A 72,089-nucleotide genomic window follows, 5' to 3' on the forward strand; every position below is an offset into this window, starting at 1 on the left:
GCTATCTGTCCTCGTTTGCGTTGTTGAAAATGCATCAGCATTAATTAAATTGTCAATTAAATATGTCGAATCTTCGAAATGTGTTAATATTCTATTGCATTTTTATCGAAGCTTGTTCATAGAATTCATATTTTATCTTCTTTATACAACTCTCAGACCATAAGCTGTACTTGCCTGAATATGTAAATAAGAGAACAATGCCTGTAGTGAAATGAGGCAACCAGGTGCCACTAATTACCAGGTAGTGGGCATGAGCTTGTGTCAAGCCCACCTGTGCCTAATTAGGGTGAGCCCCCACTGCGCATGAGCAGAACCAGAGGGCCAATAAAAGGTGAGGCCTAAGACATAGGTGGGGCTCAGTCCTGGGCAAGCCAGGAGAGAGGTCAGTTGCTCTTGGAGCAACAGCACCGATCTGGGCTAGTCAACTCTGAGGCCCATAGGCTTAAGAGCGTTGCTCGTGAGTCTCTGCTGGAACATCTGGTTGGACCTTGAAGCCCCGTTCCCTAAGAGAGGTTTGTCTTGCTTACAAATGCCAGCAACTTGCAGTTAATATTATTGTAGTGTGAGAATCTGTTGCAAGATACATCTGAACCTGCAAGAAACACAATTTCTTACTCAGTCATGGATGCTACCACAAGACATCCATACCAGCTTCCCAGGGAAGTGCAGAGGAGCTGCAGAGGTGAAAGCTGAACCTTACTTTTGAGTTCAGGTTCTCACATAAAAAGGTTCCTCCTTAGTAAACTTACAGGATTGCAGGTATGACAGAAAGACTTGAAACTTGGCTCATACTTGGGCAATTTTGGCACCTTTCCTGATACTAAAGAGCAGTGGATTGCATGATATGGCTGATAGGCAAACATTTGCATTAAAAATAACACCAAATACCCTGTGAGATCCATTTGATCACATTGGTCCAGATCCATCTGTTTCTGTTGCCCTGTCTACTTTGCCAGACTGTTTAGTACACAGAGGACCTCTGGCAAAAAGTCATGCTACAAACACCCTCCTGCTGCTGCCTGGCACTGGATGCGTTGGCAGGGAAGGACTTACTCAAGTCTTCCTTCATTGCAGAGATTCCCAGCAGCTATAATAGCTTTTTAAAGACACTGACAGGCAGCATAATGCAGAGCAGCCCCCAGGATGCCCTAAGCTACACCAGAGGGGCAACCTGGCCTCAAGCCAGGAGAGGAGAAGGAGGTTTTGTGCTGGTTTGTTTGCCGTCTCTCGCTACCACTTGGCCTGTTCTCAAACACCAGCCATACCACACAGGCTGTCTTCAGAGGTCTTACTCATCAGTGGAGTTCCTGTACAGTTCTCTTTCAGAGAGAACCATTCCTAATTGGATCTATGACTGCCAGCATTCCTCCTGTGTCATGAGAAGGCCTGACTTGTTAGAGACCTGCTCCATGGAAATGCAGAAGAGCAGTTTGAGCAGAACTCCCCAGTCCTGTGCTGAGAAAGTGCTCTGAGGTCTGTAAAGCAGCATGTGGCCCCAGCTGCTTGTCTTGGGGTGAAGAAAGGTCGTGCAGCAACACAGAACAACTCTGCAGTGTCCTCTACCACCCCAACAGTGCTCCAAAGAAGAGTGTTTCCTACCAGGAGTGTTTGCTTGGCACACAATACCATTGTATCCACTTTAAACTTGACTTCGCTTACAATGTCCTTCATGAACTTGAGAACTGCACGTGACACCTAGAAGAACTCACATTTGGAGAAACTCAGTCAAATACCTCTGCCATTTGGTGATTTGTCATATACTTGGCCAGCTGAACTGTAATTTAAATGGCCAGCAATAGTGAATATGTCAAAAAGCAAATAGCTTAAAAGATACAGGAGATCAAAAGTCTTTCATTGCCATATCACAATTCCTCTTGTAAAAAGTATTCCTAACAATTCTGTCTGCAAATGACTTATGCTGCAGGTAGAGGCATGCACTGCTGGTAGACAAACACTTTATTACATAACAATATGGAACAAAAGAGCAATACAAATTTCCTATACGTGTTAAAAGATGTCTAAATAATAATTAAGGGAACAAATCAGAACAGCTTTTAATTTTTTTTTCTAGGCAGAAGTTTACTGCTATACAAATTCCATTCTATTTAAAATGAAGCGTAAACATATATAACCTAGTCCTGTTTTCCCAGTGGGCAGTTTAACCCTAGCAAATAATTCCTTAACTGGTAAAGGCAGTGCATGTGCAGACATGGACTGTGAAAAAAACTCCATCTTTTAGGCATGCCTGTGTAAGGTGAGACCCTTAAGGACTAATGGTTTCTGCTATTAGATCTGCTAATATCTGCTCCAGCTGACATCCTGTAATGTGAAGCCCAAGGGAGAGCATAATTCTGCTTTTGTGTGTCCATTGAAATCTTATCTGAAAGTGCATCCTTCTCTCTGCACTGGAATCAGAGGGACAAGCACCTTGGGATCTGCTCTTACGCCCTTAAAAAGCTGTGAAAGCTGGGGAGTCTTCCACGGTGTGGCATGAGTATTACCAGAAAGAAGTTTGTTACTGATGTGGCCAACTGAAGAAATGGTTCATCTGTAGGGCCTGCAGGAAGCCAGGCTCACAAGAGCAATGCTTCTCCTCAAAGAGCTGGGGAATGAGAGTAGCATTTTGTATAAAGGTGAAGGTGGTGATGGAGTTGTTTTCATTGCTATTATTTGTCATTCCTACATTCCTTTCTCAGGAGGCATTCCTACAAGATACTTTGCTAAAACAGTCCTTTTGGTGGGAGGAGAACTGAGAGTACACAAAGAACATTGCCTGGATCTCATGTCCCAGAGAAGGAAGCCTGAGCACCTGTCCTGCCACATGTTGGAGGCATGGGCTCTGTCTCGTTCAGTTTTCATCCTGTTGTTGCTAACTGTTTGGATCTGCCAAAAGATGCCTGTTCATATGAATTTTTTAATAGCTGGTGGATTATTTCCTGAATTCTGTTTCCTGACTTAGTTTTCATCATCCATTTCCATTTCTGGAGATAAGCTCCTTGTATTAAACTGAGCACTACAGAGACATCTGTCTTTTTTAGTTGGGTGCTAACCTGTGGATTTGGCCAAGCTCATTTCATACTCAACCTTACCAGGGCACCTTTTGCACGCTGTCAAAATGAGTTTCCAGTACTGATGGTCATTAAAGGACTCAACAATTAGAACACACTGTCTTAATATAATATAGGTTGATTTAATTTCCTAATACAAAGCCACTCAACTTCTCAAGACTGCTCAGAGTTTCTGTAATTCTGTGCTATTCATTTTATAACTCTAAGTAGAAATGTGGCTTTCATTGGCATTTTAAGATAATCAGCCCTTTTCCATTCACTGATTTCAATTCTCATTGTTCCAGTGTATTTAATTCTGCTTTTGCTACTGCTCTAATAGCATGACTCCACTACCATGTAAAGAATATATTCTTAGTAATGATGCTTAGTGATTAAATAGTAAGCCTCACCAGATGACTTTGCAAACATTAGTACATTTCTATGTCTGTTCCACAGATCTCTTCTGGTACTTAGAAGACTTAAGATCTTGCTCTACAAGAGTGAAATGTAATTGTGTTATCTGTCCTTTACCAGTAAAAGTTGATTGGCTAAAATGAGAATTCTTACTAAACTGTGGCTAAAGAGATGAGGATTGAGTGACACTGTAGAATCATGGAGCAAGCCCTTCACACAACTATCTTCTCTGCCATCCACATACTGGTTATATTTGATGGTATTTTTCCAAACTTTGGATATTCTCTATATTACAGTGTGTCAAGTAAAGAAAGCACCTAAGATTCTCAGAATGGACTCTCAGAAAAGATTCTCTTTTGTCAGATTCATAAAATTTTGTGTTTTAAAGGTAAAAAAAAAAATATTAATCGTTCAAGTGGTACATTATTCTGAACCAATCCAGACGAGAAATATATTCCAAAGCCGTATAGCCAGAACCAACATTTTTGTTCACTTTTATATCAGAAGAATTCTAACTTGCAGTTTATGCGGCAGCTTTAAACCTTTTTTTCCCCCTGCTTTCAGACTGTAAACCATATTTAGCCATTTCTGTTACCTTCAGGGAACTAATGGGATTAAACTCTCTCGTACATCAGTGCTCCACAGATTGCAGAGGGACTGGTGATGGCTTCTGTCACCTTTCTTGGGACACCCTAGAGCTGTTTATAACATTTTCAATAGCTCTTTTTAAACTGAATTTAAAAAAACCAACAACCCACAACACACACCGTCCTCCAAACTTCAAAGTCCACCTATCGGGACTCTTTCATCAAAGGAAATGTAAAAGTCTCAACTTGCCCCTCTCAGCCCCTGAAGATATTTTCCCTACGTGTCACGTAGGGCACCTTAAGCTGACTTTCCATCCACAGCACCAGTTCTGGATGTCTGGGAACTTTGCCTCAAACACGGTATTTTTAAAGGGTTTTTAATGTTTCTCTACGGGTCCAGCGCAGCCTTGTCCCCGACTCCTCTCTGCAGAACCACGGCCGAAGCTGCTCACACGGCCCGTCCCACCAAGCGAGAGCTGCAGGAGCTATCCTGCGGTTATCCTTCCCTACCGGCTGCTCCCATTCTCCTACCAGGATGAGGCTGCAGCGCCAGCAGGGTTCCCACCCCGGGTTCCCACCCCGGGTTCCCATCCCGGGTTCCCATCCCGGGTTACCATCCCGGTTTTCCATCCCGGGTTTCCACCCGCTGCGGTGTCTGGCGTCTGCTGCGGGCTCTGACAAACGCCACGGCGCCCCGAGCACCGCTCGCCTGCTGGCGCCCTGCCAGCAGCCACCCCTCCACCCCACGATAAACACAGTCATCTATCGCGATACTGGCCAATGTTTACTGCCGTTTCAAAGCTCCTCTACTCTGTTCACCGCCCCAAGTGCACACTCGCTGGGACGGACGGACTCCCCGGCAGCTGCCCCGGCACCGGGGAGGCCCCGCCCCGGGCTGTGGGGGCGGGGCGGGCCCCGGATGCAGTCGGTGCCCCCGTAGCTTTCAGTTCCTGTGCCTGACCTGGGCTTGTCGCCCTTCCTCGCGACATGTCGCTGGTGGCGGAGGCCTTTGTGACTCAGCTGGCCGGTGAGGGGCGGGTGACGGCCTAGAGAGACGCGGGCGGGCGGGACGCGTCGGGCTGCGCCAGGCTGCGCTCGGTGTCAGGCGCTCCCCTCCGGGTCGAGGCCTGAGGGCGATGGGAGCAGGAGCCGCCCCGCTGGGGTGCGGAGCCGAACCCCGCGTCCTCGGGCCTCTGGGTGACCCCTCGGGACGGGATTGGGGCGCCAAGGGAGCGAGCCGGCCACGCGTGCCTCGGGGAGTGATGTGGAGGGCCGGAGGGGCCGTACAGAGCTCGGCCCTGAACGCCCTTCCCTTCGCGTCGCCCTCCTGTCACTCGGAGGTGAAGGCAGGTCACCCCGCACAGCCCCGCAGCACAGCGGGCAGGCTCACCAGGTACCCTTCTTTGAGGGGCCCCTAGCTTCCAACTAAACTAGGGACCATTTTGACTTGGATTTAGTAACTTCTCTGTCTTTAAAGCCATTTATTTTTCTTCGGTGGCCCAAAACCCCTCATCATATTTATAATTTCAGCAGCTGGAGTGGAGTCCTCCTCTGTGGGGAGAGCTCAGTGTGGTGCCATCCTCTCCTGTGCCCCACAGGCACCTCTTGGGTTCCCTGTATTGCTCCTGCAAAGCTGAGAAATGTCAGAGGACCTTTGCTATTTGCTAGTGCTCTCGTGATCTGCTTCAGCTGGGTCATGTAAACTGCACATCAGAAAACTGAAATGTGTATCCCTGTGGAGTTACTTAACACAAAAACGATGTTACTTTACTTTGAAGGGAAAAAATGCTGACCATGCACCTCAGATAATTTCTGGATAGGAAGTTAAAATACATTTAGTATGTTGCATACTGAAATCAGTTCAGTGGCCAGTTTCTCCTCGTTTTCATTTGATCCCAATATCTTGCAGCTACACAAATTAAAACAAAAGAAAACAACATTGCAAGGAAATGGCATTTCAATTGCTTCTGACCTGTTGTGGAGGAAGGCAGTGTCCTGGGAGCTGTGTCTCATACTCAGGAAAGGCCCCAGTGTAAGAGTCCATGTTAGATTTATTATTGTGAATGAACAGTTTCCAGAGCAGACTTGTTCCAGACCAGTGGGTACAGTGATGCTGGTGAATCTTGCCTCTGGGTTTGAAGAAGTACCCATAGACAAGCTTGAAAGTTGTACCGGCCTCTTGGTTTGGCATTCATTAATTCAAGGTGTTAGCACAAGCCATGCTTACATTCTAAGGGCTAGAGCCCTACATCCTTAGGATGTGGAGAATACGGTCATAACCATTAATACCATTTACTAGCATTTATGATCTCTTCAGTGTTTTTTATTGTGAAACACAAGGAAAATGATGTATATGAGTAGGTATTGATTCTGCTTGGTTCCTCTGCTCTGTTACCTATATGAATATTCTAGAGTGACAGCTTGCTGGTATTTACTTTTTTACAGAATTACAGATACAAACTCAAAACTATGTAGGTTTCTCATTGCTTTCTTATTGAAAGTGCATTTTTTTGCACAACAGCTTAATGCTCAACAAGCTCATAGTTGTGGAATACAGCAATGACAAATCCAAATTAATATAGTGTCAGGAAAATGTATATTTGAAAATCTGGAACATAAAGTTCTGCAGCAACTGGCTTTTTCTGTCCTTGCTGAAGCATTCTTGCCTACCCTTTGGGGTAGTTGCATGCTGCTTATTCTAGTCTCAGACTTATGACTTAACAATTGCACTATTAAGGTGGTACTTTGAGGGCATCAGAGCAGCTCGCGTACTTCTGGACCATCCTACAATTTAATAAACTTAAAACAGTAGCACCTCATCTTTTACCTGTCAGTCACAGGTTAAGTGATGCTCATTTTATTTTTATGGGTAAAGTAATATGTAGGTGTCTAGTAGAAAATTACTGGCAATGTTCTGCTATTTTTGTAGAGCAGGAATGCTTGGTGCTTATTTCACTAATCTTGTACTTCTGCTGGATACACAGCTACTTACTGTGACTCAGAGTACAGTACAAATCCTTATTGCAGACCTGTCAGCTGAATCATTCTTTAGAATAAAATTATGGCATTCCCTGTGCTTTCACAAAAGTGGATCAGTGTCAAAAGTAGTTACCTGCCTTGAAAATAAAAAAAATACCATTGCCAGTGGGTCTTGGCCTTCTATCTCTGCTGTATTATCCACCAGCCCCAGCCCAAAATTAATAATGACAAAAGCACTAGAATTTGTTCATCTGGAGGAATTTTCTAGGGAAAAAAAAATTATCCAAGATCTTGGCCAATACCCACTGCATGTCTAGATTTCCATAAATGTTGCTCAGACACAGAGAATATTTTGTTATGGTACCATTCTGCTGGTCTGAAAACGGGATGTCCAAGCCCAGAGAGCTGTGAATGGAGTCAAATCCAGCTGGCAAGTGGTCACAAGTGGTGTTCCCCAGGGCACAGTTTTGAGACCAGTCTTGTTTAATATCTTTATCAATGATTTGGGTGAAGGGGTTGAGTGCACCTCCAGTAAGTTTGCGGAGGATACCAAGTTGGGCAGGAGTGTTGATCCGCCTGCGAGTAGGAAGGCTCTACAGTGGGACCTGGACAGACTGGATTGATGGGCCAAGGTCAACCATATGAGGTTCAACCAGGCCAAATGTTGGGTTGTGTGTTTTGTTTTTGTTCACAACAACCCCAGGCAATGCTACAGGCTTGGGGAAGAGTGACTGGACAGCTGCCTGGCAGAGAAGGACCTGGGGGTGCTGGCTGAGAGATGGCTGAACATGAGCCAGTGGTGTGCCCAGCTGGCCAAGGTGGCCAACAGTATCCTGGCCTGCATCAGAAATAGTGTGACCAGCAGGAATAGGGAGATGATTGCTCCCCTGTACTTGATGCTGGTTTAGGCCACACTTTGAATACTGTGACTAGTTTAAGGCTCCTCACCACAAGAAGGACACTGAGTTGCTGGATCATGTCCAGCTGAAGAAATGTCCATTTTCCAGAGAAAAGCAGAGATGCTCTTGAGCAGTCTGGAGCACAAGTCTTATGAGGAGTGGCTGAGGGAATTGGGATTGTTTAGTCTAGAGGAGACTGAGGGGAGACCTTCTTGCTCTCTATAACTATGTGATGGGTGGTTGTAGTGAAGTGAGTGTTGGTCTTTTCTGTCACATAAGTGACTGGAGATAGGATGGTGGCAAATCACAGAATCATAGAATTTTCAGGTATGGAAGGGACCTTTAAGATCGTCTAGTTCCGACCCCCCACTAGATCAGGTTGCTGAGAGCCCTGTCCAGCCTGGCCTTAAAAACTTCCAGGGATGGGGCTTCTACCACCTCTCTGGGCAACCTGTTCCAGTGTCTCACCACCCTCATGGTGAAGAGCTTCTTCCTAACTTCTCATCTAAATCTACCCTCCTCTAGTTAGAATCCATTGACTTACAATGGTCTGTTCTTCCTTCCAACCCTTGCTGTTGTCTTCTGTGACTTCAGGAGTGTGGCTGGAGCCCTTGGCAGTGAAGACTGAGGTAAAGAAGTTATTGAGAACCTCATCCTTCTCCAAATCCCTTGTCATTAGTTCTCCTGTTTCCTTTCTGAGGGGCCCCCACCTTCCCTAGTCTTTTTTTTTTTCCATTAATATACCTGTAGAGAGTTTTGCTGTTCTCCTTGATCTTCCTGCTAGATTTAGTTGTAACTGAGCTTTTCTAACCAGGTCTCTTGCTGATCAGACAGCTTCCTTATATTCCTCCAATTCTATCTGTCCTTTCTTCCATTCCTTGTAAAATTTCTTTTCCTGTGATAGGGTATCCAGGAGCTCCTTGTTCATCCAGGCAGGTCTCCTAACATTTTTTCCTGCCTTCCTCTTTGTCCGTATTCTTTGCTCCTGGACACAGAAGGTGATCCTTGAATAGTGACCAGCTGTCCTGGGCCCCTTTTGCCTCTAGGGCTTCATCCTCTGGTACTCTGGCCAGCAGATCCCTGCAGTGATCAAAGCCTGCACTCCTGAAGTCCAGGGTTGTAAGCTTGGAATTCATCTTCCTAGATGCCCTGAGGATCTTAAATTCAATTGAGAGCCCTTACTAGCACTCCATCCCTCTGCCCCTGGTGTGCTGCCCCACTTCTTGTTGCAGGCAAGCATGAAATTATTAACCCCTTCAAATCTTGTTTAAAGCCCAGTCAATGAGCCCTGCCAACTCCTACCCCAGAATCCTTTTCCCCCTCTGGGACAAATGCATCCCATTGTTTGCTTGTGGCTCTGGTGCCTTGTATACCAAGTTGTGATCATAGAACCCAAAGCCCTGTTGACAGCACCAGTCCTGGAGCCATGAACTGACCTTCTGGCTCTTCTGTATGTTCCTTCACTGATCGCTGCCTATATATTTATATATATATATTTATACATATAAAGTGCCTATCATCATATTGATAAACATTCTTTGGAACCACTCTGACAGCAGAGGTAAGAACAGGAGTCAGCCTGTTAGTACCTCAGCACTTCTGTTTACAACCAATTAAAAAAAAAAAGGCCACAAGACTTTGCTGCCAGCCTGCCTGGCTGGTGTTTAATACTGCTACTCCATCAGGGTTGGAGGAGACCTTTTGGCTCTTCTATATGTTCCTTCATTGATCCCTGCCTCAGGGGAGGTTCAGATTGGATATTAGAATTTTTTTTTTTTTTTGGAAAGAGTGCTCAGGCATTGGGGCAGGCTGCCCAGGGATGTAGTGGAGTCACCATCCTTGGAGGTGTGGACTGGCGTGGACATAGCACCTGAGGACATGTTTTAGTTGACTGGTGGTGTTGGGTTGATGGTTGGGAATGATGATCTTATAGATCTTTTCCAACCTTAATTATTCTATGATTTTAAGAAGATACAAATGTCCCACAGGTATAAGAATATTTGTGAGGAAGAAAAACTGTGCATTTGCAAGGAAAAAATACCACTTAACTATGATGTTTGTTTTAAAAGCATTTTATCTCCAAGTTTGTGAATACTGCCATTCTGTTATGTATGGATGGAAATGTAAGAACAATTGAGAATTTTTTCCATGTCCATAAAAATGAGGTTTGATTGGCCTGTCACTGAGGGTTCTGTTCATGAAGGTTCATGATGGTTGCTTTGTGTCAGCTGCAATGAAGTGCATCTGCTCCAGCATGTAACAGCTATAATGCATAGGCCTTTGCATGCAGGTGATTAAAAGACAATCATCCCAGCATAGTTTTCTAGAAATATTTTAAAAGCTGAGGGAAGGGTTTTAATGGAGAAGAGGATCATAACTTTCTTTCCACACTGACTTGCTTGTGTATGTATCAGATTTATTTTTTTTTTAAATTACAACCTATCTTCACGTTTCCTGCACCTTATGCATTCACCTCTGACACGCCTTTCCACTCTCCTGGCACTAATCGAGGCACAGAAGATACCATCTGAACATTAGAAAAACTTATTTTACTCTAAGGGTGCTTTAACATTGGATCAGGTTTCTCAGAGCAGTTGTGATCTCCATCGTTGGAGGTGCTCAGCGCCCAACTGGAGGTGGCCATGATCAACCTTCTCCAGCTGACCCTGGACTTCCAGAAGATCCTTGGCCGTGACCATCAGTTGCTCAGCCCATTTGCACTGCTGCAGCAGCTCAGCACCTTTTCAGTGCATGCATTCACCTGAGCATGCTGAGCATAGCCTGCTCTTGTAATGCAGTAATGATTAAATACAAAACCAAATCACTTACGTGGAGTAAGACTTCAGCTTTAGTGCCATTCAGCTGTTCATTTTTTTTCAGAAATATTAAGAGATTGATGCTGTATCTCAGGGAATAATAAACAAATATTTTCATAGCTTCATAAATTGCAGGCATGTTATGTCATGTTTTAAATCATCTGTTTCTGAGCTGTAGAAAATATTAATTGGATAATATGGTAGAGAATTTATTTAGAGCAGCTCAGCATCAATCACATATTAACAGGATAGGAAATGAGTGTTTATACTGTAAGAAGAATTAGAGTGCCAGCTTTCAAGTGGTCCAGAACATTAATCTTTCTAACTCTAATAGTTTTGAGAAGCTGACTGCTCAAATCATCTATAAAAGATTGTTGAAAAGATTTTTAATTGATCATTAAGTTACTCAATATGCTTTACTTTCCCCCCACCCTCCAAAGACATTAGTTTTAGATCAGTGATCAAAAAGAGAGAAAATGATATCCTTGTTTGTCCTTTGATCTCTGGAAAATTGCTTCTGTTTATTGCCGTTGAGTTTTGTCCAAGGATCTTAGGCTAGTTTTAATACCAAGGGAAATGAATGAAGTTTGAAAAACAGATGCCCTTCTGCCTTTAGATATTTTACAATCTTAGTAAGTCTACCTCCAATGTGATATGCCAGAGTAATAATACATTTTTTATGTGCATGTTTTAAATATTGAGACAAGCTGCTCTTTGGCTGAAAACTAATACATAGGGAGTGAAACTAATATGTAGGGAGTGAAACATGACCACCTAAGTTTTTCCTGCACATAAGACATAAAATTAAAAATGAGTATGCACTCTGTGCACCAAAGTATGCAAAGGTAAATGTGAAAAAAAAAGTTATCCTTGCTTAGTAATAGGTTGTCTGCAGCACAGGTTGTTTAAGCCTGCTGCAGAGGTGCTTGTAGTCAAAAAGAGGTGATTTGACAATACCAGATTTTTTGGGCAGTGTGATTTTACAATGTTCTTTTACATGTGAGGGTTTTTGTTTTTGTTTGTTTTGGGTTTTTTTTTGGGGGGAATCAGACTAAAAGGAATCTCTTTAACTCTCATGCACTTTCTTACAGTACTCTTGCCAATTTGTGCTCAGACATACATTTTATTATTTGACTTGAACCAATCTTTTCAGTGAATTGACTATCTTAGTTTTTTTTAGGATGCGGAAAATCTGGTTCCTTTCACAGTTCCTATGGTGCAGCAGATATTTGATTTTGAGATTGTTATTTCTTGAAGCAATGTAATTACAGAAGTTAGTAGAGAATCCTTCTATAATTGTTTCTGGCTCCATTAGGACTAAGCAGTCTCAGAAAATAATTTTATTGTTATGTTTGCTGATAAACTAGTACCCTCTTTTCTCAAGCTGGAAATGAGATTGCTCTAGAAAAATACGGTAAGAAAATTAGTAAACAAAAAATAACGTGTATTTTGATATGGCCCAGTTTGATTTGCAAGTGATCTTTCGTCAGTTATAGAAAGACTGGGCTATGAGTGCTGCCTAGGAGCCTTAACTGTTCAGCTCACGAGAGGTCATGGGAGAATGACTTTGGGAAGGAATCAGATTTTTATTTCTCGTTCTGTTTTTCTCTGTGGTCCTTGGTTGCTCTGTTCTGTGACTGTACCCAGGCACTAACCTGGTCTCTTCCTGGAGGTTTGGAGCATATGAGCTGCTTCCTTTTCATAGTTGAACAGGCATTGCATGCTGCTGTTCTGCTGGGGATTTCCATCTTTCTCTTTTGAAAGTGGGAGAAATTCTGGAGGTGCATGCAAACCATGAGGAGGACAGTGAGAAAGTCCACACCAGGTCCTGAATTTTTTATTAGTATTATTTCTTCTAGTATTCTAGAGAGTAGTTTTAAGCTAGACCTTAGGCACAGATTCTTTAGCTTGAGGACAGTGGAAAAGGTTGCCCAGGGAGGTTGTTATTGCCTCATTCCTGGAAGTGTTCAACGCCAGGTTGGATGGGGCTCTGAACAACCTGTTCTAGTGAGAGTTGTGGGGGTTGGGACTAGATTATCTTCAAGGTCCCATCCAACCCAAAACACTCTATGATTCTATGTATCGATCATTCTATGATCACTTTAAAATTCTGATCTTTACTTATGAAGAAATCAATATAGTTGCTACATACACATGGATGCTTTAACACATCATCTCCCTCCTGTGGCTTCCCCTAGCAGTGAGAACACTGAGCACCCTGGAGGACTGAACTGCAGGCATGTCCGCTCTGGAAAGTCAACTCAAAGACAGTGACAGAATTGGATTAATACTTAAATACATGCAATTAATAGCTTGCTTGGAGGGTAATGCAACAGATTGTGTCATGCTAAATGGCTGCTGCAGTGATATCACATCTCATATGTGCAGACTCACGGTGGTGCAGCCACAGAAAGTGAAGTTTGAGAATTGCTGCTAAGATTGAGTCTTTATGTTGACAATCTGCTTGATTAATAGTTACTGAATGGTCATGTCTTATCTGAATTGTAATATCTCTACAAAGGAGGCATGGGATGGATTTAAGCAGATGATATAATTATTTGATACATGATTTAATGCATACTGCTTAACTTGGGTGAAAGTTAGTTTTCATTTGGCAGGGCTGTGTAAAACACTTTTTGGTCCTTTGTCCGCAGAGGCAGTGAGTTGCTGATGCTTTCAATTTTCTTGGTCCTTACTAGTTTACAGATTCAGGCCAATTACATGATATTGATCTATACTCAGTGTGGGTGGGTTGAGCTGGTGGGTCTTATAGCAGCTAATTCACAACTTTCTTGTACTTCCTTTATTGATCACCGTTAATGTATGAGATGTATATTTTTAACTGCTTTGGTTCCAAAGTGGCTGCAGCTTTGCTGTATTAATCAAAATATATCTCTCTGTTACTTCCTGTAATAAGGACATAGAAACACATTAATTCCTGGCATTTTATTTTTAAACAATGTGTTGCTACTTGAGAATGTGACTGATTTGTATTATGAAAAGAGGAGTGATCATCTGAATGGTTTTGGTGCATCTTATCATCAGGCAGCTAATAATCTTTCTGCAGTCTGTGGGATAGCTTTGTGATTTTCTTTGGGTTACTACATCTAGAACACAGTGAGCAGCAGATCCCCCTATAGCACTGGTCTTGGGAAACCAAAAAGGATAACTGCTTTCCTGCTGCATGTTATGATCTTTGTGGCATAGTGTTTGGAGACTTGTGAGTAATATTGTTGGATGTGGACGTTGCCCAGATGTAAGACTGTATCTCTTTTTACTGGCTGGTTACTCTGGTGAGAAAACAGTTTGAGGTATCTCATTATAATTTAATCAAATTTGTACCTAGGGAGAGGCTGAAGGAAACTGTGGGAATGATGTGTAAGTTAGTATCTCCATCTGTAATATTGCAATAGTGATTCAAATTAATGTCAAGTTTTTTGTTGTTGTTGTTTTCAGTAGAGAATATCTTGCCTCTTGGCTACTTTTAACAGGCATTTAATGCCATATGAACCAAACTGGTGACTACAGATGTTTTAGCTTTCCTTCTTTTTATACAAGTTTAATATCAAAGTGTTTAAGAAAAACAGAATGGAAAGGAAACTGGTCCATGCAAATGTAGTGTCTTTGGGGAAGGACTAGAATTTATTTCTATATGATCCCTTAACTAGTTCTTAGCATTTCAGGAAATTGCTTTATCTGAGAACATCAGATATTCCTGGACCAGGTCCTAGCCTCACCTGTACAACAGTACACAGAACTGCAGGGAAGAGATTGTTAATTGACTGAGCACTTCATTTATAAAAGCAGGAAGAGGATATCAAAGGGTAAATTGCTGTCATACTGAGAATTCAATAATTCTTAGTTTATAGATTGGGGTCAGAGATTGTCTTGATTTACTTCTCACTGTATAGTTTAAGTACTTGGGACATAACAAAATACTAACATTCAGTGTTAATTCTTTATCCTTGATTCTTATGAGGCATTAGGCTAGGTTTATAACAGAAAATTGTTTTTGTCTGCTTTGCTTCCCAAAAATGTTTTTGACCCACTGAAATTCTGTTACAGTGCAAAAAGCTGGGAACAACCTGATTTCAAGATGAGAGTTTTCCTGCTTTTAACCTCTTTGTTCCTTACTTTTAACCTGTTGATAACTTTGTGTGTTGTACAGAAGGGAGCATCTTGATGCCTGGGTTTAGAGATTTTGGCATTTGTCTGTGGCTGATATTCAAGAATACTGCAGTTTGACAGTGAGTTTGCTAAAAGAGTGTCAGACTTGCAGGGCAAGCCATGCTGCATACCCTGCTGCTTGAAACTGCCTGTTCATGCTAGACTGCTGAAACAGCTAAGCTGTTATTTAGAATATCCCACAATTTAACATAGAAAGCATTTAATGCCTTTTCATTTTCTCAGTCAGTCTTACTTTTTAAGTAACAGAATTAAAGGCATAACTGTAAACCATTTATTCATTACCTCTCTTTCATCATTGTAAAGCTGTCTGGGGAAGGTGGATGAAAATGCTTGTTTCCCGCATCCATTCAGCACTGACACAGGATGAATATTTTCCCAGTAAATCAGAGTATAGGAGTTGAAACTGAGTTTTGCACACTCAGAGAGAGATGCTGAAGAGCCTGGACAGTGAATTGGTGGGAATGAGGCACTGCAGCGTGTCTTGGGAATGTAGTGCTTCCTCTTGCACTGACTTCACTGGGAGAATGCTGTTGCAGCCTTTCATTTTTGAATTAAAATTAATGTCTATGCAAATGAAGTATGCCCTGTTTTGAGAGCATTAGTTGGAGCTGAGATGTACATGGATCTCAGGTGAAGCTGCTGATCCGCTGATGATAGAATGGTTCAGTATTGTTAAGTATTTCTTCTTACAGCATATGTGCATTCTTCTCTTTTGCTGTCCCAGAAGTATTTGGGTGGTTAAAGTCTCGTTATTGAAATAACAATCTGAAACATCTGGAAACGTTGAAATCAAAATGCTCTTTGAATATTTGTCTCTGGCCTTAATGTTGTTCAAGTGAAACATTTCACCACAAAATCTGAAAAATGCACCTTAATGCAGTACATTTTTAGTGACTCGTGACTCATTCTGTGTTTTGGAACTTTTTTTTAAAGATCAGAAATGATGTATTTTCTAAGTTGTTCTCTTGACATGACAGGTGAGGAGTCCAGGAGTCTGTCTTGCTAGATAGTTAGAAACCTGAGTAATAAGACTCTGCTGGGAACATACAGCACATCAGTTCACAGAATTTTCTTCTAAAAGTCTTAATTTGACACCTAAGAACCCCAGCAACACTTTGAAATCTGCATTTGCTATGCTAAACTGTTAATAAGTAAAACACTTTGACTAACAAATTCATTGCGATTAGTGAAATTTTCATGCATTTTTAGTCATCCCCAAAACCAAAGAATATTTTATGTAGGTGATCTACGTGCCGTTTGACTTCTCCCATTGTGATGCTGCATCTGCCGAATTCTCAGTTCTTAGGATTACTGACAGTGCTTATGCAGTAATGCTTTCTGTGTCCATCTCCATTTAATTCATACTTTCCATTAGCTTTTGAACTCAAGGTTCATTTCAGACAAATTTAATAGGGAGGACTTATTCCACAGATAGTTGTTTCCTATAACTGTCTTTAAAACAAGAAGTGTGGTAAAGAAGGGAAAGACAACAGTGTGAGGTTTGCTTGTCCTGAACAAACAGCAAATAAATCACATGAGAGACCAAATACATGAGTTTGTTGAGCATGGGAAAAGTTTCAGTTGGGTGGGAAAGCAGCTTTTACTAAAGACTGCAAGCCTGAGAGACAGACCTATTGAAAACCACACAATAGTAATTCCTCTAATTATGGAGGCATAAGGAAGAACCAAATAGTTCCTTATTCTTAAGGTATGTAGACAAGCTGTTCCTGTAAGGCAAACTTCCAGTTATTTCATCCTGTGAGCTGCTAATGATAAAAATGTCTGTTGTGTAGGATCTGACACATAATTGTGATTCTGAAAGCTTCTGAAACAGAATTGACATCACATTTGTTAATTTTCCCTTTATATACCTGGTGCCACAGTAGCTGTGGTTTGCAGGGAAATTAACATCTACAGACCAGATGATTATAGTTGCCGAAGGATAAACTGGATTTGACTTCATTAGTGCACAAATGATAAGTTTGTGAGGAGTTATTATGGCATTAATCAACTTGATGGATTGGAAATATGACAGAACTGAAGTAGCGTGTAATATTAGTGCCTATTATTCTACAAATTATGTCTTCACCTACATTCATAAGGCAAGAGTCATTGCTGTACATTAGAGATGCTACACACTTTCTCCTCTTGTGGGGCCATGTGACATCTCATTAGTGATTTTTTCTCTTCCCCTCGTGGGTTCTGGTCTTAGCTGCGTATTTTCACCTTACAACTATTCAAAAGTGGCTTGAGAGCTGATACTGGAATTTAGCTTGTACCTTATCAACTGGACATCTCATGTAGCAATGTGTATTTAGACTTCTCGCTCCATCAGAAAAAAAAACATTTAATACTCAACATCCTGAGAGTGAGTAGAAATTGGAATATATGGGACAGATAATGAGTAGATATTTATTTCTTTGATGTCCAGAGGATTGCACAGACTTTGTGTGGGTACTTCTGGTATGATTGAAGACAATCTGCTGCATGCAATTCTGAATGCATGCTGCAGAATGTTTTTTCTAGGATAAAAGTAATAATGTGTGAATATTAGTGTGATGTTGATTTTTTTTTTAATCTAGTTGGTACAGTGATAGCAAAATCCATTATCTTTGATCTGGTTTGTCTACAGACAACTGAGAACCTTGGTTGAAGGATGGTGAGCATGTGTCCACCTTGTGCAAATACCGTTAGAATACCGTGATCTCCCTTAGGAGACCATAAGGTACAGGAGATATTATCTATTAATTTTCTTAGAACTGCTAAAATTGAGAGTTTAGGGTGTACTGATAATGAAGTCTGAGGTTTCCATGTGGCTGTGTGTATGTCCTCGTTTCATTTAACTGGTAAAAAACCTATGTTAATACACAACTAAACCACATGAATGGATGCCAAGATGTTAAACCACCCTCAAGTTGGGCATCTGCTTCTGTACTGAAGCTGTGGGATGAAGACTTCATACAATGACTAATGAAATTAGAGTCACCAGATAGAGTTCCTGAAAATCTGTGATTGATAAAATGTAGAAGACAAATTTGAGCCTATAAGGACAAACAAGTTACAAAAATATTCTACTTTTATTTTAGTTTATAGCATGAATATGGCATGCCTCTGCAGAAGTGTAGTTTTGGATTCTGTATGCCAAGAGGCTGTTTTATTTATAAATACATATATATATATGTATATGTATGTATGTATATGTATATATATATATTTATGTGTGCATGTGTTTTAGAAGTGTGTGTGCATATATATATGTGTGTGTGTGTATATATATATATATATATATATATATATCTCCACAGCTGCATATAGCTTCATGCCAAGCTAAAACTGTGTTTCAATTTCTTGAAATATACCCATCTCTTTTGCTGGAAAATGAAAAGTTAATTTGACTTTTGTGAGCCTAAAATATTTTAGCTATGTGCTTGTTTAAAAATAGGCCATTTCTCGTTTGGGCTGGAATACAAGAATTAGATATCTATCTTATATTTCAGTCTGAAGAGGGTCAGGCAAAAACTTTCACTAGAAATGGGCCCATGCAGTTTGAAGTTCCTCATACCATTTTGGGCTTGTAAAAAGGATGTTTTCAATGTTTGGCTGGAGTATTTACGAGGTCAGTATCTTTGTTACTTCTGTAAGGCACTCAGAGTCCAGTGCTGAGAAGTTTGTTGAAGTATAATAATAACATCCATAATTTTCTCAGTCTGTTTGCTCTTTGAATACTTCAGTGAATCTGAAGAAATGTATGTTAGATAAATGATTTTAAAAAGTTAAGGCTGTAATATTGCAGACACTCTCTTAGTCTCTCTTTATTTAAAGGAGAAAATGTACTTCCACCTCAAGAATTTTTACTCCAGGGCAGAACTTTAATGGAGGGGTGTAAAACCAATAACTGCTACAATAAAACATAAAACATTTTTTCATGACACTTAAATGTGATTAGTTGCTTTCTCATGCCCATACTGGTGTAGCTTTGATAGGCTCTGTACATTAATGTTAGAGGCAGTGACCCTTGCAAAACTGTGTAGTGTTAGAAGCTTTGCAGTTCTATGCAACTTCAATGAATTTTAATACTTCGTGAGTATACAAAAAGAATAATAGTTAGAAAATTGTGCATTTTTTTCTATGAGTTCTGAGGTCAGAAGCATGAAGAATGACTTTACTGAGGCCAGTGGCATATTTCTGTTTGAACCACACATAGTTATTTATAGAAATTATTGCTTTTAAAAAAACAATTTATGTGATTAGAACATTAGATTTGTTTACAAATAGGTAGTTTGGGTAGAACAAAAGATTTGAATCGGTATTTAAAAATAGATTTTTAATCAGACCTTAACAAGAAATGTAATGAAAACCAAACAATGTGTTGGTCTGTTATCTCAGTGCTACCATTAACTGTAAATCAGTAATGATTATTATTATTTTTGCCTTCCCATAAATTCAAATGGAGTATGGTTGATTAAGTGCAACGGTTCCCAACTGCAAGATGTGATAGTCTCTTATTTCCGTGTCTTGTTTATTTATTTAACAACTGGTTACTGTTTTGAACAACTGATGATGCAGTTTTTTTAATGCATATTGACATCCCCATTTTACAGTTGATTAGTACATAATCTAAAGCAATAGGCTGTCCCATTCGAGTCATCCTGGTGGGTAGGTTTCCGAAATGCCCAGGCACCTGTCTCTGCCAGTAATATATAGGACCACTGTGGATGCAACTTTGAAAGGCAGAAAGCTTTTCCATTTCCCCAATTTTTCCCCATTTTCTCTTTTTCCATTTCCTTCATACTTGTCTTGAAGGTTTGTGACTCTTTCCTCCATGTCTTGTTCCATTCTTTCCAGAATTCTTTGTCTAGGAGCTTAATAAATAGTTGCTCTTGAGGGTGTCCAGAAGTGTCTTTATGGTAGAGGGAAAAGCTTTAGCTGCTTGAGACTTACAAGGCTGTTCTGTAACATAGCTTGAATTTTAGCTTTTCTTAAAACTCGGAATTTTGGGACTTAGTTTTCTGCACTGGGTTGTGTCTGTGTGAGCAGGACAGAAGTGAATGAGAAGATGATGACAGTGGGCAGGTTTTTAGGGCAGGTTAAATCTTACATGAACATCTTTGCAATTGGAGTTCCTGCTCTAGGTAACGTTGATGTTCAGTTAACATCTGTGAGCACATTGTTGCTTGGCTTGCTGAAGTTAATTCATCTTTTTTCCACAGCCGCAGAGCCTTGGCCTGAAAATGCTGCATTGTATCAGCAACTGAAAGGTGGGTACACTGGTTTTAGCAATTAATAGTGACTTTATTTTTAGATAACACATTAAATATGCTCTAAGATAATTACTGTGAGGAGGCACAGAAACTGTTAAAAGGGCCTTTGTGTTTGGTCAGAGGTTTTAGCTATGCTTGCATCTGCCAATATAAACCAGCTATTCATGGCCTATGAGGTCCTTGGTTTATTATTGACTCATTATATTGGCTGCTGTAGGCAGTGTAAAATGATGTGGTTGCAGGCACAGTTGGCAGATTTACTGCACCAATAGCTGAGGCAGCAGATTTTTGAAGTCTTGTGGTAAAGTGGGCTCTCAGTAAAAAGGAACTGTTAAAATGTATAGGCTAGGATGGTTCAGGCTCCCTTTAGCAGCTCTTCATATATCATCAGATCACATTATGGCCCCCATTTGGGGCTCAGCAGCCTGCTACAGTTGTCAGAAGACTGCAAAGTAATGAAGACTAATAGGTAGCAGCCCTAGTCTTCTAAGCATGGAATTTTTATTGCAGTGAACTTGTCATCTTTCTTTTGTGTGACAGACCTAGACACAGTGTGCCATATTAACTGCAAGCTGCTTTTATAGGTTTCTGAAGGCTTTTACTTTTTAGCCAGACGAGTTATGAAGATGCGGTTTTGTTTAACTTTGATTAGAAGAGGAGTAATTGGCATGAAACTCAAGTATTTGGTTTTTAGTCGTGAGATTTCTTTTTTTGTACAGTGTTGGTAATACATGATAAATGCAACCGCATTTGCAAGAAAAATATTCCTGGTTGTTTTTTTTTTGTTTGTTTTTTTTTTTCACTAATATTAGTATCAGAGTTTTCTAGTCCAGCTGCATAATAATAACATATGTGCTCCTTGGTTTATGTGTAATGCAACTCAGAATGACTTAGAATTTCAGGTCAGTAGCTGAATGGGCATTATTTTTTGTAATTGTTTTGTTTTTGGTTTTCTTTCAACAGAGGATCAAATTTTGCTTTCTGATAATGCATCTTCCCTTGCTGTTCAGGTAAAATGCCATCTTTTCTAAGCTAAAGATATTAATTTAATTTTATTTTTGAATGATTATATAGCTAAAATAACTGTATATGGATAAATGAATAATTTAAGAATTATTTCTGTCAAAGTCAGTGACTTCTTTCCTGAAACTAATGTGCTTAACATTGCCATTGAAGTGCCAGAGCCTAAAGGACATGGGGATTCTGAGTGTCGTGTATAGAGTGCTGCTGCTTGTACTTGTATTTGTATTGGTCTATGTTTGAACAGTATCTGCTTGTCTTCCTACTTTGGGAATTGTGCATGGTTCCCATCTTTGTCACTTGGTATCCTAGTTTGTCTTGTAACATCTTGCATGATGCTAGCTGGTTATTTAATTTTCGAAGTTAATACTGCCCCAGGCTTGAGGCATATTTGCTGTGTGCTGTGGGCATTAAATCTCTATGTGTCTCTGATAGGTTTTCTCAATTTCATCATGTATACAGAGTTGAGATCCAGTGTGGTTTTGAGAAATAGTCCCTGTAATTGACAAAATCACATCTCTAATTGACCTAAAGGTACCTCTGTGGCTCTGAAGTCTGTGTAACCTCCTTTAACCCATTAGGTTCAGTAACCCCAAACCTTGAGGGGATGTTTTCCCCATTAGTAGAGAGGGCCTGGCTGTCAGATGTAGCATTGGGCAGGATGTCTATAAGGATCCTGTTCTTCAAAGCAACTTTTCTGCTGCTTTGCATAATAGGGAGTTGCACTTTTCCCCTGTTTCCTGCTTTTTGTGTATGGTTTAGCTTAGAGTAGTTAGCAAGCAGTCTTTGAGGGCTGTCCAAAAAGGTCTCATCTCTGATTTAACCAAAGCAGGACACTTGGAGGCTGTAAGTGGCATGACTGGTAAGAAGGTTAGGATCATTTGATTGTGCTAACTACTTCCAAGACCTCTTAACTTTTTGTACTTCTGGTCTGGCAATCTAGGAAAAACCTCGAAGAATACATTCTGTCACATCAAGAAGGTACCTTTACCCTGCTGGAAAGATGGGTCATCTTTGATGCACCAAATAAATGAGGCAATGTTATTTGTTGGTCAGTGTGTTTTGTATCTTGCCTCACAGTAATGCAAATAATTGTTTTTGTTGCTAGCTTGATGTCAGTGTTCCATTTTACTCCAGCAACTGTATCTTTTGTAGTTCTCATGAATTTTCTTACCATCTAACAATGTTCATAGGTGTGGCCCATATTTAAAGCACAAAGAAAAGAAACAATATAACCCTAAAGTTTCCTTTTGCAATGCATCATTTTGCTTTACTGTTTTCCAGTCCATTGTTATCCTACACATGTCACTTAGATGATAAATTAACTATAATATATTAAAAATGCTTGGTTTTCTTCAATGTTCTCTAGCAGGACAGCTGATAGTAGCCATGACTATAAATATGGCTCCAGTAGATATCTGATCTTAAACTTTATAGAACAATTTTGCATTGGGGAATCATATCTATTTTGAAGAATGTGTAACATGGTTGTGACTGCAAAAGAAGAGCTATTCTTGGTGTCTGATTCATTTTGAAATGATACTAGGATCTGTAGTTATGTATTACTACTGTAGGCATCAGAAAGCTTTAAATATGGCAGTGTGTTTTACATAAGGAAGTTGCTGAGGTCCTGTGTTTTAGAATTTACTTTTTATTCTGATTAGAATTATGCTTATCTTTTTACTGGGTATCTTTTTGCTGTTTTTTGTTTGTTTGTTTGTTTGTTTTTCTTTGGCATTGGGCTCTTTTCCTAAAGAAGAAATGTGAATGGGAGATAGAAGGAGAAAAGGAGCTGGTATCTAGGACTTTCATCCCCACTGTTACCATTCCTTTTCTCCCTGTTACTGATGTCAGGGAGACATGAAATGAGAATATCACCTGAGCAGATACATAGCTTGGTCATGGCTTGTTGAACTCACATGTGGTGAAAATATACCAGAATTTTGAGTCCCTCTGATCGAAAGAGCATATGGAATCAGCTGCCATTAAATCTTTAAGGAACATGGTTCACAACAAGACTCTAAATGTGCTGCAACTGGCCTTTCAGAGCTTTCCCCAAATCTTCTCACAGCACCTCTTCAAAATGTTGCTTTGAGCTAGCTCAAGTGCTATTTGAGTGCTATTGCTATAATATTTATAGCTATTAATAAAGAATACAGTCCATGCCATAGCAAGTAATTAGAGTGAAAACCCTTTAGAAATTGACAACCCTGCAATACAGAGAGTATTTCATGTACCTCTTGTCAACAGAGCAGATCAAGCAGACAGCAGAGCAAGTTACTCTCAGTGTACCACTGTTGTTGGCATTTTGTTTAAATGAATGAGTGGTGAGGGCTGCAGACTGAACACAGGAAGTTGGTTGAGTCTTGCTGTTTTAATGATTGGACTTAGGACTTCTTGCACAATGAAAACTGGACTCCTGACTACAGCTGCATGTCAGCTACAGAGGGCAGGACAAAGTCTTCTGGGAATTGCTAAGTGGCTGAGGTGGTGCTTTCAGTAGTTGACTAACAAAACCAACCAAAACCCAAATTCCCTCTCATCTCTGCTGCTTCTGGTAGGATTTTGTTGTTGTTTGGTTTTTAATTCCCCTTCTGCCCATTTTTGTTCTTGGAAACTGACTAAATTAACAAATCCTTTGTATTTTACTGGATTCAGCTTATTTTTATTTGCTGGAAATGCCACATAATTTCAGTTGAGCTAGTGCATTATATCTGGTACAACTTGGTGCCTGCACTCCTTTTTTCTTGACCTGAATTAGTTATGTATTAGCATTAACGAGTTGTATGGTCCTGGTGAAAATGAAGCCCATTTTTTCTTAGGCTGCAAAATCTTGATTTGACTGAAATTTTACTTTATCTGCAAACGAATTAAAAGCAAGGGGAAATATTAATTAGTAATGATTATCCAGCTATAGGAAAGAGAATGTTTTATGTAGAATGAATGCTCTGTTCTTCCTGTAAGGTGTTCAGGCCTATTCCCATTAAAGTTAATGAAAACAAAAACCTCATAGGTAACATGAATCATGGTTAAAGCCATTCTCTGCTTATTTATTGTATGGTTTCCATTTTACAGCATTTCTGCTTCTTAGTCCTACCATAGTAAAAAAAGGCACAAAAAGACCCAGAAGCACATACACAACTGTCTTCTAATAACAAAAAACTCCACAGCTTCAGGGAGGGTAAATTGAGATTTAAGTAGGTTAAATTACCACAGAAAAGGGTATTTCAGTCTGAAGCAGAGAGGCTTCATCTCCCCCTTGGCACCCAGTAAAGCCTTTTTGTTCAGGGTAGAAGTTGTGTGGTTAGGAGGAGGGAGGGGGTTAACTCAGCTGCACTGTGCCAGGCCTTTTGCCTCAAATGGCAGCAGGAGCATCTCTGAGCACTGTTCCAACTTGTCGGGAGGAGGAATGTAGATGTTGAGACTGCCTCTGTTATTACAGGTTCTTCTGAAATCTTTATGCAAATAGTCTCAGAGTCTTGCTTAAAAGGCTGTCTAAAATGTTCAGGATTTTGGAAATTCTCATAGCTATCCTGAGGTTATAGAGCCTGAAGTTCATTATGTTAAGATATGTATTAATTGCTTGTGCAATTGATGTCCTTGTAAACGGTCTTAATGTATTCCAGGAAAGTACATTTAGAATTGTTTGTTCTTAGTCCTGAATGACAGAAGGATGTTTGGGCAATTTAAAATTGTGTTACACAGACCAACTGCTTATTTACTTCAACAAGTAATCAAATAAATGTGTAAATTGTGAATGATTAATTTCCCTTGACACATTTGTGATTTTGTGTGTGTGTGTGTATGAATTGTGGTTTGTTTTTTCTCTAGACAAAACATTAGCAGAAAATTGAACTTGTTGCTGAGGCTTGAACAAAGGCTTAGTACTGAAATGAAAATCTGACAATTTCTTTTTTTTTTAAGAGAATAAAAGCCGGAATTCTTCATGATGAGAAATGCAGTATCAACATAATCAATCTAGCAGCATTGTGTTGTAGCTGAAAACACGCTTAAATCCCAGGCCATACTGGTACTGTTTGTGAGTGAAACATCTTTCATATAGTTCTAAGATGAAATTACCCCTGAATGAATAGCATCTTCATTTATCTTCAAAACCTCTGTGCTACTAGTGAATCTACTCTTTCCGCATTCTACAACAAGAATTACATTACACCATTAGAGCAGCCTTGCGCTGCAGTGTAAAATAGATTGTTTTGGAGAATGAACGTGGCTCTGCTATAAATTACGTTCACAGGTACAAAGGAATTTGTTATTTTGTTTAAAATAGTCACAAATATAATTAAGCTCTTAATTTATGTTAAACTACAAATGTGGCCATTACCATAACTGGATTAGGAATTTAATCTGTCATTCAAAGAATGATACTGAACAGTTTTCATTTATAACCTTAGACACACTATTTCAGTTACAGGGTCTGCAGCTGTTTGATATGAAAACTGAATTATTCTGTAGATTTGTTCATGGTTTTTAATTTTAAAATGCGTCTTGCAATAAAGTAGAGAATAACTCTTTAGTTGTCATCACATATTTTCCTTTGTATGCTCATGAAATAATGTAAAAATGAAAACAGAAAATGCCTTCTACCCTTTCTTCACAACAGTATTGTGTGAGTGCTTTTAGAAGTGCTGCTGAATAAGAGATGGCTTGGAATGGCTTGTTTTTTATTAAAAACTGATCGTGAATATATCTTCTTTGAATGAAGCCTGGAGTGTGCCAACTGAAAATAGTGTTTCTCATGTGGGGATATAAGTTGTGAACTATTTGAGTCTTGGCATAAGTAATCTCATTCTTGCCTCTGATCTCAGAAACTGCAATCTGGATATGATTTACATCGAGTTGTAACTCATTTTTAATGAGTATATGTTTTTGCTCTTATGTATTATTCTGCAAAGGGACTGGAGGGGAAGAGGAGAGTGTTGTGATGGAACTCAGACAGAGTGATTCGCTGCCTGATGTGTGTTATGTTTCCAACTGACAGGGTCCAAACAGCCCTTCCTTAGCTGGGGAGAGCAAAGAGAAAAGGAGAGCAAGAGTAAAAATGGCACCTAAAGTAATTAACTGTAGGAAAAAATACAAAATTATCTCCTCCTTTCTCTTATTCCTTCCTGTTGTATTTCATGCCCAGTCATTTTCCATCCTTGTCATCATAGGAAGACACAATGCCATCACTTTCTTGCACTGTCTTGAGGGCAGCAGCTACAGCATAGGTGAGAATGTCAGCTATGTGAGGAGGGAGGGGAGGGTGGGGTGAGTTGCCCTGTGGCTGGCTGTGGTTTTTGGGCTCTGGGCTTTTGAACTGTGCCAAAGCAGCACAGAGGTGATTGTTCTGAGTATTTTGTTTTAGATAACTGAAATCCAACATACTACCTACATTTTGAATTTGAAATTGCCTAGGTTATAAGGAAACAAAACATGCCTTAAGTTGATTTGTGACCTTTAAGCAACACTGCTATTGTACTCTGTAATTCTGGCAGGAGGTGTCACCTGCCATGATTGAAATGAAGGATAGACATAAGATGTTGATTAATTTTGTAACAAATGTCACCTCAAAGCTTGCTATCAGCTCTTGTCAAGCAGATGCAGGTACTTTGTTCTCTCACAGTAAAAGTATGAACTGGCTGGTTCTGTGCTGACTTGAAAACCAGAATGGTTCATGTTACTGCTCTCTGGGAGGAGAAGGCTGTGCAAGGCAGACTCTAGTCCTGTATGGATCAGTGTGTGGTACAGCAGGAAAGACACTGAGAGGCATATTCTCCATTAATTTCTTCAATTCGTTGTCTTCACTCCTACACTCTTTCTCCCTCAGTCTATAACAGTAAATATTGTAAGGGCAGGGAAGGATGGACATAATTAATCTGATGGCACCTTTTTTCCTTCCTCATCTCTGTTTCTTCTCATGGACTTGAAGCAAATGTCCACCTCCCTGTCTACAGCAAGGTTTCACATTAAAACCAAGGTGCCTCTGTGGGCAGGAGCAACTTTGTAGACTAGGTGCTTTTGGTCTGGAAGCAGAGAGGTAGCATTGCTAAAAATATATTTTTCACATTTCTTCTTTCCCAGGTGCTGAAAGAGTAAGTGTTGCTACAGGTAGAGAGGCTGGAAAAGTGTGAGAATAGAGACTGCTAGCCTGCAGGGAAGAGAGGCAGAGAGCATGTGTGGGAGAGAAGCTGACAGACCCTATTAAGCCAAATCTTTATTTTTTAATACTTTCATCTCTTTTTGACATTAACCTTATCAAAAGAAAGGACACACTTTGTTCCAGAAATAACTTAGAGAAAAGTGTTCATAGCAGACATTGTATTGAACATAGGTTACTGTGCAGGACAGTTTCCCAGGCATCTGCTTCAGTCAGTGACCAATGCCAATACTGCACAAGAAATTGGGCCCCTGTTTCTGAATTTATAGAAATGCAAATAATCAGTGGAACATCTGGATAGAGGAGGTACTCCTGCTGATGTCAAGGGAATAAACTCAGTTCTTCTCAATCCAAGATTTCATTATCCTTGTTTTATGCTGCATTAACTAGTATGAGCCATGAAATTACTCATTCCTTTTAAAAGCTTGAGCGTTTTGGTTTGATGTCCTTCAATTGTAGTCAATTCTATATCTTTATGCTTGAGTGAAGCTTCCTTTATTTGTGTAAAGCCTACCAGGCAGTCATCTCTTCATCTTCTGTAACATAGGCAAGGGGAAATACTAATCTCTTCTCTTTATGAATTGATCCAAACAGTTATCTCTTTGGATAGATGTTAAGCGTAAACCCCCCCAAAATATTATCCTTTCCAGCAGGAATGAATTTCTCCTTTCCCTGCTTTGAGTTTGTTTGGAAGAACTGTTTTCAAAGTATCAGAAAACATTTTCAGTGAACATCTTTGCAGTTACTCTGGACTGGAAAACTTCAGATAAAAGTAGCATTTACCAGTTTTACTACAGACATGATAATTCCCCTCCCCATTCTGTTCTGAAGAACTGCAACTGCTGTAGTATATTGCATGAGAAACCTAGGTGCTGGAGGAGATCCAGGTCATGGCCTACAATAGTCACCTTGTTTTTTCTGCATTACTACATTTATTTTCCAGAGGAGAAAAGAGGGGGAAATTTAATGCTGTTCTTTGGAATTACAAGTATTTGCAGAGTATGACAGTCTGTGCCCAGTTAAGTGTGTTTCTAGTTTAACTGTTACTGTCCTGCTTACCATTTCTAGGTGAATTTTCACAAGGGCTTGATGAACTGGCTTCTGTGTCACTTGGAATTCAGTTGGCCTCTTTCTGTCCCTTTTTAAGTCGATCAGCCAAATTTATGACGTTAACAATAATCTCTGGTGTAAGAGAATAAGCCTAGGCCCTTGATCTTTCAGATTGCTTAGCTTTTGGTGCCATGTCTTTGAAGGTGTGTTGATATCTTCATAAATCTCAGTAGAACTGCACTGGGGTGGTTTCAGCCTTCAGTCTCTCACCCTTCACTCCAAAGGCACTCAGGAGCTCAGCTCGCTTCCATTTGCTGATGGTTTCTCTCAAAAGCAGGGGTTTACTTGCCTGCTCAAATGATATATGTGAGGTACCCAAAAGGAAATGAGATGCTCTGAGCTGGAGTAATCAGTGTTCCACTGAATCTTGTATCAGAGTTGGAAGCCACAGCAGTCTGATAACATCTGCACACCAAATGTGCTGGTTCTTGACATTCTCCATGAGTGGTCAAAACAGGAACAAATCCTCCCTTGATCACTGGGCTAAAGCATTAAATGAGATAAAGACTCACAAAAATGTCTGTCCTGTATTCTCTCTGTGGGGTTTCTTTGATCTGTGCCAACTATTTTGGTAACAGTTAATGCCATTTGCTGATTTCTAGCATCAGTTAGTGTCTAAAATCTTATTTATCTAGTTGATTGCATCAGAAAAAATATTTGAGGTTTTCTGGCGGTGGATATTTGTAAGAATGCCTTGGTCATGAACCTTGTCTATCTCTTTTTCTAAGAGAAACCATGATTTCCATAAATACGAAATGCATTCACTGTGCTCAAAAATTCAAACCCACCTGTGTTGTTAATACCAGTAATTTTCAAAGCTTGTCAGTTCCTTCAGTGACAGAATGTAAGGAATCTCATAGTAATGCAAACTGTAAGGCTTATTTCCTAGGCAGAGCCCAATTTTAATCTTAAATCAGTCTTCAGTTTCTCAGGTTCAGTCCTGGTCTCCTATCTATGAAATGCTCACCACAACTGAAGATGACTATGCCAGGGAAGTTTTCTCAGGTTTTTGGTTTGGTGTTCACTATAGGGTCGTTCTGAAAATTTTCAAAAAACTGTTTAACCTCACTGACGGTAGGCTGACTTATTTCTAAGTGTAACAGAACCTACATTTTATTATGCATAGTAGCTAACATTTTTATTTAGGTAATACTTGTTTCCCCATTAGAGCTCAGTTCTAGTTAAACCTCCTCTCTCCTGTTTTCTATGAAATGCAAAAAAGGCACATGGAGCCAGCATGTTTCCATTTCCCAGATGCCAAAATGACAGTGTAATCTTGATCCCCTTTGCACTAGGCCACAGGCTGAGGGAGAATTTTCCTGCCAAATGTAATAATTGTCAATATTTCTTGGTCTGTGGATGTTTACGGAGAAGGAGAGAGAAAGGTCAGATTCAGATTGTCAATGTAAACTTGGCTGAACTCTTCACACTGAAAAGGTTTTATTTTTGATTTAGTTTTTATGCTGTTTTTCACAGTCACAAACTGGTTTTGTCAGAAACCTTGTACTATGGAGGAGCTGCTGTATGACGTGACGTATAGTAGGAAAGAAGTTTCTGAAGCAGCTCATGTCAACCAAGTGTTCTGTGTCACTATGCCTCATTTTTTACATGCTGATTTGAAAAAGTAAAAATAGTTCTTTGATTCACCTCCTTTTGCTTAAATTTCCTCTGCACTTTAAGGCTTCTCAGTTATTAATGTATTGCTCTAACTCCAGTGCCATTCAGACTTTTTTCTTCTGAACTTGCATTGTGAATAATGCCTGGCAGTTACAGAGTTCATCTCCACCTTAATGCAGACTTGCATAATAATTTTAGTGCCTTACTGTGAAATAAATTAATTTGATAAGCCTAGAGTTAATGGAACTTCACATGTTTTTGAGATGAAATTTGACATCTAAGCATTAAGTAGTATGGGAGAAGTTTACTCCTTCCACTAAAAGGTTACATTCTTTGGAGGTGTCGTTTGATGCCATCAGTTCCAGTGCAGCATAGTGCTGTTGAGATGGTGTTAGCTACTGCCAGAGCTTTCAGAAGAAGGAAGTCTGTGTACCAGGTGAGTTAGAAGTTTCTGGTGAGCTAGATTGTGTCCAGAAAAGGCATAGGAGCATGTATTTAATCTAAATCAAAGTCTCTGCATCGTTGTGTGTATTTCCAAAGGAGTTGTATATGAAGCCCCAGTTTGGGCTGAAGACATGATGCATGTAACAGTAGCTGGAGCAGCCTGGACATTGCTAGATCCTGCAGAGCCAGCAAGCAAAGGAAGAGATCTTGGACTGAGACAGACCAATGCTTTAAATTTAAGAATTAGTCCTTTGGGTATTCTTACTGATTTTCATGGAGTTAGGGATGCTAAGACAGCAAGAGCCTAAGTTTTTGGTGGACTCTGATGGGCGCACAGACTTAGAAAGTGGTGGTGTCAAACATGGCCAGTGCCTTATATTTTTTGGGGGGTAAGAGTTGCACCATTAAGCATTAAGTAGTAGAGATTCTAGTTGGGATGAAGCACCAGCTTATTGCTAAACAGGGCAGAACCTGCAGTATTTGGCTTCTATTGACCATGACTAGTACTGTCTCTTTATATATGTGTGTTTCTAGCTCTCTGCATGTATATGTATAGTAATTGACTCTCAAGCAATCCTTTAAGGTAGAGTTAGGCTGAGGAAATCAAAAGGTACAGAAAAACAGGTTTCTGATGGATTTTGCTGAGCCTCCACAATTCTTAGGCAGGCTCTTGTCAGCCATAATCAATGTCTTGAGTTGCAGCTTGTGACCATAGTTCTTGCTTAAAATTGTGATTTGGGTTTGAATTAGGTCATCTATATTTGCAAGAGCCAAATGTCGTAATGGAGCATGCAGTTCTTGGATTTGGTTGGAAAAGGACCAAAGATTTTGGCTTTGTTTCTCTGGATTGGGTTGGGGTTTGGGAATAAAGGACTTGAAGAATGTAGGAGACAGGAGAGGGGTTGTTCGGGTTATTTTTGTTTGCTTTGTGGATACTACGGAAGCCAAAAAGTTAGGAATGGGGCTGATGCCGCTGTTAGTTCATGCCTTTTTTATGGTCTCATTTAGTGCAGAGGTGAACAATCTCACTGTTAAGGTTTAGGTTACTGTAAATCCTGTGATCAGGGTCTGAACAGCTAAAGCTGTGAGAGTGCAGTTTACTGCCAGACCCTGCAATCTGAAGAGCTAGGAGGAGGCTCATGTAGAAAGTGCTGTGTTATAGCAGGACTTTTTCTTCATGGTGGTAGCCTTATTGGTGCAGGCTTTTCACCTCAAGCCACTGTGGATAAATAGTTGTAATTTTGGAATCTGAAATTGTGACCTGTCTAATTGCAAAGACAAAATGATAGATTTAGCTGAGTTGTGAGAGACTCTAGAGATTAAGAGGTTCCTTATTTGCCATGATCTGTCCAAATTGCAAGTATTTTTCATCATATTTTGGGTATTTCAACAGAAACACACTCAAGATTTTGTGGTGATGTCAGGTGCTGAGAAAATTCAGTATCCTACTGAGACTGTTTTCCATCTAAGATTACAGATAGGACGAAACACTAAATTAGTCATTCATGGTCTCCGTGACTCACATAAATTAAAGATAATAAATACTTCCTCCCAAAGCAGATTTGTGCTCTGACAGTATTGTAGAGCAAAACTTTTGATAGCTTTTCTAACTATGTGGAAAGGTGCGGTGTGTGTTTGCCATATTACAAAACATGAACTTGGTTAGCCAGCTTTAGCCAGAAGAAGTAAGTACTATGATTTTCAGGGGAGGCAAAATGCCACCTATTTTTGGACAGCTTCAGCACTATTGTGTCTGCTGGATACTGCTTCTTTGCTTGTCTTGAAAAAAGAGTAAAAATAGATGAAACTTCATTAAAAGAATGCCAGTCAGTGACTGGATGATAAACAGGTATCAGATAAAGTTAAAGAAACCTTTTTTTTTCTTTTACCTACCCTTCTTCCTAAAAGCAGCATGCAAGCAGCCATACTTCAGAAGTGTATGTATGCTAGGAGCAAGCTAAAACATAGATGTATTGAGAACACATTTGTTTGTCACTGGTGTATTAACTGCTTTTCAAATGCTACTCTTTATTTCCAGGCCTTTTTGCAAATGTGTAATCTGCCAGTCCAGGTGGTTTGCAGGGCAAATGCTGAGTACATGTCCCCATCTGGTAAGTGTGGCCTTCATTTAGATGACTACGTTATATCTCCATTTTGATACCATAGCAACTATGCCTTGTGTTGCTGATAACAGTCGGTCAGTGCGACTGTGTGTGTGTTGCCTTCCCCCCTCCTCTCCTGTGCAGTTTCTCCTCTGCAAACAATTAAAACAGTCGGATGCAAAATAACATTGGCATGGTGTGTAGCAGTGCCTGTGAACATGGTACCTCTATAAAGCATTCAAGCAGTTCAAATGCCTGGTGAAAACCTTTTTTTCACGTGCCTGAGTGATTGGGGCCAGAAGCACAAAGACATACATTACCAAAAGTGGCTTTATTCTGCATCCAGGGAATATTCTGGTGAATGCTGTTATGTTTTTCCATTGCTGGGGTGGGACAGCACTGGAGAAAGGGTAACAAAAGAGTCTATCTGGGAGATGATTGCCAGGATGATGGTACAGGACAAGACTTAGCATTGTCACTGTTAAGGGTGACAGGCCATTTAAAATTTTCTTCTGGTCCATGAGGCTGGAAAAAAAAATCCAATAAATTAAGTATTAGAAAGGTACAGAGCCTGCCTTCTGCTGAGGATAACTGGTTGCCTAAAAACATGCAGAGCCCAGCTTCAAAGGTTGCCTATAAACTGGAGAGATTTGATGAACTCAGGGTCCAAAGGTCTGGCAGTCCTCACACTCTGTCCCAGATTTTTCTTGTGTGACAAAATACTTATCGATTACCTGGCTCTGGTTAGTGACTACCACATGGAAGTGCCTGTTGGTATTATGTCTGTCTGCCAGCTGTATGGGTTCTGCTGCTCCTGCTACTGGTATTTTGTCAAACCAGTAGAATTATGCTGTTTTTTAAAAAAAGAGTTGCTTGGCAGTAGTGAAAAAAACGGTGAAGTATAGAGGAAAAAAATTACTTATTAGTAAGTAAAGGTAGCTTTGAACTGCTAAATCCAGGCACAGAGGAGCATCTTGCCTGTGCAGGAGTAGAACTGGTGACAGTTTCATGTTTTTGCTTCTCTGCCACTTGCACACCATGTCCACACTTGCTGGCATCTGATGTTGTAATTTGGGTTTGAACACTTCCTTCTGATCAAAATAGGGAGCACAGAAGGGAAAAATACACTGCTGTAGGTAGGAATATGTGTATTCTTTCTGCCCTTTCTCCTAGAGTCCTTATTGTTTTTATTCACTTACCCCATTTCCTTTCTTTATATTGCTTCTTCAGTGGTAATTCAGACGTTTTCATTTGTTCAGTTCTCCCTTCCCCATGACACAGTCTGACAGCAGCAGCCGACAAAGATCTGCATCTCATAACTTTTGAGGGAAGGTTATTTATCTCACAGTCATTGAAGTAATGAAACCCATTCTGATGGAGTCAAAGTATGATACCAAAGGGTTGTCTTGGTGTGTGAAGTACAGTCTGACTGAATTCTGCAGCACAGAGAGCTCTGTGCTTTCTTCCACAACATGTAATGTGTGGGTGCAGATGAAGCCTTTGTTGGTGTGATGCACTTCATTTATTAACCCTAGGGTGATCAAGCCATTGAGTGAATTTCGTGATAAAAACCGTGACTGAATTTGCTGTTAGCATGAACTGTGTTTGAGCCAGGCCTGACAGTATTTTGTTTGTGTTTCAGTGAAGAGTAAATATGTTGCCAATAACACATTTGGAGTCAAGCAGCTACTGATCTTGCTCTTTGGGCTGTCTGTTGACAGCAGAGTTTGCCCACAGTGAGAGAGGTGGGGAGGTAAAAGGATGCTGTGCACCATTGCACTGGGCAGCCTCATTTACTGCCCATGGGATGGAGGATGTTTTTAGTCATAAAAGCATCTAGCATTTATCTCCATCTTATGGATTGTTTCAATCATGTGAATAATCCTAAAAGAGTAGGTCTTAAATATAAGGTTGATGGTTGTCGATTGCACTTGGATGAAGATTTGCAGGACAGGCAGCCTGGTTATGGTGGACTGGAGCAGGAGCCCTCAGCTTCACACATTGAGAGCTGGAAAAAGGGGCATAAAGTAGTATCTGTCATTCTTCACAGCTTGCTGTGTGTAACAGGGCTTCCTCTTGTATCACTGCCTGCCATAAAGCTTTGTCTCAGTTCTGTGTGTAAGAGCAGTTACTTTACAGACAAGGTGGTGTGTATACACTTGGGAGCCCTTCTCACCCCCACGGGTGACTGGTCTTCTTTGGAGGATTGGCTGTATTAGCCCTGCTCCGTGCTGGACCCTCAGGTCTTAGCTTCATGGGCTGACTGTTGAGCCTTAATAATATTAAGCTTTAACCCCATTTTGCCTCCATGATGATGAAGCAGTTCTTTCCCCCTCCCAGCCCTTCAGATTGTGAAGCTGTGGGTCTCATACTGAGAACTTTCTTCTCAGCCAAGGAGCTGAAAATGCCAGCTCACAAATAGAGAGTGAAGACTGTAGCAGCCCCCAGGAGTCAGCTGGCCAAGTTGTTGGAAATCTGAAGGATAAGAGAAGGGAGAGTCAGGATCCTGCCTTTGCTGAGTGTGCATTTGCCCTTCCCCCTGCTTGCTTTCCTGGGCACCCTGCCATATCTCCTGTCATCCTTTCAGCAGCCCCTTTCCCTGCCAGTGGATTAGAAGGGAGGGTGGGAACTTGTGTCACACAACTAGCCAAGGGCTCTGTCTGCTTTCCTGGGATTTTCCAGCTGTGCTTCAGAGAAATGTTGAATTAAGCCTTTCCAACAAAGTAAAGTCCATTAGTAAAATACAAGGCAATAGATCTCAGTAACTTTGAAACAGACAATCACTAGTATTTCATGTTGAAGATGTTCAGGAGGAGGAAAATGTTTGTTATTACATTCAGTGGGTGAGCTCTGTATGTTAGAGCTTTACCTGTGCTCATTTGGAAAAGCACACTGATGTTTAGGTGTTCCTGCAATGTTTAATTGCTTTGAAAATTGTAAATGATGTTTTACATGCATAAAAAGTGCTTACTAAAATACTTTTCTCATTTTGCAGGCAAAGTACCCTTTATTCACGTGGGAAATCAAGTAGTATCTGAACTTGGGCCCATAGTCCAGTTTGTAAAAGCCAAGGTAATAACCCTGTTTTCATCAATCAGTGAATAACATGTTAATCCTCCTTAGCGTTGGAATAGGAGTTTGTTGAGGTGGAAATGTTTTTCTTTGTAATTTACTCAAATTCTGGAAGTAAATTCAATGCAGGACAGCTGCATATCAGTGCCAGGTTCTAAGACTGTTTTCTTAAACCGTGAACTGGCTGGTTTAAGTCTTGAAACATCAGATACTGTTCAAATTTGCTTTTGCTCCACTCCACTGCCATCCCCTGTATTTTAAAAAAATACAGTTTTTTCACTGCGCAGTTGTTAAAGCTGTATCACATATGTAAATTTGTATTAGAGATTAACTAAGCAGGAGGCTGTGTGCTCAAACTGTGTTCATCTGTAACTGATAACAGTCTGCATTTCTTAAAGTTTGATTATGTTACATTATGATGATTTCTTTTTAATTCTAAAGGGCATTGTATGTAAAAATTGCATATGTAATTTGTTACTGAACTATGTAAGAGATCAGGATCCAAGCCAAAGCTCATTGTCTTCAGAGGTCCTTGTGTCAGGCATTGCTGAATAGTCCAATATCCTTTCTTACATGTGTGGTGGTTTTTTTCTTTTCTTTCCCCATTAGGGCCATTCTCTCAGTGATGGGTTGGATGAAGTCCAAAAAGCTGAGATGAAAGCCTACATGGAATTAGTCAATAATATGCTCTTGACTGCAGAGGTACAGCAAACCCCACAGTAACTCCACACACTTACAGAAGAGGCTATAGGCAAGAAAACTTTAGGATTTTCCCCCTATGTTGGAAGTACTGCTTGTTCTTACATTACATTGTCAACTTTTGTGGTGAGAGGAGGCAGGAGTAATTTCTCTGTACTCTGTGGATCACTTACTGAAGTGTTCTTGTAGACACAAGCCATGTGTATGATTCCCCTCTCCTAAGCGAAGTGTGTCACACAGCCACCTGGAAAGTGCCAGTGGTTCCTGGGGTCCTGCCCCACCCACAGCTGGTCAGGAGCCCTGCTGTCACCTTCCACAGAGTGGTACTCACCCACTTAGGGGGGGGCTGGGATCCCCTGGGGTTCCTTTCCAGTTACACATGTGACATAATCCTGGTGTGGGAACAGTGATGGAAATGCTGCCGAGCTGAGGGTGGCTGCGGGCTGAGGGCTGGTAGGTAACCTGTGTGCTGAGCTGGGTGCAGTGTGGGAAGCCTCAGCTTGCTTCTTGTAGTAAAGACCAACAGCTGGGCTTTTGCTTTCCAGATTTAATTTCATTTCTACATCCAGAGGTCTAACAGAATGAATGAAATTTAATCTAATACAGAAAAGAAAATTCTGCTTGTGAGAAATGATTGTCTCTGTATTCTCCTTTATTAGGAAGTTTTAGTAAGTGTTCTCTCTGTTCCTAGCTCTATCTCCAGTGGTGTGATGATGTTACAGTAGAGGAGGTGAGTGGTTCTAAAGCATTTATCTTAATTAAAATTTAATGAGAAAACACTTTTGCTCACAATTGCAAGTCCCTACTCATAAATGAAACATGGAGGTTTATACCATTAATGATAGTCTTTTCACTTTAATTTTGCTTGCATATACATTTTAGGGAAGTTTTGTCATTACTGTAGGTAGCTGACTGCAGAATAGATACAGGTTTTGAATGTGTTTCTGAAGCAGTAGCTTTAAATGCTTGTGCTGAAAACATAAATAAACAAATAACATAAAGCAAACAATTTCCTCCTGCCATACAACTCCCTTTCTCTTTTGCAGCCCCCTTTCTGATAGAAATATTTGAATATTAGCTATTTGGTGCTTAGAGGCTTCTGTATTTGCTTATGTGGTAACACAGTACTTTTCTGTTTCTAAACAAAGATCACTCACCCAAGGTATGGTTCTCCTTACCCGTGGCCTCTTAACCGCATTTTGTCCTATCAGAAGCAGTGGGAGGTGAGGAGAAAGATGAAAGCTATTGGATGGGCTGGAAAAACACTTGAACAGGTCAGTGTGAAAAGTGAAGCTTACTTCTTTACCTGGTTTTATTTTGTTATTTTTTTTTTTAGGCTTTAGATAGTAATTCTTTCTTGAAACAGATGTAGTAAAAACTATATTAACTATATTAAAACTTTATCTGGAGTCAGGTATTTGCCTTCAGCAGCAATATCTTATGGGAGGAAGTACGTTTTACCATCAGCATATGTCTCTGGTGATGTTGATTTAGGCTGTAGTCCCAAAAATAGACTGTAAGTTGTTCCTCTTCCTGTATGGCACTAATAGGCACGCCTGTTTGCAGGATTGTGGCTTCCCTTGTCAGAGGTCTGAGGGGAAAAAAAAGCAAAGCAGTTTTGAAGCATAAGTTAGTACCTTGCATTAAGCTAAGTCATAAATGTTATGGGAAGCACTTAATCAGAATTGCCTTACATCAAATGTTAGATTAAATAACACTTAGCTACCTGCCTACTATGTAGGTTTGGCTGACTTTAGCAGCTTTTAGTGATCCAACAGTGTATGTTCCTTGTTCCTACTGTTAGTGCAAGTACAGTAAGGAGGTTATTTTTCGCATTGTTGGTATTTCCTGATAATACAGATCTTCTCTATCTCTTGTGTGTTGTGATAGGTGCTTGAAGACGTAGATCAATGCTGTCAGGCACTCTCCCAGAGATTAGGAACACAACCATATTTCTTCAATAAGCAGTAAGTTACTCTTTACTGAAACATTACATATAGGTATGTGAGAATATGGATACATATCCATATATATATATTTATATGGAAAACTCCTGGTTTATTTTAATGCTACATGATTAGTAGCAGAAATACAAATATGTGACTGGATTATAAATATGAACACTTACACAGTTAGTTTCTTAATTAAAATTATATATTTATAGCTTTGCTTCAATTTCTTGCCTAAGGTTTTCTTCTAGGTAAAAGGGAGTGAGTGTACATCATGCTGTCCTGACCAGGGCAGCTTGTCTTGCCCTTTGTAAAACCAAAGGCAGTTCTGAGTGAATTAATGTAAAGGTACCCATGAGCTGTAAGAGCTGGGGAAGAAGCTAGCCTTGTATGGACAAAGCATTAGCTGCAAAAGATTCATATTGCCAGGGGAGAATAAAGGAACAGTCTGGCCTTCATGGAATTTCCTCTGCATTCATCAGTTTATTTCAGTTGCAAAATGCTTTTTAATTTCTCTCCCATGATTTAATATTTCTGAAACTTTATGAATTTAAATAACATCACATGAGCTTCCTCATGTCTTCTGTGCATAGATCAGGTTAGAAATGCTCAGGTCTGGACTTCAGTTAATTACATTTGGGTAGGGAGATGTCTTCAAGAGGCAGCATGTGGGGTTGGCTACTTTTCTGCATGTGTCTTTGCCCCTTAATCTTTTCAGGTTGAGGCTAGGTGGGTATTGTAAATTGAATGGATGCAGAAATATGCACTATAGAAGACAAGTTTGAATAGCTTCTTCTCAAATAGTTCTTAAACGTGGTATCTCCTACATCTTGATGTATTTGTAAAGAATTGTAGCTTGGGGTTTTTGGTTTTTCTTAACCAGGCTTTCTTGGTATAGTTTCAACCTTTAAGCTTTTTAGCTGTCTGAAATATTACTAAGAAAGCACATAGTCTAGTATTTTTCAGTCTGTGAGTTCTGGGAGTCTCCAGAAAGCAAATAAGAAAAGGAGACTGTTGCTGACAGGTTGCAAGTTTGTTATACAAGGGTCCACATCTCCACTGGAGATTTCTTAATGATACACAAATAGAAAGGCAAAATATTTATCCTGTAGAAAACGCTCATGCTGATTACCTTGAACACTAGTAAAGAAAACTCTTATTAATATAATATATTAATAATGTATAATCAATCAAGTCATTATTATAGTTATTATTTACAATGATTAATAGAAATTATATAATGCACAATTAATTAATTATACTATATTTAATCAATAAATAATAAATATTAATATATTTATATTTCAAAATATATTTGGAAGAAAATGTATTTGCACACATGCTACTTATATACAAAGGTCCAAGATGACAATTCAGAAGGCTTGTACTTAAAATGAGGTAGGACTAAAAACATTCAGTGGACCACTCTATCCCAAAATACTTGCTTTCTTCCAATATGTTTCCAGCTGCTGCCACTCTGGAGCTCCTTTTCTTACTGGTTCAGTAGTTTCTGACTGTTGAGAAGCACAAAAGGGAACAGGAGTTTTTTTCCATCCTCATTTTTTTTCCCCTTATGAAAGAATAGCTGGGTGTTTTTTATATACCTCTGCAGAGGAAAAACAAAACCCCCCTGGAAGAGTTGATAAGGATTTGTCTTTGTTGCTGAACTGAAAGGTGGAGCATGGGTTGATCTTGATCAGTAACTCTGCCCCTTCTAAGAAGTGTTATTTCCACATTTCCAAGCCATCATAGAATGGTTTGGGTTGGAAGGGGCTGTAAAGATCACCTAGTTCCAACCCTCCTGCATGGGCAGGTCAGACCAGGTCACTAGACCAGGTCAAGGCCCCATCCAGTTTGGCCTTGAACACTTCCAGGGATGGGGCAGCCACAGCTTCCTTGAGCAACCTGTTCCAGCATCATCTCACCACCCTCAAATAAAAGAATTTTTTCCTAATGTCTAACCTAAATCTCCCCTCTTCAAGTTGTAGGCCATTTCCCCCTGTCCTCTCACTACACCCTATGTTAAAAGTCCTATCCAAGCTTTCTTGTTGCCCTCCTTCAGATATTAAGATGCCACATTGAGAACTAGCAGTGTGCTTGTGTAGTGTATACACAGTTTTCATGCACTTGGTAAGTTCAGTGGTTCTGCCCAGTTCTTAGATTCCGTCACTATCTAAACATTCCTCACAACAGTGGGGATCAGGACTTGCTTTCCAAAATACCTGTTCTTTTTTCTGTTTTTACAGACCAACTGAATTAGATGCTTTGGTGTTTGGACATCTGTTCACAATCCTTACTACTCAACTAATCACTGATGAACTCTCAGAAAAAGTGAAAAACTACAGTAACCTCACAGCCTTTTGTCGGCGAATAGAGCAGCAGTACTTTGAGGGTCATGATAAAGACAGCTCTGCAACTGGAGCAGCCCGATCTGCCAAGAGGCCCTTACCAAAATAAGCATGTTGTTTGGTGCTTGGGGTGGATAGCATTTCAGTTTTGGGTTTTGTTGTTCAGTGGATTGATTATAAGAATGGAAATGTGTGTTAGCTATTTGAAGCTGCCAAATCATTCTGGAGCAAAAAAAAAAACCCACCTCTAAATGCAGTTTTTGTGTTGTAGAATACACTGCGCAAATTTAACCTGAAACAACTGTATGGGCACTTCTGTTTTAATAGCCTGTATGCCACTTACTCTAAAGTGACCTTGGAAAAATATTGTATCTGTATTAAAAAAAATAAAATAATTTAAAAAGTTTCTCTCTGATCTTTCTAAATGCCTTTCTTCCTAAGTTTTATGTCTGTGTAATTAATCTCTATGTAGTTAGTGAGTGGGATCCTGTTGGCAGGACATCTAGAAGACATTTGTATGGTTAAGTAGTTAGAATTATTAAGCTGGGACTGTAAGGACTTATTAGAGATCTTAAGTTTGCCTGCCTCAGCCAAAATTAATTCAGGAACTGAATGACAAAAACACCTCGGAGCTCTGCAGCACACAAGCAATGTGATTTTATTCAGTCAGTTCTTAATTTTGTGTCGAAGTAGCTCCTGGCTGTCATTACTACTTCTTAAATGTGTTTTGCCTCTGCTTTTATTTCTTGTCCACCTTTGGTTTTTGAATTTACAATTTTTTCTTCCTATGATTTCCCAGATTTTATCCTCAGCTTGTCTTGTTCTTTGTTTAAGAAATGAATCTGTCTCACTGGTTCCACTTCTGAACTTTGATGTACTTGCTGGGGTGGTTCTCATAGCAAGAGCACTTGGTATGAGCCTGTGGCTGGCATACCTTGGTTCTTCTGCCTCTGATTTATCTTGTACATGTAGGCACAATAATGCATTAGTAAACAAAGAAGCAACATTGTCATGCTCCAAAAACCCTGTCAATATGGAACTTCTCAAGGGAGAGTTCCTGTGTTTAGGCAAGGACTCAGTCAGCCTCTGGTATTTTTACAAACACATGAAACAGCACTACTCTGTTCTGCTGTGTCTGTTGTACTTGACACTTTTCCAAAAGCACAAACAACCTCAGGAATGTAGTGGTGGCAAAACTGGTCCTCCTGCTCTAAGTTCTGGGCACATCCAGGAGCCAGCTCAAGCTGTCTGGCAAGTCGGAACCGTTGTGTTTTCTTACGATGAAATGTATTCCTTTGACTGTGCTTCTCAGTGCCAAAATACTTAATGGCTTGAACTGGTTATTCAATCATAGTGAGATTTTCTGCTGCCATTTCTTTCTCTTGTAAAAACTGAGCAGAAAGAAGCTGCCTCCCTTGAACTGGCCGGGTCTCTCTTGACTCTGGCTTACTCTGGAGTAAACCACCACTGTTTACTTGTTCCCTGTTGGGGAGCACTGTTGTCAGCTCAGCTGGCAAATGGAGCTGGATATTTACTGCCTGCATGGTGATACAGGAGTCAGACTGACATAAGTATCAATGCATAAAGGAGTTAAAACAGTCTTGGCCTTCGATCCAATTACTCTTGCCAGGAGAGGAAAATTTCCCTTGTTCTGCATTTAGGTCTTAACATTTTACACATGTACTTTGAATACCTTTTCAAATGAAATCCCATTGACTCCTCACTGCTTAGTGACAATTTCTGCTATCAAAGCAGTCAGTAGCTGAGAACACAGCTGCTTCTTTTGAACCTCCTTTTCTTCATTAATGCTACTTCTCGAAAAAATTAAAGGGAATGTTTTGTGTAGTTTTTATAAGTTTGGAGAGAATATTATACTCCTACTTAGAGAAAAAAACCCCAGTCTTCATTAGTCTCTAAAGCTAGCAGTACCACAGTGATGGGTAAATCTGTGTAAAAACAGGCATCTTAATCCAGAGCAATTAAACTTGCCTTTTACCTCCTATTTGCGGAGCACCATTCATGAGTAATGATCTTAACCTAGCTTCTGTACTTTTGGACTGAACAACACGAATAATTGACTTAATGGATTTCCAAACCCATGTATGCACAGGCATTAATTTATATGCAGTCTGAAAATGTGCAAGTGGACATGTGTTCCTTCCTTTTCAAGGGTGCAGTGGCCATTAGAAAACTTGGAACCAAATTTTAGTAATTGCTTTGAGACAGCTTAGAATTAAACCATGTTTTTTTATATTTTAACAAGTTTCTGTGAGACAGAGCAAGCACTGGTAATACAGCCCTCTGAATGCTGAACAGAGAGTTATTGCAAATTCTGTCTGGTGACAGCAAGCTTCGTAACTTCAGAGGGCAAGAACCAAGAACCCCGGTAAGGTAGCCATACGCATTAACCCATTTTGAATGTCTCATCTGGAAGATATACTCAGGTGCTGTGGAAGTGGTGTGAAAAGAGATATTGGTGTGTTATGAACAAAGTTTGTGTTAATCCACCTGAGGTACTCAGGCTGCACTGAAGGATACAGACAGGCAAATAAGTTTTCAGTACTGAAGGGAGAGAACAGACCAGACTGAGCGTTAGAAGTTAAACTGAATAGTTTCTGAAATTTTAACCACCCTTCATTCCTTCTGTGTGACTTTGATAGCAATTAGTAAATAAAAACTTAAGTGGGAAAAAGCATTCTTTACTCCCTTGACTGAAGAGCATACTTTCTACACAGCATGTTTGTGACAGGGCTGGTTTATAGTTCAGGCTGCATCTCATTCTAAGTGATACCTGCACTTAAAACTATGAGGAAAATGTTGGCCTTGCTCTTGGTGTTGAAAATAGCTCCTAAAATCCTACACAAAGGACACTCTTTATGCTCTGTAAGTACGAGAATCCATGATGCTTTTTAAAAATGACATGGCCATCTTATGACGTGTTACAGGGCATGCGAAGCACTGAGGACCAAAGCCTGTAAGTTGTGCTTTGACTCTGGGAAGCCACAATCCTATAAAGGACACTGATGCTGATTGCTCCTGAAATGCTGTGCACAGTTCAAGAAAAAGAATGAAAACTTGAAACAAGACCAGCAATAAAACCACTTAAGGGTGGAAATATCCAAACCAACCCAAACCAAGTAATTTTTCTAGCAAGGGAGTTGAACAAGTCAACCAAGCTGCCTTAACCCAGGCCAAGGAGAGAGGCTTTCTCTTGGTTTGAGTGACCCTCTAGTAGGCAAGGCTGTGCAAGTGCAGTTTGTGAGAATTTTACTCTTGGCTTGTGTGTTTTTCCAGATCTCCTGTGGCTGACACGTAATTGTTGCAGCAGAGGCAGGAATCAGTCCAGGAAAGCCTGTGGTATCACATACAGCAGGACAGTGTGGATGATGGTTTTCTTTCCTAGCTTTTCAAGCTTAAAAATCCCAAGCTCCCAGAAGCTATTTTAGGTGAAGAATACAAACAGCTGCAACTTCTTAGGTTTCCCCAAAATAACACAAAAATTAGATTTCTAACAGAAAGAATGTCAGGAGCAGCTACACTATGGCTCAAAATGTGCCACCAGGAACTGCAGAAGCCACTTAACCAGAACAGTAACAAATTTGTAGGAGAGCTCCAAACTACACGTGAATAGACATTACAGAGGCTGAACAATGTATAACCTGGCCATGGTTGTTTGCTTCTTGCAGTCTTTTTGTTCCACAAATTAATAGCATGATGTGAAGATGCTCAAATTGTACTAAATGCTAGTTGGAAAGTTGCAGATGCTTTCCTTACTTGATGGAACTAAAATAATTGGGAAAGACATGGTGGAAACAGGACTGCTCCTCCATTCCTGAGATATTTCTGTGGGGTTTTGGAAGGGGTTAATCTTAACTAAGCACAGACCCAGCTCAGCAGTTACCTGCTCCTATCATTGCTGCTTTCTGGTGTCTGCCTCTATCAGGAGCCCATGGTGCCAGTTCCAGGTGCTGTGAAGGTCTTATTTGCCTGACCAGCACAGCATTGTGTACACAGCTAAACTGTGGACCCCACATACCCTGCACATTGCATATACAGCACAGAACATACAACAACCATCCTGCACCACCTGCAAACCAGACTGTGGCCAGAATTTCAGCTACAGGCTAATTTATAGTATTGGATCATTGGTTCTAGCTGACAGTCCCTGGTTTTCTGATTCTTCTCTGAAGAAAGCTCTCCTTGATGGGGAAGTCTCTGATGCTATGTTTTATGATGCTGTGATGAAGTTTCAAAGCAGACATTATGTGGTAGCAGCTTTTGCTAGGATCTATCACTCTTCATGTATCAGTAAAAATTCTGTTATTGAGTGTTGTTAATGAGACATTGTCTGCCTTTTATTTTGTTTTCCCTCCTTCTTCCCAGGGAAGAAAAATAACCTGGCAATCTCCTTCTCAAATGTACTTAAAGCTCAATGTTGTAGAAAAAAAAAAAAGAGCCTAGCACAGTGCTTCACATGGAGAATGCTGCTGAGATGCACTTAATGATGCCTCTTAGGATCAGCTGTGCTGCTAGAAAATGCTTCATTTCCTGTGGCTTGCTTTCTTTACAAGCAGAGTGCAGCTCCAGTGGCTCTCTCAACAATTAGCACCCACTTGTTCTGCAGGTTTGAAGTTTTTGCATTAGTCAGGTTGAGAAATTCATGGTATTAATCATGACTGAAGTTGTTATTTATCACCTGCTGGGTGAGAAATAATAATTTTGGCACTACTGGGGCAGCAGGCCAGAAGTACCAAATTAAGTAAAACATCTAAACACTTGCAAGGATCATTTCTCTGATTAATGAATTGTTACAAAGAAAAAGTACTACTCGTTATCTGATCTTAGGATAAAAGTAGGATTTGGAGTAGAAAGCAATAGTGAAGTCAGGCTATACCTTGATGTAGTCTGAAACTTTCCTGGCTGATCTCTCTCCTGTCATTCACGAATTGCTAACATGCCCTCATCTGTGTCTGAGGGCTGCAATACTTGGCTTGCACCCCCAGTACACACTTGGTAAAAAGTAGCATTTGTCAGGGAGCTCAAGGTCCCTGTGTAATCACCCTGAAAGAAACCTTGAAATGACTTTAACCTTCTAGGGCTTGTCTAGACTGGAAGATTTTGCCATAGGAACACCATTGTGTGAAGGCAGTAATAGGGCTGCAGGAAATGAAATCAGCAACATCAGTATAATTAAGTTTACACCCAGGTAACTGTATCCATACAAGATTAAAAGGATCCCACAAATTCCTGCCCTCTCATTAGAAGTATTGCACATGTAAATAAAAACAGGTTGGCCTACGCAGAAGTGTTAAGTTGAAATAAGGTCTCTATGTGCTGTTACAACCCTCAGCCATTAATTCCCTGTGACATACCACGTCCTCTCCCTGCATGACCATTACAAGGACCTGACTGCCTGGCAGTGCTCATGGAAACGTGATTTTATAGCTTTGTAAATGAGATGTAAAAACTAACTTTTAACCTTGAATATAGTGGAAGAGAAGCACCAGAAGAGAAGCAACACCACTGCAAGCACATAGAAACTATGGGTGCAATTTTGTTTCCTTGTTGATGCTTACAAGAAAAAAGAAAAATGGAATCCTAGAGACACTTTCTGGTTCTTAACTGATTAATTTTCTGCAAAGAAGACAGAGGCTTTTTCCATAGAGAACACCAAGCATCCTCATCTATTGGTGCAAACTTCAAATTTGGTACTAGTTCAGGTGGAGAACATCCCACACTTGATGCACGTGCTGCTGACAGCTGTGGCAGCCAAAGTACCTCCTCTCTACCAAGGCAGTGTGCCCAGAGGCTGACTTGAAATAGTGAGTTGACATGAGAGGTCAACATGAACACGTCTCTACTAGTTGGCTTAATGCTGATAGTAACCAGGTTTGTCAATAAAGACATTTTCGTAAGCCAACTTTATATCACATAAATGATCTCTATATTTTTTTAATCTAGGAGTTTATTGTGCATTTAAGAAGAAAATTATAGATCTTAAGGATGTAGGCATGATGAACATCTTCCTTACAAGCACTGCTCATTAGTCTTCCAGGGTTTGTGACCTCAGTTTAATGACAAAGATTTGAAACAAGAATGAAAAGGCTGATCATTCATAGACTAACAAATGCAGCAGCAAAGGGCTTGTTGGAAACAGAAGACCATCTTCCTAGGCTAAGCAGGCAGCCACCAGAAGGTATCTGAATGAACCTTGTTGCAGGAGCTGTGAGGAGGACGTAGTCAGGACAACTCTTGTGAAGCAGGGAAGAAGAGCAGCCACCACCCAGCTGGCCTGGTCAAACTGTGGTGTAACCCAGTGCCCAGAGCATCTCTCCCAGCACGAATATGCATTTCTACCAATTCTTCCTACCAAAGATTTGTCAGCAGCAAGTCCACCTCCCTAGTCATACATGTCATATTTTCTCAACCTGTCATGGCTGGAGACATCATTCTCTACTTTTAGCTATAGAGTATGATTTAGAGCCTGAGATTATCTTGTGGAAATCATCCTTATCTCTCAGATGTTATCACTTGGATTGTTAGTTTAAGAGCTGCCCACTTTCTTTTCTTGTTAAGACAATAAAACTTCCTTTTAGGTCCATTTCTATTTCTAGCTTGATTCTTGTAAATTCCTCCCCCAAATTCCTTTGCAGTTTTTGTCAGCACCTTCCCTCAGAAGTCCATAGCATTGATCTACAATGCCTCTTAATCAAGAAGTATATAGCTGAGATTACTATTGTTTTTATTTGAGATTGTTTTCATTTGCAGCTTTAAGTCTGTGTTGTGGCATGTTTAAGGAACCAGTTGATGAAGATCAGTAGTTTGGGGCTATTATAGGAAAGGTATCATTTTATTGATTTAAGTAAACTTCCATCCAGCATACTTTGTTGGAGGTTATAATGGTTTGTACAAGGCAGGTAGGTTCCTGCATGTGTGTGTGAAGATCACTGACCTGACTGTGATGTGTGGATTGTGTGCAGGCATGAGTGCAGAAGTCTTGCTGTTATGCCAAAGCACACTTGTAGCAAAGCCTAAAAATTCTGCTGTGGAAAATGCTGCCCATTATCTGATGGAAATGCTTGTGACACAAACAGAACAACCCCTGCAGACCTGCTTCTACAGAGGTGCTTTCATTTGGTTCCATGCATCTTCCAGGGCCCCATCCTGCTGCCTGCTCATTCTCCCTGCCACCCTTTTGTGATCCCTCTGCCTTTGCTACTGCTTCAGGGTCTTTCTGCACTGAGAAGAGAGGGGCTCACACTTACAGAACGTTTTCATGTCTTTGGACTGCATTTCTCTCCTTCTGCTTTGAATGAGATTTCTTGTAGCAGAAAAATCACCTTAGCACCACAGCGTGCTCTCTAGGACTTGTTTAAGTAGAGAGAAAAATCCTGCAAGCCTACCACCCTCTGCTCCATGCACCTATAGTGAGTCCAAATGCTACTGCCATGGGAAGCACATTGTGCTTCCACAAAATATGGTGCCTGAAACCTGCTTTTCCAGCTCACTAATCACAAACAATACTTGGTGTTAATATTTTTTCCATTTGGAAAAATGGAAAGTTAGGCTATAACTCATTTGCATAATGCAGTTGTCTCAAATTTCTGTTGCATTTTTGTATTTTAATAATAAAAAAATCACCAATTTAGTAATAAATTGCAATTTACTGAGAAGTAGGCTTAGAAGAACTTGGAAGGGCAATGATCAGATTCCTTACTCCTGAAGGCATTTAAAATGCAAAACAAATAAATAAGGCTTCCAAAAGGGCCAAAACTGGTAGCAATAAGAGAACGGAGTTCCCTTTTAATTCTTAAATCATCTCGGTGAGTTTCTCAGTATATTGACCTCCTCATCACAGGGAATTGGAGCCATCTCTTGCACTGAAGCCAACAGAAGTTGTTTGATACATCCCATTTGAAACGTCACTGATCTGCAATCAAATGAATGATTTCAAGCCAAAGATTACAAAATACTTGGGAAGTGTAGCCAAGTGGATGAGTCAGAGAGGAAAACCTGCCTGACAGAAGACTAAGTCAAGCCACAGCACTCACAAGTAATTTGTCCCAAATGTGAGAAGAGCAAAATCTAGAGCAGGAGGCTGGAGGAGGCTGGATTCCCAGCTCCTCACTCCAACCACCGTGCTGCGTTCTTTGCTGCTTTGTTAACCACAGCAGCCCTCTGAAAATCACCCTTCAAAGGCATTTCTTGGTAGTAATAAATGAACCATCAAAACCTAAACAAAGAACCAGCAGCTGAGATGACGCAACTTAACAAATAGAAATTACTAAGATTGCCCTGTCCTCTGCTTATTTTTAAAAGGATAAAGCCCAGGCCATTTATAAAGCCTTCCCCCTTCCCCTCTCCTTTGCAGCCCCTTGGGAGTAATCTAGGGGACAACATTACCTCCCTCTTCTTCCCTATTTTAAAAGATATTCATTCCAGTTTTCAAATTGCTATTTTGTAGTGTTGGATCTCTACCCACACTAATTTCTCCAGGTCAGAATCTGACCCTGATTTGAACAAAATCTGGAGTCAAATATTCACACCAGAATGCTTTTGCCTTGCTGCATGTCAGATGCCATCTCCCTGCAAATGTTTCACACACCTTGGAGTGCAGCTTGTGGAACTGATGAGGTGAAGAGCACTGCAGAGCAGCTCTGTGCTGGTAATCACGGGACTGAAGAAACACATACATCATCTGCCATATAGGTTGGCATTTCAAGTAAAAAACCTTCACAATGTGTAAGATGTTGGACAAATGATGGCCATATGCATGTTTGTCTCTGCACAGATGTCTTTGCATTCTCAGCTAGGATAAAGCTGAGGCAGGCTTTTTTTGCCAACAGTTTAATATTAGTGACACAGTTTATGTCCTCTGCAAAAACAATAATGGAGGATAAGGTGACATAAATTATTTGCAAATCGTTTGACATATGCAGGGCATTGTCCTTGCAATAATCACCATCAGCCTGTCAGTTTAAGATATGAACCATGCCATTGCCATTTTATATCATTGTGTTAAGCTTTCACATGTCGTAATTTTAGAGATTTGTTCTTTGGAGAACACTGCAACACAAATCAAATCATATTATGTTTAGTCATCTGCTATGCGGAGCACCGCCCTGCAATTAGGGGCTGGGGGGAAACGAGGAGCAAACAAACACTCCTAGATACGAGGCAGCTTCTCAAAAGTTAGGATATTTCCTAGATACCATTACTCAACTTTTATGGTCATTATTCAAAGCAAGAGGAATTATTTAAATTCATGCTAACATCAGTTGCTGGCTGCATGAACAAAGTGAGCACTGGAAAGCACCACACTGACAGATCAATTTAAAACACCCTTGTCTGTTTTGTTTCACTGTAACAGGCAGGCACAACATTTGATTCTTATGAATAATGTGGGTTTTTCTAAAGCAAATATACTGATTTATTTTCACAAGAAGATCCCTTCAAGACCAGGTAGGTGCCTGTAGTATTAATTCTGCTTTCCATAGATATACAGAATGGTTCTGTAATAGCAATGAACTCAGCATTGCCTCTTTTATTCCGGACAAATTAATTCCTGTGGTATAGTTTGAAAAAAAAACTTAGACGATGGCATATTTTTAGCCTTTCTTTAAAATTTTTTTTTTATTGCTGTTTTTTTAATTTGAACTGCAGATTGCTGTGGGAGTCATTCACAAGTGTATTTTAAGTGTGTTCAGTGCCAGATGCCTTATATTAACCGTTTGAGAAACATATTTGTATGTGTGTCTTAATTGGTAAAGGAGTCAGTAGGAAATATTGTAATACACATTCTGGAGTACCATATTTCAGTGACATTTTACTATATTTTGAATAGAGAAACAGAATTCGTTTTCCCTTGGGAAAGTTCCCCACATTCGGTTGTCAGCAGAACAGAATCTTTCTGCTTCCAGTGAGCCCTTAAACTAGAAAGATTTATTGCACTTACACCCTTGAAAGAACATATCTTTTTCTTTGAAGGCAGCCATTATCACCATCCCATTTTATATCTTTTCTGATAAGTGCAGGCAGTAAAGCAGATAAACTCCTTGCATACCAATTAAAGACACATGCACACTAAGACACTGTATACTACCAGAGATGCTCAGAGTAATATTCTTCCTAGCACAGTAGATATATCTGAGGATATATCTAGTTTTATTATTCTCAGCTTTACACTTCTGACATTTCTAAAAACATGGAGGAAATTAATGAGTTCTCTCCCAAGACTCCATTGTCTAATCTTGCCCCAGTGCTCATGAATTATGGAAAATGACAGATCAGCTGATGATGTGCAAAGGGCTGTTTTAAAACCACCCTTTTTAACAAAAAATAGGGTCGTGAAAGGCTCATCACTGGGTTTCATGCAGTCACCTGACAAAATATTGGTCTCGCATTAACTGATACCTTAAATAACTGCCTTGCTTCTGTGCGTCCAAGATGTTGTGATCATTTCTATGAACAAAATGTATGAAAGTGAGACCCTTGAACCTCAGGAAGCCCTGAGTCTGTCCCACAGTGTTTGACCAGGTAGTAAGAGGCCAAACTGTCTGTGAAGCCTTTGGCTTGGACATCTTCCACACCCTCTCCATCCCAGTTGGCCTGCAAATTCACTGGGGTAGAAGCCACTCCATTGTGTTTCTTTACAACTAAATAAGAGTTCCCAAGCATTACCACAGGCAGGTAATGTCAGCAGTGCCAGCTTGCTGTGGAGGAGCTGCTTGGGTAGCTCTGCTTTGGGCTGATGGCTGCCCAGAGAGGGGATGCACTGATCCCCTCCTGCTGCCCAAGACCATTGCGAACTCTGGGCTGCTCCCCAATCACCACATGCCCAAAGAGCTCCACACACTCAGCTCCTTTTCCCTTCTCTGCTCCAGTTTAGAATTAATTACAATATTTACTCATGACATTGTTGAGTGGAAAATTTGCTGTCTGCAGTATTATCTGTGAACTTATTTTTACCTCTCCAAGAATCTCACCCAGGGTTTTCCCTGGAATATAGCACCTGAGCACATCAATGACTTCCTTGTGCGGTGGCTGAGATACCAGTTTTCTGTCACCATTCCCTCTAGATAAGAAACTATAGAAAGCAATACATCTCATTCAAAACATCTGAAAGAGTTGAAGATACAGAAAGCACTAATCAGTAATTAATACAAATAAAAGAAACAATCTTTCATGTGGGTGGGAATAATAACATGCTGGCGTTTGTTCTAATCCATCTTTTTGTCAAATGAAGCACTAGGGAATTTGTCTGCAACAATCAGACTATTTTCAGAGTCTCCACTTTGATTTTCAATATGGGGTTTAGTCCTGTGTTAACACAATTCAGAATAAATAATCAAAGGGAGCAGCTTTAAAATTGATAAGCTAGGCTTTAATATGCACAGGAATTCTGCTCTAATTTTATACACAGTTTACAAGTCAAGTTTTCAAGTTTTTAAGAAGCCTACTTTTCACTGTATACAGGAATTGCAAAAAAGTGACAATCCCACTGCACAAATCCTGATATCTCCCTCTATTCCATATTAAACCACTGAGAACAGGTGGAATAAAGAGCTTCCACTCTGGAGAAACAGCATCTTCCAGAACATCAGACAATCCTGGAACGCTTTAAATAGTCCATGTACTCGTTAAATTTAGTGACAATTATACAAGTGACTTCCTGACTGCAAACATGATTCATTACACTGCAGCAAGAAGTAATACTTCTAATAGACTATGCATCGAGTTGACCCAAAATAGCTGTTGAAGAATAGTTGTTCCTGAACTACTCCATAGATAGATTTTAAAAAATTGTCATAACCATATATAAGGAGAACAGATTATCCTGCCATGTAATTATTTAGCACTACCCCTAAATCTTTATTTAGATTTCATATGTGGACAACAATAAGCAATGTTAATAAGGAGTTTTTAGGAACAATTTGTCTGGAACTTCCCAGGAGGTTGTAAGCACTACTTTAAATTAAACTATTTGCATTCCATGTTTAGTCAACCTTTAGCTCTTCTATTACCATAACTCTTCAAGTTAAAACAAAATAAAAAGAAAAAAAAAGAGGACAAAAAGAGAGTAAAAAAGTGTTGGTGCATTTTTCTTGTGAGTAAAAGAAGTAGAAATTGAGTACTTCCAATCCTAGACCTCAGGATGCAGCTCCAGCTCCTTCTGCACTCTTGAATAATGCAGACAGATTGACCCCACTGAGATCAGCACTACTCCAGGGCCTGCAAGCCCACCTTTAACAGGATGATGTTGCCCTGCTATCGATTTTGATGCCTACTCAGTGCTGAGCATCAGGATTTCACTGCAGACACAAATTAGGAAGCCTGGAAACGATCTCAAAAGATTACCACACGTCTGCTCCCCCACTGCAGAGCCCCACACCATGGAAACAGCCTCATTTTGCTTTTGCACTATTACTGTCCTCCTCGGAAGGGACTGAGTACAGTCCTGCACTGAACATCTTCAGCTCATCCTCAGTGTTCACAGCAGACCTCAGCAGTGCCCTGTGCCATGCAGGCTCCATCTCCCTGACACAGAGCTCCTCAGCACAGCCCTTCCCTGCCTTTCCCACTGCTGACCAAGGCGTGGGGCAGCGCTGCAGCTGCCCAGCTCCTGTCGGTGCTCCTGACACAGCCAGATCCCTGCCCTTGATGCCAGGGCAAGTAAAGACTAGGGAAAAACTGGAGGCTCACTCCCTCCTCACTGATGCCAGCTGCCATTTATCCATGAACTTCAGACAGGCTAAAATTTCATCAGTATTGTTCTGGATTTTTGCTGGCAAGACAGCCAGGTAAGCTCAAGGGGAAACCAAGCCCTATCAGCTTTCAAAAGAAGTCACAGAAATACTCCATTGCCTGTACACAGATGATACATAGCACATGTGCAGTAATCTTCTTTCATCTCCTTTTTTCATTCCTTTTCATAGCAGTTGTTCAGTGTACCCTTCCCTCAGTGTAACAGCTGCTGCCAAAGGGGCAGGCTGGGAGGCCAGAGCTGTGCTCAATATGAAATTATCCAGGTGGGTGCTCTCAGCTCAGCTTTAAAATTTTTATTATTTTTACTGCTTCCTGTCCAAGTGTTGAACCTGCTCCCTTGATTAGAGCAATGACAATTTAAGCTAAACTTCACACCAGGCAATGGCTGATGCTACTGCTGGAAAACCTCACTGATGAGGTCTGAAAGTAATCCCAGTGTTCCAGCTTACTGTGCATCTCTCTGCTGTAAAATGACATTCTGCAATGCTGGTATGCAATCTAAAAAACATCATAGGTAATAATTAAACATTAAATCAGATTAATTCCAGGCTTGTTTGCCCTTGATAGTAATACTATTAATTCTCAAGAGATGAAAGACAATCATGTGAAAACAAAGCACAAATAAAGTCAATAAAATGCAGAGGAAATACTTCCAATATTAATTTTGTAATATGGAGTATTCTTTTTGCAGTATGGTGGTGACATAAAATATACAGCAGCAACAGACAGAAGAAAGTTGATGGACTGCCAAAGTTGTTTCTCCTTAAAATGCAGCTTGCTCTGGAGCAGTTAAACTCATCCCTCATGCCTACATAGGCATTTTCAAAGAACTCTTTCAAGGCTGATTTGCCACTTCCAGCTATGACATGGGATCTGAATTAAAGCTTGGGAATCACATGAAAAGCCAGCCAGGCTGTGTGGGACAGCCTCAGAGACGAGGGCTACAAGAGCTCTATCTGTGGTCCCGTGGGGTGTTCCCATGCTCTCTGTCTTTATATCAAAGGTGCTCTGTTTCTAGACAGGAATCTCTTGGTGCCAGGAAGCGACAGCCATGTGATGCATGGCCCTTGGCAAAATGAGCTGGTCTGTGGGTTATCACCAGCTCTAATTAAAGGAAGGCACAGGCTACCAAGTCGGGGTCCCTTTCATTGGAGCTGTGAGGACAGCAATCTCCACAAGAGCTGCAAAGGAGGACAGATTCATTTGACTGATTGCATGATGTCTGAATTAATGGTCAGGAAAAGAGCTATTATGTGTCCTTGCTGGTAGGCTGCTTCAGAGAGCTTTGGCTCTGCTGCCTGCTTCAGTGTGGAAGCAAAAGCAACACACATTTCAATACACCCCCAGTGAGGCAGGGACCTGGCTGATGCCTGAGCATTTCCTGGATCAATGTTAGGAGGCTGTGTCTGATACGTAATGAATGTTCAACAAGCTCAAATACAAATACTGTGCAAGGAGCAGACTGTTAGTCAAACCAATGCCTCTCTAACTTTTAAAACTTTTTGTTTGTTTGTTTTATTGACAACATGGGTGGCAGAGACAAAGCCAAACAGGACACAGTATGAACCACAGCACTAAGCAACTATGGCCCCTGCTTTGCCTTGTGGGTTCTGGTTTCTGGGGCTGGGAAAAATTCTAATTAATTCCTTGTAGCTAAGCTAGAGCTGCTGGAAGGAAAGGGGTGGCGCATAATTGCTATCAAATGGCTGCTATCAAACAGCAGCATGTGTTTGGCAGGTGGGAAAACGTGGTTCAAGCCCATGGTGTTAGGGGACACATTTTTTGGGGGGGGCTGAATTCTTAAGAAAACAACGTCGTGCTGTTCTTGGTGCATGTAAGAAATCTGCCTCTGACTCAGACGATTTCAGTAACCTCACAAAGCTGGAGCAAGTTCCAGAGCTAAAATTAAACTCACAAGCTGTAGCAAGCTTGCAGGCTGGAACAAACTTGCAAGCAAGAACCTGCTTCCAACATCACATTTGAATGTAATGGTTACATTTCTAAGGTCTTCAGCACCACAAAGACTTCTAGCTAACTCCAGACTAGACCCTGCTCTACATGTCTCATGTCTCCCCAGGCAATACTGGATAGAGCCACAGAGGCACTTTCAGTGTGACTCCCAAAGAAAAGAGAAACTCCTCAGTGTCACCATACTCCAGGTGCAGTATCTAGGCTTGCTTCTGTTGCAAAGTTTTCTGCTTTTGGGAGACATCCACATGTAAGTGAACGTCTCAGAAAGGACAAAGCTAAGGTAACAACAATGAAAAGCCAGCTTGGTACTTGGTTTCTGATTTGCTACTTGTCTTTGGGAGCCAGGAGATAATTTGAATATGAAAACAAAGAAACCTCCATTAAGCCACCTGGGGTGACCCCCTTGGGCCTTTGGCTCTAGCTGAGCAATTGCTCAATACCAGCCCTGCTGCGTAGCCCCTGGGGGTAGCGTGGCACTAAAGCAGGTCCCCCAGGGAGGCTGTCAGATCATCATCCTTGGAGGTCCTGAGACTTCACTATACAAAGCCATAGCTGGCTTGATCTAGAGATCAAAATAGTCCTGATCTGAGCAGGAGACTGGACTAGAGACCCCAGTGTTCACATCCTGCCAGCAGCCATGAGGCTGTGGCTCCCTGTTGGTCCTTCATTGCTTCAGCTATCTGGAAATTTAGAAGGAAAATGTGGTCATACATCTCCTAAGGAATTCTCCCTAGGGTATACACGCACTTCCACATTTCCCCAGGAAGAAACAGGGCAACTTAGCCAATAAAAGAAACCCCTCAGTGAGATCTTGTTTCCAGGAGTTCAGACAATGGCCTTTGTAAGCAGCTATGTGAGAGCTGATACAGACAAGTACACTGAGGAACTTAATCATATCATATTTCTGTGTGATCAAGATAAACTATATTAAACTGTTATCCGTCATTTAAATATTTAAACCAGTAGATCATACAAAGAAACAGGAAAGATAAAGTTTAATCATGTGGCACAGTTCTATTGAATACATCTGTGAAGTGGTATTTCTGGTTATTGTGAGTGCAAAAATTTTTACTTACTAAATTGTTTCTCAGTTATAGTTACCACAGGCTTAGGACACGGTGATTTGTATGGCTAAAAACATTAGATAATCTGTTTGGCCATGTACAGTGCAGAGAATCTCAACTGACAAACATTTTTTCAAGTCCATGGGATACATCTTGCTGTTATGGATCACTGCAAGTGCAGAAGGAGTACCTGTGTATATAACTTTAAAGTAATTAATTGTAGTAAAATAAAAGTAATTAGTAAAAAAAAAGTATTGCATTTAAGGAAATGCAAGCATAGTTTTCTGACATACTCCTTGGATATTTATCATATTTGCCAAAATATTCAAAGCCCACTTTTAAAAATTCCCCAAAACTTACATTGAAGTTACTTGCACACTTAAAATTAAGCACAAGCTATAGTGCTCTGCTAATTGAAGATGATATATACACACCATTTTGAGCACTATTTATACAGGATTAAACCATAAACAATGTGATCTGATATTCTTCAATTTTGAGAATAAAAATTAAAAATCCCCACATGATTTCAACTAATAAATTTATTTACTAAAGCACAGTGGCCATTGTGCAGGAGACTCTTAGTTATGTTCTGGAGATGATATTTTGCCAAGACAGAGGTGCAGTGAGTGACTGGGAGAGTGGCCTCTACAGGCATTGCAGTCACTGCATTTCTCTAAGCTGATACAAACTGATGCTCTAAGCTGATTCTCTAAGCTCATACAAACTGAATTTCTTGACTGATTTACTGTGGAGGACTTCTATTATTCTTCTTCTGTTGGAGGCTTTGCTGAGTGTGGTTAGATTTTTTCACAAGAATAGGAATGGAGAGAGTGGCAGAGTAGCACAGCAAATATCCTGACAGGTTTCCCGTGACAATGCATGGAAAAGTCTCCCAGCATCTGTTTAATAAAGCACCCTACTTTTCTTTCAGCTTGTTATGAGAAGTGGTTAAACATTTTTATTTAATCAAGAAAATAATTTTGAACCACAGCAAATCTCAGCTGTTCTGATTAAGATTTTAGAGAGCAATAAACAGTTCAAACCACAGCCTCTTAATTAAAAATGTGAAGTGATTTTAACCATGCCATTTTAACCTATCTAAGAAAAGCAGAAATAAGATGATATATCTTTCTGTGCATTAGAAATGGTATCAAAATGCTCTATTTTCATTACATGCATTCTTGAAAGGTCCGTTCTTATGAACTCGCTAGAAGAACCCAGAATCATTAAATGAATTAGGTAATATTTGATAAAAAATTTCCTCTTATTTCTATAGCATACCTTTAATGAGACTTACTGAGCACTACTGAGATACCTTTTCATGAGCAAAAGTTATTAAATTCGGCTTAAGGGAGGTATATGTGTGCATGCAAGTTTGTACACAGACTCAGTCAATACATGAGTTCATGCTGCTGTAATACACTGGAATAACAAAAAGGAAATGCAATTAACAATACTTCAGAAGAAGCAGTAAATACGGAGAAATCACATAAATGTAATGTGCTACAAAGAGTATTTTCCTTTTATTTAATTAGTGCTGATTCATTCTTATTAAATGGTAAAATCAGCTTTGCCACTGCTACTCAACAGCACTGTGGTATTACAGGTAAATGCTACTTCACCAGTATTCTGTAATTTTTAAACTAACTTTTATATTAAAATACTGAAATATTTGTACTGGAATAATTGCATATCGGTTTGACTACTCCACCAACACAAGCACCTTCCTAGCAAGAAGGGACAACATGTTACAGTGAAGAAAGAATTAAAACTATTTGTTTATAGCATTTATTTTAGTTGCTTCTGGAAAAAGAGTTTACATATTTAAACTGTCAGCATTAGGACATGGAATTTATTTTCTCTGTGCCAATTTTGCAGTGGTTTTTTAAATTTTTTTTGTGTCATGGCTCTAGGGCTCTTCACTATAGGGCTCTGCAGAGCCAGAAACATCATTTGCAGTTGGGATATTCAGAGGTCCTATTTCTATTAACTCTGGCTTAAGAACAAGGTCCAGTTCCAGAGCTGCATTCTTATAATCTTTGTCTTTCAGCTGGAGCTGCAAGACCATCTGAGAAGCCCTACAATCACTGTGTACTCCCTGATTTAGACTGCTAAATTCTGTAATGATACAGAGCTGATGCTGACCCTCCTTTCATTCCCAGACATCCTTACTACATGTTCCCCTGGCTACAAAAAAAATCTGTGCATACTTTAAAGCAATCTGGGGCTGATTTATTCAGTGCACCTGCACGAGGCTTGAGGGAACATACTGCACCACCCACCACCTCCCAGGCACACGCATTCCCTCTCAGACTTCTTGGTCATGACCTTGTCTCCTCCCCCCTCAGCCCTGCATTGCATATCTGAGATGTTTCACAGAGAAACATGTCCAGTGGGGGTTGGTTTAGCAGTGGGGAGATGGGGTCAGGACGCGTGTGCTGGGGATGGTGAAATGAGCTGACACTTGTGTTGGCTGGTGCTTTCCTAGCCCAGGACCTATGCAGAAAGGAGGTGAAAGTGCCTTGTGACTTTCACAGCATGTCAGAAGATAGATACTGTGCCTCAGGGAGGAGTTGTGAAAGTGGTAGCTCTGGGGAGAAGCAGGAATATGGCAGTCCTTACGGTTCCCTGAAATGAAAGCTTCTCTTTCTGTGGCACCTTCAAGTGCCGTGGAAATCTTACAGGTTCAGTGGCTGGATTTTAGTGCAATATTTCTCTCCTTCTTTAGGACTTCTTTCTGTTTGCATGAGTCAAAAAGGAAATCTTGAGCTACCTTGAGCAAGAAAGATATAGTGAGAGACCAATGGTCTCCCTGTAGAGATAGTGCTTCAGATACATGCACACACCAAGCTTACTTTGGGCAACCTGTTTGAGGATTAATCATATCAATGTTTGCTCCATGAGGCTGTGTACACTTTAGACACTATTCCCTTCTTCAGCTCTTTAAGCAAGGCAACGCTTCTTTCCTAGAACTCAGGGGTTAAGTTTGGTCCCCTTTTGACAGCTCAAATCCTTTCAATTTTCTGGCTGGTGCTAAACTAAGTGGTGGCATGAGTTAATTTATTTGGGCCCAGGGTTAAAATGTTAATGAGAACACCACATTTCTCTGAAGCTCAGCAGAACTGAGAGTAGCATTCTCACTGAGATAAAGGAGAAAAGAAATCCTCAGCACATCCTGGAGCCAAGAAGCATATGGAGCAGTTTTAGTCCACAGTTGCATAGCTTCTTCTCAGGTTTCAATGAAGTAAATCTGAAGAGCAGTTTGAATCCTAATATATGTGCAGGAAGTCCATGCATTCAGAATGACTGTGAAAGTAGCCTAATTTGAGCCTTTGTCCAGCAAGGTGCTGAGAGCCTTCAGCTTCACTTGGCGTTAAGAGGACCAGTATGTTTAGCACCTTGAAGGATTAGGCTTCTAAATGTTCCTACTGCTGATAGCACATTTGCTAGGAGGATTGATTTGACAAGGGTAGCGATGTATGGCCATTAAATTGTTTGCAGATTTGACCTATCTGTCTGTAATAAGAAATAATACCTGAAGTGCCATAACTCTGTCAAACATTTCAAAGGAATACTTGTTTAAAGATCGAATGCATTATGTAATCTCATAATGTCAGATTAGGATATAAAACTTCAGAACATGACACACAGCAGCGTTGCAAGACATACTGTGTTAAAAATTTTATAAACAATTTCTACTGGACCTCTCACATGTTATCAGTTTGAGTAGTGACTATGATGCATTTCAAATTTCTTCTGGCAGCTGGAGACAAAACGATGTGGCAAAAAAGGGACTTTAAATATCATCCAGGGGCTCTTGAAAAAAGTATTTTTCCATAGAAAAACAGCACAGCCCTTCAGATTTTGTCCTGGTGTGAGGGAACGGATGAGGAGAACAGGAAAAGAGAAAGTAGAGCAGAATGATTAAAATCAAGGCACTTAACAAAGCCTAATCCTGTGTGTCATTAAACATTACCCTCGTTTTCAGTAACCATGCCAAAATAACTAATAACAAAGTAAATGTAAAAATACGTTACCTACAGCCAGCAGAAAGGCTTAGAGTTGCCCAATGCTTATACTTATAGTTTCATAAGCATAGTTTTTCTCCATATGGGTTTGTTTTCATTACATGTTATTTGCCCAAGGATGAAGACTACCCAGGCAAGATAAATATCTTTTACCTTGGAAGGATCTGATTTCTTTTAAGTATAAAGTACTTTGGAATTTGGGGAAATAGAAAAGCAAAATAAATTCCCACAAACTAAATCTGAAGGAAATAGAAAAGCAAAATAAATTCCCACAAACTAAATCTGAAACCAAGACAGGTATAAAAAAACATAGCTGAGAGGAGAAAAGGAAATAAACCAGCAATGAAATAAACAGTGATCATTTTTTATGAGACTCATAATGAAGAAAAATTATTTTATCTTTCCTTAAGTGACAACTAATGGAAAAATGGGGAGCAATTAGAAAAGTAGCAGTGAACATGCTAGGCTGGAGCTGCCTTTTCTGTGATTTTTCTTTTATGCTTAATCTTCTTCATTTTTATGACTTTATTCAACTCAAAGTACATATAAATGTATATCAGTATATATATATAACTGTTATAGGTAGTGTTTTTGTGAATTAAAACTCAACCAAGCAGAAGCACACGATGGGAAGCAACATCTGATTTGGCGAGTGCAGAATACTGAAGACCACAAATCAGTGCTGTGATCACGGAGTCTCTGTGGCCTTTGCTTCCATGTCCCACCTCCATGAACCTGCAACACTGGCAGCAAAGGAGGGGCCTGAATGGAGCTAAACCCAGAGTGGGGACCAGCTCCCACTCAGCTCCTGTTTCCCCTCTGCAAAGCAGTGTGTGGTGAAGGGACTGCAGCCCTGCAAAGTATCTCAGCAATTGTATGTTCAGGTCTGTCAAAGGAGTGCTAATGCCTTCTGGGATGTACCACCCCTTCCTGGATGGGTCTAGAGTGCAACAGGGAAGTGCTGCCCCAGGTACTGCCTCTCTGGCCTTGCCATGATGCTGTACCTTGGAGAAAGGGCGACAGAAGAAGGATGCCAAGCTACAGCTCTGATGGGGATCAGCTGAGTAGACTCTGGGTTTTTGTCTTTTTGCCTTGGCAGAGTGAGTGCCAAGATGGCTCTGCACACCAAGAGCAGGAGAAATTTTTAGGGAGAAATGCCCAAATGGTGCTCAACTTGGAACAGCAGATTTTTAATTAATTTCCTCCCTCTGTGAACCATGTGAACATGCACAGCATGGGTACACATCACACAGTGAGCAGAAGAGCTGTGAGCTCTCTGTTCTTCTCTGTTCTCAGCATGAATTTTACCCTGTGGCTGCCCTTGCCCCATCAGGCTGTTGCACCCACACTCTTGCTCTTTCCACAGGTAGCATCTCGCAGGCTGAACTCTGCTTCTGCCCCAGAACAAACTACAGAGAGCTGAGACAGCAAGCAGGCTACAAGCCTGGGACCTGTACTTCTCTCAAGGGACAGGTGATTCCCTCCACCTTTCCCCATCTGCATCTCTCCAAGCAGGAATTGTGCAGAACAGAGAAGTCAGGAAGCTGGAAACAAACTACGTTGAGCAGCATTAACCTTGGTAGCAACCCTGCAGGATGTACCGCTCACCAGAAACATCAGTGCTTGGTGATGATTCCCCACGGAGGGCTGCTCTCTGAAACCTGTCAGTGAGCCAGCACCTCTGCATTAGTGGCTGCTAACTGGGTCAGTATTACTTTGTATTTGATATAATAATGCTTTGCTCCCTCCTTTTTCTTGCTAATAAGTAGCTGCTTCCTTACATCCCTTCTGGTCAGCCCTGCCTGTCAAGTGACATGTCTGTCAAAATATACATTATTCAAAAATGGACCTGTTGCCAGCTTTGTGAGTGTGGGGGATGGGTTCATGTATCATATCACTCTTCCCTTCCATACATCTCAATTTCCTGCTTTCTGCATGATTAATGAACATTTGCTTCCCTCTACATAATGTAGACAGCAAAGAATGAATTATGGTGCTTCATTACATTAACTGGTAGCTTGTCTTTCCTTACCTATACACACTAATCACTGCTCTCTTGTGCTTTATGTTTGTAAGCAAACTAGATTGAAAGAGTAAATACAAAATACTGGCACGTAATGCTCCTTTAATGTTACGGAAATGAAAGAGGGGCACAAAAACCATGTTTCTCCTACTACAGAGTTAGTTTAGCAGTTTTCTGCAATTTTAAATTTATTGCTGCCCTCCTAACACCTTCATTTGATCTTTGATCATCTTGATGTTGAGTGCCGGTGTTTTTTACCAAATTCAAGGACTAGAAGATAGACCTTTCTGCAGGTGATTGAAAATGGATACAAGTGACTGAAAATAACTAACATATACATTAGAAATGCAGACTACAAGATATTGTTCACATACTGAGTGGTTAATCTTTGCCTAAACTTAATACTAAATAAAACAAGCCAATATTGGCACTCTCAGACAAATTCCTGTATTGCATCTGGAAATAACAATATTATGCAGACTTGAACATATTAGTAGCTTGAAAACAGAGAGCAATAGCAGATGCTATAAAATACACCGAATCAATCCTGCTTGGACATTTATTGCTTTAATACTATTTTCAATTTATTTAGCAGCAAAGTGCTTTTATTACTGACTACTGACTATGTATGAGTGAGAATGTGTGTGGGTGCTGTACACACAAACATGTGCACGTTAGCTGTTCTGCCTGGCATAAACAATCCCTAAGAGGGTAGCAATAAAATGTTTTAACAGCACATAGCTGCATCATACAATACGCCATAAAGACACAACACAACAGAATACTGATGCTGCAGATCCAGTCATAGTTTAGATACAGGGGATAAAAACATTATTAACCAAACAGAATTTGATTATAAAATCAGCACTATCAGCATATCCTTGAGAAATGCCATGGGTTCTTAAACCAGAAGTAAGAAAACAGCTGTTGGTTGTTGTTTGCCTTTTTTCCCCTTTTACTACACAGAGCCTCTAGAAGCCTATGTAGAAAGAAAATCAATTAAATAAAAATGGACAATGATGAAGAAGTCAAGAGAGCAATTTTAAAATCAATACTTTGCTTCAAAAGATGCTCACAAGGTGAGCAGAGTATGGAACAGAAGCCTGACATGCCAAGCAGACACAATGCTAAGAATCAAAGAAGATCCCACAATACTTTCACATTTATCAGAAAGGATGGCATGGAAAGATCTGTAGTAACTCAAGGCTGAGCTGTAAGCACATCAAAACAATTGCCTATTGCCTCTCCTGATTCTTAGAGATTATCTAGTGAAGTTCCAGACACTAGGCCAGGCCTTTGAATGGACAATGTTTGGGTTTGAAGAACCAAAGTCAGCCAAGAATGAGCTTTTGTAGTAGCTAAGGATCAGCACAAAACTAGCAAGTTCTGCTCTATGTAAAAGACATAATTCTTCAATTTTCAAATAAACACATACTTAAGACTTGAAAATAAAAAAAAAGGTAACAATTAAACAATAAAACTCTGCCAAAGCAAAATATTTCATTATGCATGCAATTTCTCCCCAAGGAGAGGACTGAAGAAAGAGCAAACCACATGTGAAATATTCATCATGTTGTTTGACGCACTCTTGGGTGGATCTCAGACAGTGTGGTAAAGACAGTATGAGTTTAAATGGACTAGTGGAGAAATCAAGGAAAATTCCTCAAAAAACCAAAACTCAAATGAACTTCATCCTAATGCTTGCTTACAAGATGATGTGGGCAACTTTGTGGAACCATCAGAGATTAAAATCACCTAAATCATCATAAAGTACACTATTTCACGGGAAGCATGATTGGCAGAAGAGGGTCTTTAAATAGTGAATAACTTGCTTGTTAGCTGCATTTTAGTGCTGCTCCTAAAATTACAAACTGCAAAACACAGCCCAGAAAATTTCTTGACTTCCTTTGCTATGAAAGAATTAAGACAGAATTAAATATGACTCAAGTAGTCAGGCAGAGTATTAGGTCAAGAAATTCTTAGCCATATTCACTTTTCACTTCCTAACCATTTCCATTCTTTGCAAGTATGCGATTCTGAAAACTTAGTTAAAAAAAGATGACTTTAAAGAAATTACATGTTTTTTGTGCAAAACATCTGTGTAGTGATACACCATGATAACCGTGAGGCATGCAAATGCAACTCAGAGCAAATGGCACTTCTGTCAACACAGCATTGAAAACACTGATGTCATTTGGTATTTGTGGTAAGCCCCAAATATCCCTCTTGCAGCAGAACATTTGTTGTCTTCCTCCTATGGAATTTCTGAGCTGAAGACAGGACCAGCTATACTGTATTTTTTTTTCCTTTTTTTGTTTTCTATTTTACTGTATTCACATTTTTTAAAAAAATTATTCCTTAGTATCAAATGCACTGAAGTTCACATCTGAACTTGAATATTTGAAAGTCTTACCTTTTCCTGAAAACAGACTTTCTGGTTTTTCTTTCAGCTGTTATGAGTTGCAAGTTTCTCATCCATTCTCATGCTGATAAAACAAAATAATCTTGTTGTGTCTTCCCTTCATCTAATACAGTATCTTCATTAATTTAAGTCACAATAGCATTTGTAATGAGATTTTCTCTTAAATTCTTATCTTTCTGTAAGGTGTGCTTGTAGATCATCACTGAGCCTTTAATACTGTCACTATGCTCTTGTCACTCTATGTCACTAGAAGCTGACATAATCAACATCATGTGTTTTTCCTTAGGCACTGTCCAATTTCTAAAATCATGGCAAGAGAGCATCAGCAATCCCATATCTTTGTCCCTCCTGTGGTTAATATCCTAGGATCCTCAGGGATTACTGTAATAAAACCAGTGGCAGTGGCTGAAGGACAAATCTACAGTCTGTTTTCTGTCACTGCTACCTTGGGATCAAGGAGTGTCCTGGTTGCCTCTGGACCAGGAAAACCTAGTATGAGAACATAAAGTGGAAAACAGAAATAAAAAAACATTGGTGTATGTGAGATGCCCAGGTTGTGTTCAGAGGAGGTATGTGCATCAATCCATGTATTAAATCAGCAGCATCACTTCTAGGAAAACTTCAGTAGACACCCGACTGCACCCTGCAGAGCGCACCCAGGGAGCTCCCTGTCACTGCCAGAGCTGTGCTGCCCTGCACACCCATCCTCCTTCCCTTCAGCAAGGAGATCCACATCCCTAAGGGAACAGAGGGAAGGGTAATCAAGCAGCTAATTTGTGATACACTGCCTGTTTTGGAATAAAAGTTTGCAGCATGGGGTCTGTGCCACCATGGGGCCCCAAGTGAGTACCTGCAGCCTGTGCCTCTGCTTTGAAGAGAAAACTGTCTGGGAAAAAACAGTCCTGGAGATGGAGCACAGTACAAAGCTTACAGAAGACACAATTTATCTCCACACATCAGCTCTGCCATCTAATCCAAACCCATTGTAATCCACCAAAGGATTACAATGTTCTTACTGTTCTAGCAGTAAGCTCTGCCACAATGACCCCCTGGGCATATGTGAGGCAAAGCTGGGGCTGCTCTTTGGGATGCTCCTTTGCCTTTAGCTCTGACAGGTATCACACACTCTGAAGTAAAGTGAAATATATCAGACACAACTTCATAAAGAACTGAAAGTCTTCACTGGCTGCTTCTCACCTGAAGTCCTATCAGGTCTTAAGTTTGTCACACTAAATCACTAAAAATATAGTCCACAAAATATAATGCTTTTTGGAATTAATATTGTATAAATTACTCTTTTTTTAGCTGATGTCTGATTTATCAGGAAGGAATGCCAGAGCTGATGATGGTGGTCTGCTTGTGCAAGCAATGGCTTCTAGGATCAGCAAACTGACACCAGCAGAAATGCAAAGAATTTGAAAAAGCAAAAAATATCCAGTGACAAAATAAGTGTTGCATTTCAACATATACATTCCAGATATATGAAACTAATATTTCCTGGCACTTTGTATATGCATCTGTGTCTCGTATATAGAAAATCTGGAAAATCAACAAAAGGAATGAGAACAAATTAATAATCCCCTCCTCCAGCAAATTAAACTTCACTCTGCTAAATTAGTTGACCTTCAAAGTTTGCCCCAGGGGAATGATGTAAGATTGGAGGGTTTATCTGAAGAAACAAAGCTGAAAACTGGGATGGAGAATGTGAGGTGGTTAATGGAGTGGATAGGCTCGTAAAGGTTTGTTTAGTTACCTCTAAAAAAGATCATAGAAAGGGGGAACTGCTGCCACCTCCACATAAAAGCAGATTTCTCTCACCTCTTGTTATTTACTCTGAGGGACTGACTTACCTCAATAAGAACATGTGTAGAGGAGAAGGAAACAGACTTTGTAACTCAGCACAAACTACACTGGATCAGTTTGGACAAAGAACCAAGAGAAAGATGCTGTTTTTTTCAAGACAGTCCAAGCTGAGGCAGAGTGAGAGCATTACGCAGCTAACTGAAGTGGTCTTCATAGTAGACTCGATTTCAAACAACCCCAGAGACATGAACTGAGATGATGTGGATATCTAAGAAGTGAAGCTCAGCTCCAGTGCATTTTCCCTTTAGTATTTCAAACACATTGGGTTTCTGTTGCAATAAACCTTTAGTGTTGAGTATCTACTAATAAAAGAACTAGAACAAGTAGAAATGAAAAATGACCAGGTAGCTTCTTTAAAAGAATTCTTTTTAAACAAAGAGAGTTGATTTCTATGCCCGAGTTCACCTGCTCCTGCAGACTTAGGGTCTTACCCCTTACCAGAAGGGATTCAATGCCACTCCATACAAGCACTTCTGGGCCAAACATGCATCTTTGGCTTATTTTATAGGCTTTTTTAGTGGTGGTTGTTACTATGTAATTTTCTAAAATTTGTGATACAGGCTATCTGTACGATGGTTGATGATGCCAACTGTATGAGTAGACAGAGGTACCTTAAAAAGACTCCCATGGCTGAAAGTATATAGTTGGGTCTGGCCACTAGGGAGACTCAGACACATCTTGACATGGGTGTAACTTTGCTCGCTGTAACAGGCAGATTCTCACTAGTATAGTTCTTACAAAAAAAGGTGTTCTGACTTATATCTGAAAACACTTACATGCCAGTTGGATTGATGAAGAGCAGGAAGCGTAACCTTTGACCAGAGAACTAATAACAATGTAAGTTTTCTGAAAACAAAACCTAGAGGAATTGGTGTCTTGGATCAGTCACAAAATTCATTTAGTGCTCTCTATAAATCTCACCGAAGCATTTAATGAAATGGTCATCTTCCTGTGTAATTTAAATGGATGTAAGAGTTTTGGACTGACTATGAGGATGTTTAAACTCCTAGAGAACTAGGGCTAGAACAAAAAGAACATATGACACTGAGCAGTGAGGGGCTTTCATGGGCTCTGACCTGCAGCTTGAACCCACATGCAGGACTTTGATATCTGGAAGAGCAAATGAGAATCAGCCACCTCCAAATGGGATCTCCAGTATGCACTTACCTCTAATCACTTGAAAACACTGAGGAGAGAAGGCTGATACGGTCTTTTTGAAAAATACATTGGTGTTTCTGTTCTGTATCCTTTTGTTTTTAACTGTCCCCACATATGGATTCATGGGTCAGAAGATTTTTCTGACATTTGGGAAAGTTTAGATTCAGCTCCCTCTTCCCCTTCCTCAATTGACTGATTCAAAATCTATCTGCTCTGTTTCCAACAAAGTCTCCCTAGGGAGAATTAGAAAAGGACTCCATCCCAGCAACACTGAGATATCCTCACTGGCTACTGTGGTGAATGAGAGTGGCTATTTTTGTTTGTTTGTTTGCTTGTTTTCTGGCATGTGTACTGGTACCAGACATCACTATATCATAAAAAATCAACTCACAGGTTCAAGTCCATAAATAGTAATAAATAAGAAATGCACAAAAAAATATATTGCATGTCAGCTTCCACTAACCAATTAAAGATGGGTTACTCTAGTAAGGTGTTTGATGTCAGCTAAGTTGCTCCTTTCTTCAGTTTAGGAAGATTAATGGGCCTACTTTCTAGCCTTATCATGACAGTAAATTTTTATTGCAATTTTCTATTTCATATGATTTTATAATGATTTTTTAATCATTGTATTTAAGGTCCCCTAATATGAAGCATTTTTTGTGACCTTACCAAAAATTCCCCGTAATGTCAGAACCCATGTGAGCAGATGTGACATGCTTTGGCAGTAAGAGAATTATTCTTTCATAGTCTATAGAAGGTCTTAAGCTGCCTTCATCCCCAAAGCATCTAAACTCCATTGACTAGCACATTAACTGACAAAGCTAACATCCATCACCTTTGCTTCATTCTCCTCTCTCAAGGAAGTGCGCATGTAGGAGAGCATATGGTTTGGGTGGGGTTTCCAGTGTGTTTTATCTTTAAATGTCCATGGTAGGTGTCTCCATCAGAAAATTTCTCCCCTTACATGGAGCAGAGAGTCCAGAGAAGTTTTGAAAGGTCTTTCATTCCTGCCATTATTTACACGGTGTCTCCAGACAGTCTCTGTCTTTCCCAGAAATTAAATTTGTCATGCTAAGTGATCTAGTCCAAGTGTTAATAAGTTATTCTTTATCAGAGTATTTTATGCCGATGAAGTCTTTTGCGTCTATAGAAGAGAGAGCTTTCCAAAGGAAGGATCTTCTATGGTCTCCCAGGTATGCAGTAGCACCAGTAGCTACATACACATACATAAGCACTCCTTACATACATAATTACAAATAAAAAGATATTCAGTTGAAGTTTTGCCACTGAGTAAAGAGTGATGGTTGTTATTAAAAACTATCCTTAACTCTGGCTTTGTTGTTTTACTCATTCTGCTTGATATTCTAGGAACATCTCCTGGATAAGGGAATCCTAATCCTGATGATGATGAAACACAAGGGTACTTAACCTTGGTCAGCTGGACAGACACTCTGTTAGTAAGAGATGTAATGAAATAAAAATGTATTTGCGGATTAATGTCTTTGTAGTGTTGCTATGTTAACATCAAAATGCTGTATGGGTATCACTCTCCTACCACACTTTAAAGATAGGTTAGAAAAGCAGTGTTAGTATCCATCCAAGACATGGTTATCCTGTGACTGAATCCCTTCACCTCATACACAGTTTTTCTCCTGTGGCATTCCTTGGTCTTGGCTCACTGCCACCCTCAGGAAGAGTAGTTGCTAAGTCCCCTGGCACTGTCAGTTACCCTTTGTCAGTGGCAAATGTATCATCAGTTTAAACATGGAGCAGATCCACTGCAGCATGCCATCAAATACACAGATGATAAAATGCTCCTGGACCCTAGGAGTTTTCATCTAATCTAATATGGTCAGTGTTAGTCACAGTCCAGTAAAATACCAGTTCATATGATTTTGTTACCAGTTGTGGTGAATTGATATTCAGTTCTTAAACTCTGATGATTTAATGAAGAACACATAATTTTTTACATTTAATTTTAGTCCCATGAAAGCAGGGCTCAAGCATATAAGGCACCAAAAACATAAAGAGAAACCAAAATACGATACTTTAAATAAAATTTCCCTGTCTGGAGAGTGCTGGAGTTGCGATTTTTAAACTCTCAAGTTTGATACTGCTGATGTTGCCAAGTATGAAGTAAACCTTGCTGAGATCTGTAAGAAAAACTTGAATTCTGTGATGTTGCCATATCTCCAATTTTCCCTGCCTTTTATTTGAGCAGGTCAGTTTTCCTCTTCCTATTCCACCAGAAATCTCCATTAATTATTCCCCTGACTCTTGCCACAAAGTCCCTTACACCATTTCCTGTTGGATTTCATTCTCCACCTCCTGTGCAATTAGCGAAGGATTTTTATTCGTGCTCCAATTTATTCCTTCGACTGCTGTTCTGCTCCCTCCCCATCTCTCACATCTCCTTCCCTTTCTTCTGCTGCCTTCTGCTGCCTCCAACTCCTCATACTTCATGTTATCCCTCCTCCTCCACCTCCTCTGCTCTCCTTCTCCCGTCACACCCCTCCATTTTGTTTCCCTGTCAGCCCAGCAGCAGAAATCAGACCGACGGGCATCCCTCTCCCTTGCTGGTGTTTCAGAGCTCTGGAGCCAGATCAATTTTTCAGTACTGCAAGCAGAGGCAGGAGAGAAATGGGACACAGCCGTGGGAGAGAAGGGAGGCAGCAGAAAGGGCGGAGCGAGGCTGCGCGGACAGCGGGAACAGAGCTGGGATGGGAAGGGAGATGCGCAGCTCCATCCCTCGATCCCCATGGTGTGTCTGCCCCTGCAAAGCCTGCGAGAGAGCAGCAGCGAGTGCCAGGAGGGGTTACGTGGGGCTGAAATGTTCCTGTGCCCCCGGAGACTGCACTGGAAGGTCTCTGAATTTGCATTGAAAATTAAGAATTTTCCCCAGAGAGGACTTTTGGACGAAATGGAAACGTGGGACTATTTTGGGGTCTGATCAGCATTTCAGTTCTACGAAGCACAAACTGCTCCCAGGTCTGGGGAGTGCACAGTATCTCATTCCTTTGTCCATGAACACAGTGTCTAACTCACTGCTTTGCAAATGTTGGGGTATCCTGAAGATGAAAGGAACAATGTACCATCTACAGTCTTGTCATTAGCATTTGGCACCAAAGGAACTGTTAAAAAAGGTTTTTTTTGTGGGCAACTACTTACTAGAAGTTCAATGTAATCTTTGCACATTACCATCCCAATAATCAGAACAGAAAGTGCTTCTAAAGACTCATGAGCTGTGATGGTGGAGTTCACCATTTCCCTCCTGTTTTCTGGGGCTCTTCTAGTAGAGTCTGTTCCCTCTGACCCTAGGGATCACTGCCATAGGATATTTCTGAAATTTCTTTCTTTTTGTAAAGAGACAACATTGTATTGAATAGCCTTGCTATGCAGCAGCAAAAATAACATGTCCCCGAGTATGAATGTCTTGTACCCCACCAAGGGAAATACTGACTGGGTATTTCACTGGCAGGAAAACCCTGTGCTGTAGCTTACCATATAAAAGGCCACACAGTCCATACATCCCACAGTCTGTTGTTGGTTTGGATGCTGACCCACCTACACCAATCTCTGTGTTGTTTCAGCTCCATTCATTGTGATGTTGAGCTGTCATTCATAACCATGCATGGCGTTCCCAACCTCCCCCTCCCCCAGTAACCTGCCTAGTAAACCATTATGGCAAACACACATCAAGAAAGAGAGCCAGAAAATGAAAATGAGTTGAAGGAGGTGACCAATTGCTTTCATATATCTTAATTTCACTAGATATACACAAAACTGAAACAGCAGCCATAATAAAAAGGAGGTGAAATGCCTTCTGGCCAATACCACCTGCATCTGTAGCTTTTGCTGTCACAGGAGTCACACAATGACTTTCATGATAATTCTGAATTTGCCAGAAATTTTGCACCTCATGAGTTCAGTTATGAAATACATTCATTTTACGTATTATTTTCTGTGGAATACCCTATCCTCATGTAGTGTGCAGGGAATGCAACCAGGAAAGATCATTCATACAGGCCAATCCCAGCAAACAACCTAAACTCCTTTTGAGCTGATTTTGAGCTTCGAGGTTGC

The 72,089-nt window shown here is 40.3% G+C and overlaps 1 protein-coding gene across 2 annotated transcripts; it reads left to right on the forward strand.

Moving 5' to 3' along the window:
* The first annotated feature begins 4,934 nt into the window (after positions 1-4,934).
* MTX2 (metaxin 2) lies at positions 4,935-41,115 on the forward strand. Of its 2 annotated transcripts, XM_030454584.1 has the most exons (10): positions 4,935-5,075; positions 20,141-20,188; positions 21,155-21,201; positions 32,578-32,650; positions 35,637-35,713; positions 36,323-36,415; positions 37,104-37,142; positions 37,561-37,686; positions 38,303-38,379; positions 40,608-41,115. In XM_030454584.1, exons 1-10 carry the CDS (start codon positions 5,036-5,038, stop codon positions 40,816-40,818), a joined length of 831 nt encoding a protein of 276 aa, XP_030310444.1. In that variant the 5' UTR covers positions 4,935-5,035; the 3' UTR covers positions 40,819-41,115. The 2 variants fall into 2 exon arrangements, with proteins under 2 accessions (XP_030310444.1, XP_030310445.1); XM_030454585.1 differs by lacking the exons at positions 20,141-20,188; positions 21,155-21,201 and having other exon boundaries at positions 4,941-5,075; positions 40,608-41,114.
* Positions 41,116-72,089: the final 30,974 nt, after the last annotated feature.

Source organism: Calypte anna, chromosome 7, assembly GCF_003957555.1.
Source record: "Calypte anna isolate BGI_N300 chromosome 7, bCalAnn1_v1.p, whole genome shotgun sequence".
Lineage (NCBI taxonomy): Eukaryota > Metazoa > Chordata > Aves > Apodiformes > Trochilidae > Calypte > Calypte anna.

Coding starts and splice junctions, on each gene's coding strand:
- MTX2 (XM_030454584.1), top strand. CDS start 5,036: ATGTCGCTGGTGGCGGAGGCCTTTGTGACTCAGCTGGCCG. Junction 35,714..36,322: donor TCCAGTTTGTAAAAGCCAAG/GTAATAACCCTG, acceptor TTTCCCCATTAG/GGCCATTCTCTCAGTGATGG. Junction 36,416..37,103: donor ATATGCTCTTGACTGCAGAG/GTACAGCAAACC, acceptor CTCTGTTCCTAG/CTCTATCTCCAGTGGTGTGA.